Genomic DNA, 72,089 nt, shown 5'->3' with positions numbered 1-72,089 from the left:
TTATAGAAAAAGAAGAAGCGGCTACAGCTGTTCAAGATCCCACAAGGCTGGCCGACAAGATAGACGATGGGCAGGGCTGTGAGTACTCAGACTGTGTTTTTTTGACACAATATGGATAAGATCTTGGAAAAGCTCATGGCTCTGCTACATGGATAAGATTTTGGAGAAGAACAACAGGAATTGAGAAACCTGGTGACCAGTGATGGATATTAGAGCATCTGTAAATTGGAAGCAGTTTGTTCGCACTAACCAAAACAACTACCATCTTCACCTCATGCCGCCCCCTTGTCACTGACTGGATGCTTAAGGCAAAAGCTGACGGGAATAACAATTCTCCTTTGATAACAAGACCGTTTATTGTATCTCCCTCCTCATTCAAGACCACCCGCGTCAACCGAAGATTGTTGACTTTTACCTAACCAAGTGAAGGGACACTTTTTCTCGGCAGGACACACACACACTCACACTCACACAGACCTACACTTACCCCCACCCCCTCCAAACGCCTTCGAAGCTTATGTCTTCTATGTTGTGAGATGTGATGATTCATGTACTGAGGTGTTTCTTTCTGTTCTCAAACTGATCTCCCTGTGTGAGCTCAGTCTGGGGGGAGTTCTTTTTTTTCCTCGTCTTTCCTCGTGTTGTGGATTTTCCATTGTTATGCGTCTCTGACCTGTCTTCCCCATGTTATGTTTGTGTACTGTATGTATGTTCGGAAGGGAAAGATGGCGCTGGCAAAAGGTCGGCAGCCTTAAACCAATTTCCTTCGGGGTCAACCTTTGGTATCAATAAAGTTTTATTGAATTGAATTGATATGCAGACAGAATCTCAGCCGGTCACAGCACATGGCAGCCCCTCTGTGAGCCTAGTAGTGGTAGAGGTTTCTTCCTGTTAATAGGGAGGTTTTCATTACGACTGTTACCATAGGTTTTGCTCACAAAGGCCATAGTCATTTTTGTTCTGTTTTCTTGATATTGTTGTAAGGGTTGTTACCTTTCAAAGCAGCTTGAAGAAAGTGTTTGTGGAATTTGGCACTATATGGCACTAAACAAAACTGAATTGAATTGAGTTCACATCCTGCAATGAATAATCAATCACCAACCAATTAGATATATATTTCTGACTAATCTTGACCTCTTAACTGTTTGTGTGTGTGTGTGTGTGTGTGTGTGTGTCTGTGTGTGTGTGTGTGTGTGTGTGTGGTGGTCATGTTTGTATGTCTTGCCTAGCATTTATTTTTCTTTCCCATCATTAGCACTCCTTAGCTGCAAAGACAAATTTATGGTGGCAATTCTAAGTGTCTTTTGCAATCTGTTTTTCAACCACTAATGATTTGTTGTGTTCCTGTGCTTCATGAATTTACAGTGGATGGAACATCATTGCTCTGAAACTGAGACCCCTGAAGAGCTGCAACAACCTCCCTGGTTCCAGCTTGATCCACTAACTCTGATTGGAGAACCTTCAAATAAATCCATCTTCTCCATCTTCTGCTAAAAGGTAACAACATGGACTCCTAATTCGAGCATGTTTCACTGCCACTCCCCAAAGTTTGCTGTTATACAACAACCGTTCAGCGAATAAGAGAACTGAAATCTGATGTCCTTCATAGGATACTGGATCTTGGAAAATAGGAATACCCATTAGGAATTTTATGTGTAACTAATACAACTTTGCACAGCTATCATTAGGAATCATTTTATTTGAAATTATACTTTGTAAAAGAGATCAATAAACTTTGACTCTGTAGTATTAAATAAAATGTTGCACAAATGCCCAAAGTTTTTTTTTCTTTTTTTACTAAGCTGCTATTATTAGTAGTAGTAGTATTTATATTATTAATCATGATCAGATAACTTTATTAATCCCAAAAAGGGCCATTTTTGTCTGCTCATTCACACAACCTATAGAAATTAATAATCATAAATATGAATACAAACGACCCCTGTCAGCATTTAGTAGTCTAACAGCTAAATATTAGTACAAATATATTACATTGCATTTTTTACTTAGTCTTGGGAACAACAATGAGCATCACATTTGGATTCACCTGTAGTTTTCTTTTCTTGTCTGCAGTTTGAACCACCATAAATCTTGATGTTACACAACCTTTGACATCCCGCATTAACCCAGTGTGAGAATGAAGACACACGATTTTGATATTTGTAAAGAAATACACTTTATTGAACTTCCTTTCAATCTGCATTTATTTACTTAGATGTATTTGTTGGAATGGAGCAGGAGCAACACCACCACATACAATAAAATGGTTGCAGCAGCAACTACAAGTAGTATCCACCAGGTCAATGGATCCATTAATCGCCCACATGTACACCTAAAACATTTATGAGGATAAGATGTTAGTGGATGTATTCTTTTATTGTGGAAAGTATCTCTGTATAACAAAGACAAACTGCTCTTGCCTGCAAAGTTCTCCTGTAGGATTCTCATCTTGTAGGCTCAGACCAATGCGTGCTTCATTGTCAGCATTTTGCAGCTGTATTTCCACTGCATGAAGCACAAATGAAAATCTTAGGAATACCATGTGGGACCACTAAATCTCAGGAATCAAACACATGTTGAACTAACACTTGTACATACCTGACATTGTTCTTCCTTCTTCTGCATGTGATGAAGCCAAGTTTCCAAAGATAAGCTGCATACAGAGGAAATAATCATTACTATCTTGGAAGAAGTAGTGATTTTTATTCTATAAGTGGAAGATCTAAAGATTAGGGTAACAAAATTGGAAGAATCTTTGATTTGTATGGCTATATTGGAAGCCCTAGTGATTGGGATAAAAACAAAAACAGAAGAATTAGTAATTAGGATAAATAGAATGCTGACTGGACTCACCACTTAACAAATCGTTCTTGTCTAGACTTTAGCTGACATCACTCTGACATCACTATCTACTGGCGAATCAGATGATCGATTTCCGCTGTCTGTTATAAGACACTGTGACTTGGAATTGAGGATGACTTCTGAGGAATTGTATGTGTCATTAAAGTAACTGTGTAATCAAATCTACTAATTTGCATATCATCCTTTAGGAATCACATTAGTGTGAAATGTGACTCATTTGGAAATCCACATTGTGAAAGAAATAACATAATTTGTTTTGAATAAAGTTCCATGTTAAAGTGTGATTTAAATGTGACTTGCTGTCTAAAAGGCCTAAAATGATTAGTAAGTCTGCAATTACACTATATATACATGTGAGTACATTATAATTCTGGCCCATCACATTTTGACTCAGGTGCATTTTTTTTCCATCACATAGTGTTTGAATATCATAACTGTTGATACTGCACCAAATTTGTCTTTTTTCATCATCTATCACTCCAGTGTAAGAATGAAGACTACTTATTTTCACATTGGTAAAGAAATACACTTTATTGAACTTCCTTTTAATGTGCATTTATTTAATTAAAAGTAGTTGTTGGAATGGAGCAGGAGCAAGATCACCACCATAGAAAAAAAAAAGTTGCTACAGCAATTGCAAGTAGTATCCACCAGGCCAATGGATCCATTGATCGCCCACATGTACACCTAAAACATTTATGAGGATAAGATGTTAGTGGATGTATTCTTTTATTGTGGAAAGTATCTCTGTATAACAAAGACAAACTGCTCTTGCCTGCAAAGTTCTCCTGTAGGATTCTCATCTTGTAGGCTCAGACCAATGGGTGCTTCATTGTCAGCATTTTGCAAACGTATTTTCACTGTGTGAAGTGCAAATGAAAATTTTTGGAATATCATTTTTGACACAGAATTTTAGAAATCAAACATATAGAATTAACACTTGCACATACCTGACATTGTTCCTCCTTCTTCTTCCTCTGATGAAGACCAGTTTCCAAAGATAAGCTGTGTTAAGAGAATATGGTATATATGTGATCAGCTACATGAAATGTATTATCATTAAGCACATTTCTACATGACTTTTCACCTAGTAACTTGTGTGCTGAACCTCTGCAGATACTAACCGCATCCTGTTGTTCTGAACATTTAGATGTAGAAGAAGACCAAGCTCAGCTCTATTACAAGAACATACAGACGTAGAAAAGGGAAAGTCCCGCTACTGGAGTGATGATGTTATCTATGTAACACACACACACACACACACACACACACACACACACAACAATCTTGTATAAATAAAGGTCGCGGACAGTCGTGGGTTGCAGATCCTGCGTCTAAAGGGCTGCCCTCGCGAGTAAAAGAAGAACTGCAGTTGTTTGTGTGTTTTCTAAACTCAGGAGTCTTGGCTAAAGAAAGAACGGCAGGGTGATTTAAAGAAATCCTCTGTCATTTAAATTGGTCCTTCGAACCTAGAGATGGAAACAGCAGACTCATTTCTGTGACTCCAATAAGGTCTGATTTCTGCATCCTGACGCCGTGGGTAAACCAGCACCGAAGTCTGTCGACAGCCCTCTCCAGGTAGAGGTGAGAGTCCTGGAACGTTGAATTCGGGTCCAGGCCGGTGATTTAGTACTGGTCCACGACGTTGGGATCCAGATGACCTGAACAACCAGCAAAAGACGACTGAGGGTGAGAAAACACTTTTTGGTTTTAAACCGCCGGAAGGGTTTAGAAGAATGCGCAAAATAGGTTAGAAGTAGCCGGAATTACTTCAGGATACGCGTAAAATAGGTTGGAAGTAGCCGGAATTACTTCAAAGAAGCACGTGAAATAGGGTTTACGTTCGCCACAAGGAACTGTGTTTAGAGTGGTTTTAGAAGTGACCGTGAATTACTTCGTGACAAATTAGCGCGCAAATGTCTATCTGTGTGTACGTATATGTGTTTTGGAAGTAAGTTGATTTTGCAGCACAATAAGTTGCTGAACTACTTCCATTGTTTTTGTTTTTATTGTTTTCTTTGCTGAGGCTCACGTACTGGTGACAAAGGAGAACGGTTGAGTTTTATCTCGTAAAACTGATACCGCTTCATTTTTAGAAATGAAGTAGAAGGCCGCACCAGTAAACCACTCTGAAGTCTAGCGTGCCAGTGACGGCCCAGCAAAATCTTTGAGAATGGAGAATAAACAAGCAAAATTAACACCTGATGAGAAATGTTTAGAAAACAACAAACCAGAGTAGGACTAATCCAAAAGAAAGACAGAGGAATGCTTAGTGGAACAGCAAGAGGTAGAGGTAGACCTATACACACACCAAAAGTGGCTTTAGCACTGCATGCTGGAGGTGTGGAAAAGAGGGACATTTTGTGCGTGACTGTAAGAAACTAAAAAGCAGTTCAGACTAGGAAGGAAATAATAATCCCTCATCAAGTGAAAAATTAGAGATCAAAGTAGAAGTTTAAAATGAGTTGGATACAGACCCAACTGAATATATATATAAATACTCTTAGGAATAAAGTGGAATAAAGAAAAGGTTAAATCGAATTAGAGCTTATCTCTACTATATTCAAACTAATAATAGGAAGCATAGCAACCTGTAAATTGGTATTACCAAATGATACAAAATTGGGTGAGACAACCATACCCAGAATGAATAGAATGAATGAAAGCAGATAATTCACACAAAATATATCAAATAAAAAAGAGATGCATAAGGCATATTACGGCTGCGTCATTGTTCAGCCAAGGAAAATGTCTCCAGCTTGGGAAGGTGTGAAGCTGCAGGTTCACACAGACCCGTGATGGATACATAATAAAATATAAAATAATAATCTATTGTATATTAGTAGTATAGTAGTATATTGTAATATACTATTGCTGTTATAATAAAGGAAAAACAATACAATGATAACATTAATAATGACACAATATTAATAATAAGAGACACCTCAGTCAGTTATGATGTGAGGTGGATAATTGTTAAAAGTAGTCTGATTCAAGCTTAAGGTTTGCTCAAACTCAGTACAATGATATATGCGATGAAAAAATAAGGAAAATACCTAATCTAATCAAGTGCATAGAGACACCTGACCTGTCTGTAAACCTGTTAGCCTAGATGAGACTTTCTTGAGATGAAGAGCAAACCTATACTAACAAATAATAAGTCAAGCCCTGAATACAACAGCTAAAGCTACAGGTTTGTGACAACACAACAGTGCACTGGCTGCTGATTCTATTTTTAGTTATGTGTGTGTGGTGAGAAGCTGTGAGGATGATGAGAGGTTTCCGTTTTTTCTTTTCTTTTCACTTGCTCTTTCTGATTATGGAAGGCATGTTTAAAATTCTCGTATGAAAGTGTATTTTAAGTGATTTTAACCGTGTGAATGCTGTCAGTATTTGATTTGAGTGACTGTGTGATTTGTCTGAGTAAGTGAAAAGGGGGGAGTTTGAAAGAAAAGGCAGTGTGTGAGACGATTACTGAATGACAAAAGAGGTTAGAATGTTTAAAAGTGTGAGTGAAATAAAGGTGTATTGTTTTTAGATTACGATTTAGTAGAATTAAAGAGGGTCTGTAGATTATAAATACAAAGAAAAAACAAAAGAGTTAGATTAGTTTGAAGAAACAGGAAATATGGCTCTGTGTGCCTGCTGTGTGAGAGGAAGTGGTGGTTGTGAGAGGAACTTTGCATGCCCATAAAAGGGAAAACTCACTGTGACAAGTGTGCACCCAGAGAAGAGAGACAGACAAGTTAAACTCTTGGTAGATGAAGCAATGGAGGTTTTAAGAAAAAGTGATAAAAGGATATTAATTAAATGTTCTAGTGTACCAATACAGGTGGGCTTCTCTCAACATTGAACCTTGAGTAACCGGCAGAGAGTATAGAGGAACAATTGGGAAAAACAGGCCACATTTGGCTGAAATTCTACAGCTTCACCTGTCACTTTGTCCCTAAACTGAGAAGAAGTTCAAAGGACAGTCAATCGCCTGATGAAGACCGACAGAACATCGTGGACCTGAATACAGCAGGCAAACGACAGTGCCACTGATCCATTAACACTGATGACGACTGACGACCAGCAGCAGCATGTAAGAGTAATGCAACATGTACTGTGAATTACAGGCTGGGCAGTTGAACAGTGGGATAAAGAATTGTGGAAGAGCACTGGACATTGAGTGTCATATTTGCCATGCTTGGAGTAATTTTGGAAGAGAAGACTGGAGAAGAAAAAGAGAAGGAACAAACTGTGTTTGCTGGAGCTTTGAAGCCCGAACAGGACAATGTGAATGAAAAAGGGACCAGTGTCAGGTGAATGTGGACGAGTAAGACTGCGAGAATATAGGATATAATTGGATTGGAAAAATTGAAGCGGGAACTCATGATTGTTTAGTTATGTCCACGAATACCAGGTTTAAAAGAGGTAAACACAAATAGACCACACACATACACAAATTGTTACATGTGAAAGTATTTTTGAAATGAATTAGAAGTGAGATAGTTTGAATTTAGAACTCAGTGATAAGATGCATGAATTAAACCTTATTGAAACAAATGCAATGAAGAAAGCAGCTTACACTCAATTAATATGAACGCAAAGCCTTGGTGCCATAGGCAATTTGTTTTTGTTTTTGTTTGTTTGTTTTGTAAGTTTGGAAAACAAATTTGTGATCATACTTGTGGATCACAGTGACATATAATGATTAGGCACATGATTTAACAATGACGAGTTTTAGAGCTGTGAGTTATGAGCTGTAAGCAATGCGAAGTTTTTCCCTTAACTTAAAAGTTTGAAATATGTAAGATGTATGAATTCTTTGAGAAATAGGAATTGCCTAAAATGCCCTAAGTCAAAATGTAGTGTTGCATCTACAAAGAAGAAAGCAGAAGAAGCATTCAGTAACTTGAAACTGGCATTACAGACAAATACAGTTTTGGCTTTGCCTGATTATGATAAGCCTTTCTACTTACACGTAAAGGGACGTGCAGGCCTGTGCAGCCGCAGCAGAAGCAGTAAGAAAGTCAGCTGACATTGCTTTAGGGCACAATTTAATCATCAGAATACCCAAAATAATATGATTTGATGACTTGTGAAGGTAAACCGATACTCCCCAAATCCCAGTGCAGAACATCAGCATTAGTGACACATGGGGTGACCCATGCGTCCTCAGGGGGGGATAGTCCAGGTCCTTAATACACACTTTTATACTCTAGTGATTATAGATTTATCCAGTGTAAAAAGCAGATCAAATCTCAGTTGTAAAAAGTGAACCTTTAGAAAAATCCGTCAGAGAAACAACTCTGGCAGAATGGATGGCAAAACTACTAGAAAATAAGGATATTGTTTTGAACAATAAACTGCCGTAAGGCTCTCCAGTCTCTTGCAGGTTGAAACCAAGTGTTATTGACAACACCCACAGCCTGTAAAATTGCAGAGAGACCATCTTGGATACATCAGAGCCACTGCAAAGGTTGAGGTCCGGGAAGCCCGACACCGAGGAGGAAGCACCTACGCTTGGTTGTTTCGGGGTGAGGGTGGTAAGTGCGTTCTTGGGGCCCCGTGAGGGTAAGCCCCAGACCAATCTCTATCCGATCAACTTTAGGCAGCCAGGTGTAGGTGAGAAGGGGAACCCTGATGGTTACCTTGACTACAAAGCTCACCCTTACAGGACCCCAGCTGATGCCAACAGCAGCCGAGCCACAAGGCAGACAGAGAAGATGGACGCACGACAACTTACACCTAATGGACATGACACAAGATCACATCCATCCTTGGATGGAAAATGCTTGATACAGATATGTGTTTAACAAGACCACAGAGAAAGACTGTTATGTTTGCTTGCACATGCCGAGCATATTAACACAACCATATATGGGAAACACCCTGGGACAGGTGCACTAATTCTGATTTCCGACCACCTTCAGAGTGACTTTTGTAAAGTGCACAACAACAACAACAACAACAACATCGTCATCCTGATCCAGGAAGAAGCCCTCAACTTTAACAAGTTTTAAAGAGACTGTTGATCGTCATTGAATTTTTCTTGTTTTTATTTTGCTTTCCTTTACTTATGTTATTCTTTGTTTGAAGCTGTAATTTCACAGATGATAAGTTTGTCATTCACAGCATACGCAGATGTACCAAAACCAGTGAAGACTTCTTTTCCTATTTGTCAGATGAAGATGAAGTGTAACTTATGATGTAGTAACTGAGAATGTGGAAGACAAGTAGTTGCTTATTGTACATTTCATTTCTCTGATAAACAGGGCGGAATGTTAAGAGAATATGGTATATATGTGATCAGCTACATGAAATGTATTATCATTAAGCACATTTCTACATGACTTTTCACCTAGTAACTTGTGTGCTGAACCTCTGCAGATACTAACCGCATCCTGTTGTTCTGAACATTTAGATGTAGAAGAAGACCAAGCTCAGCTCTATTACAAGAACATACAGACGTAGAAAAGGGAAAGTCCCGCTACTGGAGTGATGATGTTATCTATGTAACACACACACACACACACACACACACAACAATCTTGTATAAATAAAGGTCGCGGACAGTCGTGGGTTGCAGATCCTGCGTCTAAAGGGCTGCCCTCGCGAGTAAAAGAAGAACTGCAGTTGTTTGTGTGTTTTCTAAACTCAGGAGTCTTGGCTAAAGAAAGAACGGCAGGGTGATTTAAAGAAATCCTCTGTCAAGCTGTAATTAATGATTTTTATACAATAAGTGGAAGATCTAAATATTAGAATGGAAAAATTGGAAGAATTATGGATTTGTATTCTAAAAATTTGAAGGACTAGAGATAATTATCATAAAAATGAAAGCATTAGTGATTTTGATTGAACTTACCTTGAAGCAAATCTTTTCCAGTCTGCTGTATTCTTCCCAGCCTCGACATCACTGCCCCTCCCACCCAAACTCATGACTACACAGACCTTTCAGCCAATCACATTATTAATTCTGCCTATATTACCAGGTACTAGTACTTGGAATTGAAGATGATTTGCTTGGAATCTTTCTGTAATTATAATAAATAACATTCAGTGAATCTGTTTTGTGAATCTTATTAGTGTACTGTAACTTTGATCTGGAATTACACCTTTTCAAAGAGATGATTAAACTTGTTTTTTTTTAAGTGTTGTTTTAATCTACAGTTAAAATGGGACTTTTAATCTAAAGTGCTTCAAGTAGTCAGTAGGTATATAATAGTATTATATAAGAAGGATTACATTACAATGCTGCTCCTCATGTTATGATTCAGCTGCAAATCTTTGCATTATATTGTTTTTGAATACCATGACTGTTGACTTTTCCCATCCTCCATCAGTGTGAGAAAGAAAACACAGGATTTTGCCATTGAACAACAAGAACTTTATTGAACTTTATCTGAACATTGTTGTATATGAACATCTGTGTGCAGGTGCATGCATGCTTGTGTGTGTGTAGCTATGTTTGTGTGTCTTTATTGACAGTCATTTTCCTTTCCCATCAGCAACATCGTCTGCCTGCAAAGACAAATGAAGAGAGGAGATTCTTAGTATTTGTTGCAGTAACTCATTTCATCTGATATTTCATTTCTTGTTGGCTGTGTTACTCTGTTAACTTACATTCACTGGCACACCATCATTGCTGGACTGAGGCTCTTTAACAGCTTCAGAAATCTCCAACTTCCTAGTTTCATCCTGTGACTCCAGGTCATCTTTTTCCACCAGTGGTGGTTTATTGCTTTTCACAGGGTCCTCAGGAATTGGAGTCCTCGCTCTTCTATCCATTTTCCTCTTCTTGTAAGGAGCCCACTTGATTAAGGACTTGCAATACTGTGTTGAAAGAGAAATTATTTTTAAAAATACGTAAAATATAAACAAAAACATTAAATGCAGTCCAGATGTTTGGTGCACATAGCGTGGCATGTTTCCAAAGACACACTGCATACAGAGGACACAATGTTGGAAGCATTAGTGATGTATATTATATAACTGGAATGTTCAGGGACAGGGACGGAAATTATGGAAATTTAGCTATTTGTATTGTATCATTGGAAGGACCAAGGATTAGGATCATAACAAAATGAAAGAGTTAGTGGTTAGGATTGCACTTACCTTGAAACAAATCTTTGCCAGTCTGCTGTACTCTCACCACACTCTGACGTTATTGCTCCTCCCCCAAGGTTCATGACGAGTCAGATCCTTCAGCCAATCACATGATCTAATTTGCCAACATAGTTCATGGTACCAGTACTTGGAATAGAAGACGACTCGTTTGGAATCTTTTCTATAATTAAAATAAATTAAATATGATTAAATTAATATATTAACAGCTTTTGGGAATCTTGTTAGTGCAACGTTTAACTCTTTTGAAATCACACCTTGTGAAAATGATCTTTGATTCTTGAAATTCTTGCTGGTAGATTCTCCAATAAAATAGCTTCAAACAGACATTTTTCTGAACTCATTCACAGCAGTACACTAACTACATCTAAGAAAGAAAATACGAATTTTAGGAATGAAACAGTTTAATATAATTTATATATTACAATTTATAGTTTGACTAATTTCTTATCTGGCTATTGGACATATAAAGTTATGTTGCAATGCAGGAAAGCATGACAGGAAAAGAATGGATGCTGTGTCGCAGAGATAAATCAAAGGGATAGACATCTCTATCTGATCAGTGTGATGTGGAGATTAAGACAAGGTAGGTGGAATGAACCACATTAACAGTGATAGAAAAAAGGAAATGTGAAATCAATAAATTGATCTCACATTTTTCCCGTTATCATTATCCAGTGGATCTAAGTGTCTGTTTGACTTGCTCACTTGCTTTTGAGTGACTGTTGTCCCTGTGGATACTTGGGTTTCCTCCAACAGTACAGAAGAGATTCATGTTAGGCTCATTGGTGATTCCTAACCAGCCATGGATAGAAAATGATTTAAGTGAAAAAAATAAATATATAAAGTGCTGTCCAAATGTATGGTTAAAATCTCATGTGGTCGTGGCTTGCAGTACCACTGCAGGTGAGACTGACGCACCTGTGCTGCATCTACGATCTTGCCTCACCAGCTTAAAAGCTGTACCGGGTCCTATATCAAGGGATGTTGCGGAGATGTGGAATAAACCATGCTGAAAATTTTGAAAATGTCACTGGGCCTGCAGTGGTTTGTTACAGTGGTGCCAAAACCCAGGATAGTGGGCACTGCAGACCCACAACCAGGCTGGCAAGGGGACGGGCACTGCCACTCCCCCAAAGTTTGCTGTTATTTTTTTTTTATTATTAGTCCTTTATTTATTCAGGTAAAAATCTCATTGAGATTTAAAATCTCATTTCCAAGAGAGACCTGGCATCATGGCAACAAAATTATACTCACAACAATCTTCCAGCCAATCAGAGAATTGAATTCTGCTGTCTTTTATAGGGTACTGGACCTTGGAAAGTAGAAATACCCATTAGAAATTTTATGTGTAACTAATACAACTTAAATTAATTAACAGGATTTGCACAGCTACCATTAGAAATATTTTTATTTGAAATTATACCTCGTAAAAAAAATCAATAAACTTTGACTCTGTAGTATTGATTTAAGTGCTGTACGAATGTTCACATAAACAATGGCTTTTTATCTGAGTTGCTATTATTAGTTGTTGTACTATTTTATATTAATGATCAGAATCAGATAACTTTGTTAATCCCAAAAAATTGCAATTTTTTCTGCTTATTTACACAACCTATAGTCAAAATTTAAAATGAATAATCAAGAAAGTTAACCAATTGACCCCTGTGAGTATTAAGATTAGTACTAATATACAAACTGCTTCCAATTTTACAGTAGGTCTAATGTCCGTCACTGGTCATCAGGTCTCTAAATTCCCATTGTTCTTCTTCAGGATTTTATCCATATCGCAGAGCCATGAGCTTCTCCAAGATCTTATCCATATTGCATTCAAAAAAACACAGTCTGAGTACTCACAGCCCTGCCCATCGTCTATCTTGTCGGCCAGCCTTGTGGGATTTTGAACAGCTGTAGCCGCTTCTTGTTCTTCGATAAGCCAGGTTCGAGCCAGCTCCAATCAGCCAGAACTCTGTTATCATGGTTCCGAATTGGTAGATCTCATTCAATGTCCTCCATCGAGAATGTCGCCAGACACACAACTCAACCGACCATCGAGTATCCGGCAGCAAACGTCTCTGCAGGACAATCAGGCTCTCCCAAGCCCAGGAGTTGTCAGTTTCGTTAAGGGATCAGTTGATCAAATCCATAATTCTTCTTTAGGTTTTTAGAGAACAAGTCTGGGAGACTCTTAGGGTTAGAGAATGAGCAAGACCGTACAAAAGACATGAGAAGCCAAGCAGGTAAGATAAGGGAGGGGGAGAGGGAGAAGGAGAAAGTGCGACCGCCTCCGTCAAGCGTTTCACAGCGTTATGTAAATTACAGTGAATGTTTTGGACATGAATTGAGCTGCTTTTTGGGGACGGCCTCGAAGGGGACTGGAGGCAGCTCCCCAGCGTGGTAGATTCCAATGTACTAATGAGACATGAAGAACTGAAAGAATTGAAAAAAGGAAAAGGGAAGGTGGGGCACGAAAACGAGAACGAACAGCTTGTACAAGTGGGGGGTCATATAGATAAGACCCAGAAGGGGTATGTTTGGAGGCGTGGTCCTGCTCCTGAAGTTCAGACAATATATCTTGAATAAGTGGAAGATCTAAAGATTAGGGTGGAAAAATTGGAAGAATTGTTGATTGTATGGGAAAATTGGAAGCCCTAGTGATTGGGATGAAAAAAAAGAATCAATAGTAACTAGAAAGTGCATTTTCTGAAGAAACTGCAGTGTGAATGCTTGAATCTGAATGTATGCACTGAAATGAATTAATTGCTGAATTTTAAGTTAAAATAAAAATGTTGAATGAGCTGGAAAATACAGAGTTTTAACCTGAAAACAAAAGTGCAGAACTTTTGAAAGCTGATGTTCACACAGAAGAAGTTGGAAAATAGCTGAAAAGTTTTTAAATTAAAATTTGGAAAACCTAAGAAATGAGAACAGAAAATTTAGAGTCAGAAAACATCTGAATGAATATTAAAAGTTCATATTCTTTGAATCACTGAATGACTAAAATGTGATCCCTCCACTTGGATCCACACAGTTTAAAAACTTTACATCTCTGAGCTTTGAAAGACACAGTGTTGGAAAGAGAACAACGATGGCTTCGTTTTGAGGGTAAAATGATGGCTGTAGAGCAAACACTGTGGACACAGCAGCAGTTGAAAGAGAAGTGTTTAAGATGAATCTTGGCACAGTGAGAGAGAGCTCGTTAGGCAGGCAGGTGTGAGCCTGGTTGCTATAGTGACTGAGCCAGGGCTCCATACACACGCACACAGACATGCACCTCACTTTTGCTGCTTAAAATGAACAGAAAAGTCAGGTCAAAACAAATCGCTCCCAAATGAAAAGTACAGGTCCTATTGACAAAATTCTTTCACCGTGAGCGACAGCAATGTCCAGTCTACCTAATTCTCAGTTTTCATGCCTGTGGAGTTTATTATATGGACGTGGTGACAGTGTAAAGACAGCCTGTACTTCTGGTTTTCAAACGAACCTTCTGAGCCATTTTAACATTGGAGTCTATGGAGGAGTTGGAGGGAGGAGGCTGTGCTTTGGTGACATTTATGAAAGAACCATAACACCTAGCACAATAGTAAACACATTGGATGAAAGAGGACAGCGATGGCTACGTTTTGAGGGTAAAATCAGACCTGTAGAGCAAACGCTGCGGACACAGCAGTTTTAAAAAATATTTTAAGATTAATTTTGTCGCTCCTCTCACTCTAGCAGTTCAGCTGTCTCACTCTAGCCCCAACATTCCGTCCCATACACACCCATTATAAACTCTGAAACGGGTGAAAAACATCATGAAACTTAAACTGGAACTGAAGAAAAGTATAACAGATATTGAAAAAGATAAATACAAGTTGAATAGTTGAATGTCTTGTCTTCGTTTTAAAGTTTGAATGGTAGCTCTATGTCAATGTATATGGAAGCAGATACAGTTTGAAAATGAGTAAGTTGAAGGAGAATTTGAAGGGTCTCCCCATTGAAATACATGGGAAATTTTGTTGGAAAAGTTGAATAATTTTAAAATATAAATGTTATAAATGAGAAAAATAGAAGCAGTCATGTCCAAAAGAAGAGGAATCTAACGGTGTTTGAATGGTTTTTCTAAGTTGAACGGTTTTGAAGGAGATACAGTACAAAAAACGTACGGAATATATAAAAATAATAACTAGAAAGTGCATTTTCTGAAGAAACTGCAGTGTGAATGCTTGAATCTGAATGTATGCACTGAAATGAATTAATTGCTGAATTTTAAGTTAAAAATGTTGAATGAGATGAAAATACAGAAATTTGCACCTGAAAAACAAAAAGCTGAACTGCTAAAAGCTGACATCCACAGAGAAGTAGTTGGAAAAGAGCTGAAAATGTTTTAAATGTAAATTAGAAAAACCTAAGAAATGAGAAAAGAAAATTTAGAGTCAGAAAACATCTGAATGAATATTAAAAGTTCATATTCTTTGAATCACTGAATGACTAAAATGTGATCCCTCCACTTGGATCCACACAGTTTAAAAACTTTACATCTCTGAGCTTTGAAAGACACAGTGTTGGAAAGAGAACAACGATGGCTTCGTTTTGAGGGTAAAATGATGGCTGTAGAGCAAACACTGTGGACACAGCAGCAGTTGAAAGAGAAGTGTTTAAGATGAATCTTGGCACAGTGAGAGAGAGCTCGTTAGGCAGGCAGGTGTGAGCCTGGTTGCTATAGTGACTGAGCCAGGGGCTCCATACACACGCACACAGACATGCACCTCACTTTTGCTGCTTAAAATGAACAGAAAAGTCAGGTCAAAACAAATCGCTCCCAAATGAAAAGTACAGGTCCTATTGACAAAATTCTTTCACCGTGAGCGACAGCAATGTCCAGTCTACCTAATTCTCAGTTTTCATGCCTGTGGAGTTTATTATATGGACGTGGTGACAGTGTAAAGACAGCCTGTACTTCTGGTTTTCAAACGAACCTTCTGAGCCATTTTAACATTGGAGTCTATGGAGGAGTTGGAGGGAGGAGGCTGTGCTTTGGTGACATTTATGAAAGAACCATAACACCTAGCACAATAGTAAACACATTGGATGAAAGAGGACAGCGATGGCTACGTTTTGAGGGTAAAATCAGACCTGTAGAGCAAACGCTGCGGACACAGCAGTTTTAAAAAATATTTTAAGATTAATTTTGTCGCTCCTCTCACTCTAGCAGTTCAGCTGTCTCACTCTAGCCCCAACATTCCGTCCCATACACACCCATTATAAACTCTGAAACGGGTGAAAAAACATCATGAAACTTAAACTGGAACTGAAGAAAAAGTATAACAGATATTGAAAAGATAAATACAAGTTGAATAGTTGAATGTCTTGTCTTCGTTTTAAAGTTTGAATGGTAGCTCTATGTCAATGTATATGGAAGCAGATACAGTTTGAAAATGAGTAAGTTGAAGGAGAATTTGAAGGGTCTCCCCATTGAAATACATGGGAAATTTTTGTTGGAAAAAGTTGAATAATTTTAAAAATATAAATGTTATAAATGAGAAAAATAGAAGCAGTCATGTCCAAAAGAAGAGGAATCTAACGGTGTTTGAATGGTTTTTCTAAGTTGAACGGTTTTGAAGGAGATACAGTACAAAAAACGTACGGAATATATAAAAATAATAACTAGAAAGTGCATTTTCTGAAGAAACTGCAGTGTGAATGCTTGAATCTGAATGTATGCACTGAAATGAATTAATTGCTGAATTTTAAGTTAAAAATGTTGAATGAGATGAAAAATACAGAAATTTGCACCTGAAAACAAAAAAGCTGAACTGCTAAAAGCTGACATCCACAGAGAAGTAGTTGGAAAAGAGCTGAAAATGTTTTAAATGTAAATTAGAAAAACCTAAGAAATGAGAAAAGAAAATTTAGAGTCAGAAAACATCTGAATGAATATTAAAAGTTCATATTCTTTGAATCACTGAATGACTAAAATGTGATCCCTCCACTTGGATGCACACAGTTTAAAACATTTGTATCTATGAGCTTTGAAAGACACGCTGTTGTAAAGAGAACAACGATGGCTTCGTTTTGAGGGTAAAATGATGGCTGTAGAGCAAACACTGTGGACACAGCAGCAGTTGAAAGAGAAGTGTTTAAGATGAATCTTGGCACAGTGAGAGAGAGAGAGCTCGTTAGGCAGGCAGGTGTGAGCCTGGTTGCTATAGTGACTGCACCCAATGGCTCCACACACACGCACAGACATGCACCTCACTTTAGCTGCTTAAAATGAACAGAAAAGTCAGGCCGAAACAAATCGCTCCCAAATGAAAAGTACAGGTCCTATTGACGAAATTCTTTCACCGTGAGCGGCAGCAATGTCCAGTCTACCTAATTCTCAGTTTTCATGCCTGTGGAGTTTATTATATGGACGTGGTGACAGTGTAAAAACATCATGCTCTTCTGATTTTCAAAGGAACCTTCTGAGCCATTTTAACATTAGAGTCTATGGAGGAGTTGGAGGGAGGAGGCTGTGCATGGGTGACATTTATGAAAGAACCATAACACCTAGTACAATAGTAAACACATTGGATGAAAGAGGACAGCGATGGCTACGTTTTGAGGGTAAAATCATACCTGTAGACCAAACACCGTAGACACAGCAGCAGTTTTAAAAAATATTTTAAGATTTATTTTTTTGCTCCTCTCACTCTAGCAGTTGAGCTTTCTCACTCTAGCCCCAACATTCCGTCCCATACACACCCATTATAAACTCTGAAACGGCTGAAAAAACATCATGAAACTTAAACTGGAACTGAAGAAAAAGTATAATAGATATTGAAAAGATAAATACAAGTTGAATAGTTGAATGTCTTGTCTTCGTTTTAAAGTTTGAATGGTGGCTCTATGTCAATGTATGTGGAAGTAGATACAGTTTAAAGAGGAGTAAGTTGAATGAGGATTTGAAGGGTCTCCCCATTGAAATACATGGGAAATTTTTGTTGAAAAAAGTTGAATAAAATTAAAAATATAAATGTTAAAAATGAGAAAAATAGAAGCAGTCATGTCCAAAAGAAGTGGAATCTAACGGTGTTTGAATGGTTTTTCTAAGTTGAACGGTTTTGAAGGAGATACAGTACAAAAAACGTACGGAATATATAATAAAATATAATAATAACTAGAAAGTGCATTTTCTGAAGAAACTGCAGTGTGAATGCTTGAATCTGAATGTATGCACTGAAATGAATTAATTGCTGAATTTTGAGTTAAAAATAAAAATGTTGAATGAGCTGGAAAATACAGAGTTTTTAACCTGAAAACAAAAGTGCAGAACTTTTGAGAGCTGATGTTCACACAGAAGAAGTTGGAAAATAGCTGAAAAGTTTTTAAATTAAAATTTGGAAAACCTAAGAAATGAGAACAGAAAATTTAGAGTCAGAAAACCTCTGAATGAATATTAAAAGTTCATATTCTTTGAATCACTGAATGACTAAAGTGTAATCCATCCACTTGGATCCACACACTTTTAAAGGTTTACATCTCTGAGCTTTGAAAGACATGCTGTTGGAAAGAGAAGAACGATGGCTTCGTTTTGAGGGTAAAATGATGGCTGTAGAGCAAACACTGTGGACACAGCAGCAGTTGAAAGAGAAGTGTTTAAGATGAATCTTGGCAGAGTGAGAGACAGAGCTCGTTAGGCAGGCAGGTGTGAGCCTGGTTGCTATAGTAACTGCACCCAATGGCTCAGTACACACGCACACAGACATGCACCTCACTTTTGCTGCTTAAAATGAACAGAAAAGTCAGGCCGAAACAAATCACTCCCAAATGAAAAGTACAGGTCCTATTGACGAAATTCTTTCACCGTGAGCGGCAGCAATGTCCAGTCTACCTAATTCTCAGTTTTCATGCCTGTGGAGTTTATTATATGGACGTGGTGACAGTATAAAAACACCATGCTCTTCTGATTTTCAAACGAACCTTCTGAGCCATTTTAACATTAGAGTCTATGGAGGAGTTGGAGGGAGGAGGCTGTGCATTGGTGACATTTATGAAAGAACCATAACACCTATTACAATAGTAAACACATTGGATGAAAGAGGACAGCGATGGCTACGTTTTGAGGGTAAAATCATACTTGTAGAGCAAACGCCATGGACACAGCAGCAGTTTTAAAAAATATTTTAAGATTAATTTTTTCACTCCTCTCACTCTAGCAGTTGAGCTGTCTCACTCTAGCCCCAACATTCCGTCCCATACACACCCATTATAAACTCTGAAACGGCTGAAAATCATCATGAAACTTAAACTGGAACTGAAGAAAAGTATAATAGATATTGAAAAGATAAATACAAGTTGAATAGTTGAATGTCTTGTCTTCGTTTTAAAGTTTGAATGGTGGCTCTATGTCAACGTATATGGAAGTAATACGAGTTTAAAATGAGTAAGTTGAAGGAGATTTTGAAGGGTCTTCCCATTGAAATACATGGGAAATTTTGTTGAAAAAAGTTGAATAATTTTAAAAATATAAATGTTATAAATGAGAAAAATAGAAGCAGTCATGTCCAAAAGAAGAGGAATCTAATGGTGTTTGAATGGTTTTTCTAAGTTGAGCGGTTTTGAAGGAATTAGATGCCAAAAAACGTACGGAATATATAATAATAATAATAATAATAATAAAGATTACAACAACTATACTGTGAATGCTTTTACAAGCATTCACACTAATAAAGATTAGAAGAACAATACTGTGAATGCTTTTACAAGCATTCACACTAATAAAATAGAAGAATAAAGATTAGAAGAACAATACTGTGAATGCTTTTACAAGCATTCACACTAATTAGGATAGAAAGAATGCTGACTGGACTCACCACTTAACAAATTGTTCTTCTCCAGACTTCAGCTGACATCACTATCTACTAGTAAATCAGATGATCGATTTCCGCTGTCTGTTATAAGACACGGTAATTTTTAATTGAGGATGATATGTGAGGAATTGCATGTGTCATTAAAGTAACTGTCTAATCAAATCTACTAATTTGCATATCATCCTTTAGGAACCGCATTAGTGTGAAATGTGACTCATTTGGAAATCCACATTGTGAAAGAAATAACATAATTTGTTTTGAATAAAGTTCTGTGTTATGTGTGATGAACTTTGACTCAGGTCATAACAGTGTACAAAAAAGAGATCTACAGCATCACATAAAACCAATAACCACATAGAGGATACACACTAAAACAGGTCTGACATTGTTGGATGTTCTTATTCTGTTTGTGGAGAACATTGATTTCCAAAGACACACTGCATACAGAAAAAAAGTAATAAAAAAAAGTCCTTACTATCTTTTAATAACTTTAAGATTTCTGTTCTTTGGGTTAATTTAGCAAAATAAAAATCAAAGGATTAGATATTGATTTTCCAAAATTGGAAGATCTGGAGAGTAGGATGAAAAAACAAACAGAACAATTACTTATTTAAATAGAAGGAATGGGAATTGGGCTTACCATTAAACAAATTGCATGTCTCCAGTCTTCTGCTGACATCACCATTAACATCACTGGCTTTTACCAAATCAGATGACCGATTCTGCTATGTATTACAGCCTATTGTTACTTGGAATCAGATATAATTTGTGAGGACTTTTATTTATGTTAATCCAACTAATGTCATTAATAACATCTACATATCATCCTTTAGCAACCTTGACTGAATAATATTTGAGTTATTTGGAATTACAGCTTGGAAATGAAATCCATGACTAATGATTGTAGAACAAAGACACATGATTTTCAAATTGAACTGAAAAATCTTTATTATTGCATTTGGCATTTGTTGTCAACAACTTATGTATATCGGTATTTGTCCGTTTTTAACGAGTTTTATTTTAAAAATAAAAAATAAAAACAATAATTTACCTTAACAAAAAAGAAAACTCTCACATGACCAAAATGAGTACAATCTAGAAAAAAAACCCCTCAGAGCAACTGTGTAAAATAAGTAACCAAACTCTCACATGATCACAAAGTTTTCAAAACGTAGTAAGACAGACTGTCAGAAGATCAGAGTAAAATCAACAACAACCAAAAATCTTTTTCTTATCTTTTCCTCTGAGTCTTTGTATGGCTTTTTGTCTTTTGTTGGTATCTTTAGGTGGCTCTTTAGTCTTGTTACTTCTGAGCATCTTTGGACTTAACAGCTGTCTTGCAGTCAGGCTCTTTGGTCTTTTTCTTTCTTGCTTGTTGCCTTTTTTCTTTGTTTCTTTGCTTTCATCACACTTTGCCAAACAGCTTTTCCTCTTTTTTGGGTGTGCCACTGGAGACTCAAAGCTAGTCCCAGGGCCATCCTCTTTTACTCTAACTGTGTCTTTGTTTTCAGTTGTTCCTTCTGCTCTCAAATAGTTTTTTTCTTTAGCCATGGTCTCCATCTGTGGTCCCTGTTCCTTTATTTCGGTGTCCTCTGTGCTCAGTGCTTTGTCTTTTTCTGTAGTTTCTGTCTGTGTTCTCATTCCTTCCTCTGTTGTGTCTTCTGCTCTCAAATTGCATTTTTCCTCGCTTGTTGTCTTTGTCTGTGGTCCATGTTTATCTTTGCCTATATCCTCTCTGCTCAAAGCTTTGATTTTTTCTGTAGTTCTTCTCACTAGTCCAGTGGAAACTTCTTGGTCTCTGTCTGTTGTGTTCACCAAGGGACCATTTTCATCTTCAGCTTTGTCTTCTTCATTAGCTGTAGTCACTGTTTGTATACTGTTTTCATTTTCACTCAAGCTTTCTGGCCTCAAGGCTTCATTGTCTTCATCTCTTGTCTCCGTCTGTGTTTGGTTCACACCCTCAGTTGTTTCCTTCGGTCTAACAACTTTTTGTATTTGTGTTTGGATTGCAATTCTTTCTAAGATAATTTTAGGAGATTCCCAACATTTATTCTTCTTTTTAAGAAATTGAGTACGACTATACAAGTGTCCTGTGTCCTTTGTGGCTTTTCCTTTTTCTTTAGCATTATCTTTACCTTTGGTGGATCCCAATGTACCTGCTGCTGTAAGGTCAGTGTGTTCACAGTTATCATCATAATCTTCACCTTCACTACTCTCTGTAGTCACCATCCCTGGCATATCTTCATCACCTGTTGTGTCTTCTTCTACCCTCACTTCTCCTCTTCCCCTGCCACTCTGTTTATGTGGGTGTTTTCCAGATGTGTTTCCTGCTGTCAGGTCAATGATTTTCCTGACTTCATTGATACTTTCATCTTTGCTGCTGTCTGTGTCAATGGTGTTTGCATGCTGTTTGGTCTTCTTTTTCACAATTTCTCGTCTTGTGGCATTTTGGCTAGACTTTCTTTTCTTTGGTCCAGCATATCTTCTCTGCAACACATCTTCATTGTCTTCTGAGGTTGTAGATTCCTCAGAGTCTCTGGTTCTATTGTTCACAGCAAGTGCTTTTGCAGCATTGTTGCGGCACTTGAAGGCTTCGTCAAAGTTTAAATATGCCTCATAAAATCTCGCCGCAGTTGCGTCAGAATAGCACATCATCCGGTGGACTTGTACCTTGCTTTGGGTTCCCAAGAATCTCTCACTCTAAAAATGTAAACATTAAATAATGTTATTAATTGCACTAACATTTGACATTTTCAAGGAGATTTACAGAGCTAAGGACAGAACCACAAAAAGAAATACAACAGAAGACAGTATAAAGAAAAAGAAATGTCCTTTCAACATTAAAACACTGGGAGTAGAACCCTTTTTTTAAAGGAAGGGTGACTGTTTCATATCATCCCTCTAAAAGGATAGGAAGGAAAAAAACACTGAATCACCATAAAGTGGAAACTACTCACAAAAGTGCTGATGCTGCTCCTAATCATAGAGAAGGTTGGTTTTCCTGGGATACCAAACTTCCTCCATGCATCTTGAAATGATGTCAGCATCTTAGAATAAGGTCCTCCATTGGTGTTGGCAAAAATCAGTTGTGATGATCCACCAGGGTATCTGTGGCGGTGGTACACAAAGCGGTGAAACCATATGTATTCGTCTTTCGTTAGGGGAACAAGTGCATGGCCAAATGTTTCTTTGGTCTTGTGCTCTTTTACCTGTAAAAGAATCAGCAGCTAAATTACATTGCATACAGTCATTGATGTCGCTGGTAAGAAAAAATCTTTATTCAGGGAGAGAAAAAATTTCTTAATGACTTTACTCTGATTATCCGCCGGCCATCACCATCCGCTTCAGCAGTGCCAACTTCCTCAACTGTCATATTTGATATGACGCCTCTTCTGTGCCCAGTTGTACAGATGACAAATCCAGCCAGAAGACCATAGAACCAGTCTAGGTTCTCAGTTGTGGGATTTTTCTCAAGCTCGACTATTGAGTAACATAGAGGTTGCACGGTAAGACACAAGGGATAGGGGAGTATATCCCTTATATTGCTATATATTCCCCCTAATATAATCCTATATAAACATCACAAATGCTACTGTTTGTATATGTATTATTGTTACGCCCCCAGTCTAGGCGGGTGGAGGCGCACATAAAGGTTGGAAGAGAGAGAGACAAATACCCGCCCTGGTTCCCAAGCCAAACATCCAAAACCAGTTGTGAGTAAAAAAGTGATTTTATTAAAGGTGATGAAGCATAGCTCCAGGGTGAACCCAGGCCAAAACAATAAACAAAACCAACTAAATCCCACCGGAGAAAACTAACTAAACCCTATGAAAGAAATAAAACAAACAAATGACAATACTAACCCTCGCTCCCTAACCCGGAAAACAGGAGAAAACTGTTCAAAGAAAAAGGCGGCTCACCCCTTCTGCTTCAGCCTACAAGTGCCTAAGCACTAAGTTAACCCACTAGGAGCTGCTCTCACTGAACACGCTCACACAAATACACAACAAAAGGTAAAAGCTGGAAACCAGGGCCAGGACCGCGTCGGCTGTCAAACCGCTTGCTCGCTTCTCTCTCTCTCTCTCTCTCCGGAACTGTCAGAGCGGCTTTTGAACGTGGGCACGTGCTCCACGGGCCAATCAGCCGCTCGCTACTCTTCATTAGAGGATGGACCTGCAAAGAGTCTAGAACACAGTAGAGAGACAGAACAAGACAGCACACAGTGGTCATATGGCCGCAGCCGTAACACCCCCCTTCCCAAAATCAAAGACATCGCCCTTGTAGATGTTTTGACATTCACGTTTAAAGGAAGGTACGGGACAGTGCATCCGCCAACACATTCTCTGTCCCCTTTTTATGGCGGATGTCCAAATTGAAATCCTGCACCAGAAGAGACCATCTCATAAGCCTTTGGTTCGAGTTCTGCATACGCATTAGGAACACCAGGGGGTTGTGGTCGGTATAGACGATCACAGGCGAGGGGCTGGAACCGACATACACCTCAAAATGCTGCAATGCGAACAGCAGAGAAAGGGCCTCTTTTTCAATCGTGCTATACCTTCGCTGATGGACATTGAATTTTTTTGAGAAATAGCCGATTGGGTGATCCACACCATGTTGGTCTTCCTGTAGCAGTACAGCACCTGCTCCGTTTGCACTGGCATCCACCTCCAATTTAAAAGGGCGCGCAAAATCAGGGGCAGCCAGCACTGGCGCACTGCACAGGAGCGCTTTAACAGCCAGGAACGCACTCTGACACAGGAATAGCAGCAGAACGCGTCTGTCGCTTAGGAGAAACCCTATAACTTTTGGCATGCTGAGTCGGGGAAACGCACTCACGGCGTGCTGTCGAGAGTGATGCGCGATGGGTTAACACAAATTCATCGGCAAGAACAGCGGCTTTAGACAGTAACTCCACCTTCTGTTCATTAAGGTACACCACAATACTTTCAGGGAGACATGTCTTAAACTCCTCCAACAGGATCAACTCCTTCAGCTCGGTAAAGTTCTTTACTTTACTGGCAGCCAGCCACTTATCAAATAAGACCGCTTTCTCACGTGCAAACTCCACAAATGTTTGTCTGTCGGACTTGCTACAGGCACGAAACTTTTGCGGTAAGCCTCGGGACTAACTCATAAGCCCGCAAAATAGTGGATTTAACAACCTCATAATCCAGACTGTCAGCAATGGAAAGACTCGCACAAACCTCCTGCGCTCTTCCTACTAATTTGCATTGCAACAACAGACTCCAGACATCCTTTGGCCATTTTAAAGTGGTTGCGATGCGCTCAAAAGCAGTGAAATACGAATCAACCTCCCCCTCCCTAAAAGGAGGTACCAAAACAATTTGCTTGCTAGCGTTAAACTGGTCAACAGTGGAAGTGTCGGGGAGTGTACTCACAGGGACGGGAGTAGCGTCTCTCGCTCGAGAAGGATCCAGCTCCATAGCTCGTATGCGAAGATGCATGAGCTCAACTTCCTTAGCCTTAGCCTCCAGCTCCACCTCCTTCAAGCGAAGGGCAAGCTTAAGATCCTCCGTCACCAAACCCGCCGCAACCTGGCTAATCGGGTCAAATGTAGGAGACTGAACGGCGACAGGAGCCTCCGCCCCCGACGTCATTCGCCCCTTGGAAGGTTTCGGGACGGCCCCAGCAGCTTCCGCCCCCACCGCCGTCTCCAAACTCCCAGACCCACCCGGCGAAGTTTTCATCCTCCCAAACACTCCCCTGTCCACCAGTTTGTCCACCAAACACTGTTTAATTTCCGCCTTCTTAGAATTCAACGGAACATCCACATTGAATAAATTAGCCACTAATAGCAAATCCGCTTTTGTGCACCGCTCCAACTTCTCAATGGAGGGCTGTTGTGCAAAATCATCCATGTCAAACGACATCACGAGCAAATCAAAAAAGAAAAACACAACCTTGCAGACAACTAACAGCATCCGCTCACTAAAGGGCCGCAAAACACGCGCCTAACGCATAGACGAATGAAACTCTCCGTCTACCCACACACCCTCAATGACTCTTCCCCCACCGCAAAAGCGAAAAGGAAGCGAACCAATCACACGAACAAAAAGGGACGAGCCCCCATTTATGTTACGCCCCCAGTCTAGGCGGGTGGAGGCGCACATAAAGGTTGGAAGAGAGAGAGACAAATACCCGCCCTGGTTCCCAAGCCAAACATCCAAAAACCAGTTGTGAGTAAAAAAAGTGATTTTATTAAAGGTGATGAAGCATAGCTCCAGGGTGAACCCAGGCCAAAACAATAAACAAAACCAACTAAATCCCACCGGAGAAAACTAACTAAACCCTATGAAAGAAATAAAACAAACAAATGACAATACTAACCCTCGCTCCCTAACCCGGAAAACAGGAGAAAACTGTTCAAAGAAAAAGGCGGCTCACCCTTCTGCTTTCAGCCTACAAGTGCCTAAGCACTAAGTTAACCCACTAGGAGCTGCTCTCACTGAACACGCTCACACAAATACACAACAAAAGGTAAAAGCTGGAAACCAGGGCCAGGACCGCGTCGGCTGTCAAACCGCTTGCTCGCTTCTCTCTCTCTCTCTCTCTCCGGAACTGTCAGAGCGGCTTTTGAACGTGGGCACGTGCTCCACGGGCCAATCAGCCGCTCGCTACTCTTCATTAGAGGATGGACCTGCAAAGAGTCTAGAACACAGTAGAGAGACAGAACAAGACAGCACACAGTGGTCATATGGCCGCAGCCGTAACAATTATATATTTGAACAAAAATCAAAAGTCCAAGAAGTGATTATAAATGAGCAGTCTGTTATAATTGAAAGCAAAAAGTTCTGTCATATATTTCTGTAAATCTCAGATTCTGAACTATATATACATACAGATTACAGCTGGTAAGTAAATATTATATAATTTCTCATTAACAGAGATATTATTGGGGTTATTAGAGTTGTCCTTATGAAGAAATTACGGAGCCCCGCAGGGGACATGGGAGAAAAAAAAATTAAGACGGACTTTTGCGAGATCTCGCAAAACAAACTCGGGATCTCGCAAAACAAACTCGGGATCTCGCAAAACGTTTGCGAGATCTCGCAAAACAAACTTGGGATCTCGCAAAACAAACTCGGGATCTCGCAAAACAAACTCGGGATCTCGCAAAACAAACTCGGGATCTCGCAAAAGTTTTGCGAGATCTCGCAAAAGTTGAATTCCAGCAATGGCGGCAGCTACTTAGTTGTAATATTACTCTTTCTGGGTCACAAAATAAACTTTTAAGATATTTTGAGGCGTGAATGTAGCTGTGTAAACGTCAAATATCTGCTCGGTTTACAAGACATCACATATTTGCAAAAGTGCTCCGACAATTTCGGAGATGTCTGACACCCACCATCTCGAAGCTAACGGGAGGTCGAGACCTACTACAGCCGGGCGGAACACCGCTCTCCCCGCACATCGTGCCTCGACCTCCCGGTCAGCTTCAAGCTGGCGGCCTCCGAATGCGGCTAAAACTTTTGCGAGATCCCGAGTTAGTTTTGCGAGATCTCGCAAAAGTTTTGCGAGATCTTCATCGTAAAACTTCATCGTAATTTTTTTTCTCCCATGTCCCCTGCGGGGCTCCGTAAGAAATGAACTAAACACTTACCAAGTGCTTCAGGGATGTGTGTGGTGGCCTTGAGAAAATCAGTGATGTGGACAGGATCTACAAGCATTTCTAAAAGACACAGAATGTGTTTATGTTCCTGCAGCTCCAGTCATGCTCATTCATGCTGCATGCAATGTTGTAAATATAAAACAGGTTGTATTTTAGACCTAATTTTTTTCAAAAATCTGTTTTGTAAGGAAGAAGAACTGGCGATCAGTGCTCACAGTATATGAAAATGAATTGGATTGCCATTTTGAACTTAAATCGTACTTACTTACCAATCCAGAAGAGTAACCCTTTCATTTTATGTATCCTAATTCCTAAATTTTCCAAGTTTACCATGCTTAGTACTAAATATAACAAAAAAACAAAACAAAACTATCAATATCCTAAATTTTCATAGTCTGATCTTTGAACATTTTAGTGTTTGTGTTTGTGTTTTTGGACTGTATAGTTTTATTATTAGGTATCTTTTATTTGATTTTAGTTTTTAGATATCCATATTTTGTGTTTTTTCTTTCTGCTATTGTATGTTTAGTTATGTGTTCCCACAGGTTAGTTACTGGTCACGTCTCCTGTTTTTGGTGACATTTTTCTCTTGTTTAGTTTAACTTTTACCCCTCACTTAATTTTGTTGTCTACATCTGTGGTAGGTTCTCTCAGCTGTCTTTACTTCCTTCTTACTTTGGAATAAGTAGCTTTGGTGTGCCACTGTTTCCTTGTGGTGACAAACTGTTTTGCTGCCTGCCTGTTTCCTCTTGTGTTACTCTGCATTTCCTAGTTTCTGTTTACTCTCTATTTTGTACATTGTATACCTTTTCAGTATACAAAATATATACTACAATACAAATACAATTTATACTTTACATTATAACATTTTGGGTTCTCCTTCCTCACTACACACTCATAAAATCATGACATTTATAAATTATTTATTTATTGCACATGCTAGGTAACAACAGTGATGAAGAAATAGTAAAGTTGGATCTTACGTGATTTTTTGATCCGGATGTCTTGCCTGTGGGTTTGTAACTCCCTTCTGCTCTTCTTCATCTCTGACTGAAGTGCAAATAAAGTTCCCTTTAAAGCCTTACGGGAGGCTCTGACCTCTGGCAGTTGTGCATCAATCAGAAATTTCAAGAACGCCCTCACATTTCCAATCCGAATCCTTTTGGTTGTCACGGCATGTTTATTCAGATCAGTTGTCCATCTAAAAAAGGCCCACAAACAAACACAAATCAGTAATCACTTTAGTATTATTGAGATTACTGTATTGATATATCACAAAAATTCTAAAAAATGTACTCAGTCAGTCTTTCTCTGTTGTCTAGAAATGCAAACGTCATTGCAGGGACTTGATTGTGAGACATGAAATATGCCCAGGTACGGACATATTGGACACGTTGTTTGGCATTTTCAACATCCTTTTTACTTGTCCCACAAATGTGCTGAAACCAAGCATTCAGGATTTTCTCTGTTTAAAATAAAGTTTAGTAACAACATAACAACAATTAGAAGTGTCGTGACAAACTGATGAGGTACAGAAAACATTCTTCTAATTCAAGTGGCTGACAAGGATATTTGAAAGATATTGCTAATTACTAGTATCTGTTTAATTAGCAGGATGTGAATTCCTAAATAGAATAACCAGATATACAAATTCACATTACACTACACAAGAAACATTATTTTTGCCAAGGAAATCATACCAAATTTAGAAAGACAGGCTGTTGGGTTATGTTTACTTCTTTCAAATTTCTTGCGCTTTGGGGGGCTGAGAGGTTTGAAGCCAAGTTTATGCTTAGTGGATTTCAGACTTTTCAGATTCCTTTTCAGGAGTTGAAGTAACAAATCCTGTTCTTTGCACTTTTTGCAATTCTGATGTTGGACTTCAGCATGATCTGGCTGATGGACAAGGGAATGGACTGAGCTGTCTTCTCTAATCTCTGCACAATCTTCACTGGTATCACTGCTATCACTTCGCTCCTCTTGATCACTGCTTTCAGTCAGCTGCTCTATGTCCAGTGAGGTCACCATTGGAGGCTGTGGATTTGAACGTCTGAGAGCTTTGAGGGCTTTCAGATTAGCCAATCGTTTCGCTGTCCTTATTACTTTTTTCTGATCTGATTTCTGAAAGGGTATAACCAATAGGACAGCAATGTTTGAGAAAGTTAGTGAAACATGTCGCATAAGAATACAATCTAATTCCACAACGAAATGTAAACTTTACAAAACACTAACCTCAATCTCACAGTGGACATTTTGCAAGTGCTTGTCCAGTCTTATACGGCTTTTAGCTTTACATACTGGACAGTCCAGCCTGCCCCTGTAACTGCATATCACATCCAGTTTGACAAGTGTAACTACAACTACCACTTTAAATTGTTGCAATGTTTTGTCATATACTGTATGACAGTGACTTACACTGTAGAGCAGTAATTTAGCAGTAAATGTAATTCTTCTTTGTTTACAACATGGTGGTATTTTTTAAAATGCTGCCCAACTGCAACATATGGAATCAAGCATATTGGGCATTCTGTCATCTGACGTGGCATTTTTCCTGTAGAGAAGAATACACATCAGAACAGGTGAATTATTTGTTTAATGATTTATAATTATTTGCCCGCAAGTCTTCAAATTGAGGTGTACACTTCTCAAATATTAAAGGAATTAAAAGAAAACCTTGACATAATAAAAACCCTGCCACTTTTAATAGGGGATTAAAATAACTTTCAAATCTTTAGTAAGTGTTTTTAAAGTTTTGATCAGGTATTATGTTTCTAAAGTTAGTATTTCCGCTAAAACATAGTATTTCTGCCAATTTATAGTATTTCTGCTATGTTCTAGTATTTGTGCTAAATCTTAGTATTTCTGCTAAGTTATAGTATTTCTGCCAAATCATAGTATTTGTGCCAAATGATAGTATTTCTGCTAATTCATAGTCTTTGTGCCAAAGCACAGTACTGTAACATAGCAGAAATACTATAATTTGGCAGAAAAACTATCCTTTGGCTCCAATACTATGCTTTGGCACAAATACTATGAGTTTGCAGAAATACTATGAAGTAGCAGAAATAATATATTTACCACAAATCCTATAAAATAGCAGAAAAAGTATGATATGTATTCATATCGTGATATGTATACTAGTATGTATGTATACTTATAAATTCATGATATAATTACAAAATAATTAAAAAATTACTTTGAATGGGGAAATGTGCTGTTTAAACTTTTAGTGTTATGTATTTAATTCTTGGTCTAGTTATTACTTTGGATACAAGACTTAGAAGAATTAGGGAATGATATTTAAGGATTGAGAGAATTGGAGATTTGGATGGATGAATAATTGATTTAAATTTTACTTATTTTGAAACAAATTTCTAAAAATGGATTCAGTTTGATTAATCATTACAAAGCCCTTCAGCAAAAAGGGCTGAAAAAAGATGTTAGTGTTGTTAAAGAATTTAAAGGGTAAATAAGAAATAGTAAATAAGAATTTATGTGTACTTATTTACTGTAGGGCTTTTGTTCCTTTTTAATTTGACACAAATAATCTGCCTGGCAGGCAGACGAAGCCTAAAAACCATTTTTCACTCAAAATGATATGCAGATAGTACGATTAAAATAAATTCAATGGGTGCTCACAGACAATTACATAGGTCTTAATGTGTGGTGCTACAAGGTATAAAAGTATGAACAAAAAAAACCATTTTGTTACTCACTTCTTTCTCGACTGTGACAATATTTCACCATTCACTTAGGAATTATGAAAAGAAACCTAGAAAAACGAAATACGAATAATGGGAAACAGGGAAATTTACATTTTTTAAACATTAGTGATTTACATTTAATAGTTGGAATTATAGTATTTAAATGCTACAAAAGAGATCAGGAATTGGGATCTTACAGTTGGAAGGAATTAGTGAATTTTATCTCAGCTTACCTCTATGTAATTCCACAATCTTCAACTGACAACACTAACAGCTCTGCATATAACTTATGGGGAGCTTAGCATTCAGATCGTCAAACCTATCATGCCGTCTGCTTTTGTCATGTGATTTCTTACCAATAGCGTATATCTGAACTTGAAATGGAGGATTACTCGTTTGGAATTTTAAATGTAATTAATGCAATTGACATGACAAACATCATTTGCATATCCTTCTTTGGGAATGTTGTTAGTGCGAAGTATCCCTCATTTGGATTTATAACTTATATTATCAAACAAGGTTCAACTTCGAACCTAGAATTTCTTTTTAGCATATATCGCTTTTGTAAATTGGCAAAAAAAATAAATAAATAAAATTCCTTTGTCACCCGTAAGGGCGGTCTATCCTTTGTATATATATAATATATATATATATATATATATATATATATATATATATTCTAGCATTCCAGTATCCAGCTGATATGACTCAATGCCCCACAGCTGGATACTGGAATGCCTAGAATTGTACAAGATCAACAGGACCCTAAGAGCCTTCATCATGAACTCAATGGGGATGTGGCGTACAACACTAGAGGCCAACTCCAAGCCCATAGCACAAGTCACCATCAAGTGCGGGATCTACCAAGGAGATGCTCTGTCCCCACTGCTGTTCTGCATAGGCCTGAACCCCTCAGTGAGATCATTAACAAGACTGGCTACGGATACCGACTACTTAAACGGAGCGGTTGTCAGCCACCTCCTGTACATGGATGACATCAAGCTGTATGCCAAGAGTGAACGAGACATCGATTCACTGATACACACTACCAGGCTATACAGCAATGACATTGGAATGTCGTTCGGACTGGAGAAGTGTAGTCGGATGGTAACAAAAGAGGGAAGGTAGTCAGAACTGAGGGGATTGAACTACCAGAAGGCAACATTGCAGACATAGAGGACAGTTACAAGTACCTGGGGATCCCGCAAGCGAATGGGAACCATGAAGAGGGCGCTAGGAAAGCTGCAACCACCAAGTACCTGCAGAGGGTCAGGCAAGTCCTGAGGAGTCAGCTGAACGGTAAGAACAAGATCCGGGCCATCAACACCCACGCCCTGCCTGTGATCAGGTACCCTGCTGGGGTAATAGGCTGGCCAAAGGAGGAGATAGAAGCCACTGACATAAAGACAAGAAAGCTCCTTACCATGCATGGAGGGTTTCACCCCAAGTCCAGCACCCTGAGGCTGTATGCTAAGCGGAAGGAAGGGGCCGGGGACTGGTGAGTGTCAGCACCACAGTCCAGGATGAGACAAGAAACATCCACGAATACATCACGAAGATGGCCCCAACTGACAGCGTGCTCAGTGAATACCTCAGGCAGCAGAAACCCAAGAAAGAGGAGGAAGGCGAGGAACCATCATGGAAGGACAGGCCCCTGCACGGTATGTACCACCGGCAGATAGAGGAGGTGGCTGATATCCAGAAATCCTACCAGTGGCTGGACAAAGCTGGACTGAAAGACAGCACAGAGGCACTAATCATGGCAGCACAAGAACAAGCTCTGAGTACAAGATCCATAGAGGCTGGGGTCTATCACACCAGGCAAGACCCCAGGTGCAGGCTGTGTAAAGATGCCCCAGAGACAATCCAGCACATAACAGCAGGGTGCAAGATGCTAGCAGGCAAGGCATACATGGAACGCCATAACCAAGTGGCGGCATAGTGTACAGGAACATCTGTGCGAGTATAACCTGGAAGTCCCGAGGTCAAAATGGGAGATGCCCCCAAGGGTGGTGGAGAATGACCGAGCTAAGATCCTGTGGGACTTCCAGATGCAGACGGACAAAATGGTGGTGGCTAACCAACCGGACATAGTGGTGGTAGACAAACAGAAGAAGACGGCTGTAGTGATCGATGTAAGCGGTTCGAATGACAGCAATATCAGGAAGAAGGAACACGAGAAGCTGGAGAAATACCAAGGGCTCAGAGAAGAGCTCGAGAGGATGTGGAGGGTGAAGGTGACGGTGGTCCCCGTGGTAATCGGAGCACTAGGTGCGGTGACTCCCAAGCTAGGCGAGTGGCTCCAGCAGATCCCGGGAACAACATCGGAGATCTCTGTCCAGAAGAGCGCAGTCCTGGGAACAGCTAAGATACTGCATGAGGACCCTCAAGCTCCCAGGCCTCTGGTAGAGGACCCGAGCTTGAAGGATAAAACCGCCCGCAGGGGCGTGCTGGGTGTTTTTTTTTTTTTTTATATATATATATATATATATATATATACACACACATATATAGATAGATAGATAGATAGATAGATAGATAGTTGGCATCTGTCACCCTCAACCTGCTGCCCCAGCATGCAACAGCAAAGAGGATGGCACTGGCCACAACAAACTCATAGAAAATCCTCAGCCACCTCAGAAAACAGATATGACTTGGATGCTCTGGAGGGCAGTGGTGTGTTTTTTACCCAGTCCAGTTCATTTTCAATGTGTACTTATATTTACAGTGCTCCACCCCTTGCGTAGAAACAGGGATCACAAGTTTCCTGGTCTTCAGTCAATTCTTTGGTCTTTGTTACGTTGAACAGCAGAATCATCTGCAGTTCAATGTGACAAAAGAGTGCACCACAGCCCGGCACTCCATCTCGTCACCCTCAATGATGCATTCAACCATCTTCTGAAGATGTCAGGTCTTTGTGCAGTGGCTGAAGTTTGAGGTGTAGAGAGTGAACAGGAAAGGGGAGAGGACGGTCCCTTGTGATGCCCCCGTGTTGCCCATCACCTTGTCAGACACCTTGTGTTGAAGATGCATTCATTGTGGTCGTCCTGTCAGGTAATCAACAATCCAGGACCATCAGTGGATCGACTAGGTCAAGCCGATTTAGGTAAATTATGGCCAGTGTTGTGGCTAAGACTAAATAAAGTACATAAAATGATATACAGAGTCTTTGTAGTCCTACTGACACCCAAAGCATCTTCAACTACAATTTACAGTTATTTAGTGGTTTATGTGATTTTGTGAAACAAATTTATGTTACCTTGTAATGGATTCAGTTTGTATAATGATTACAGGGCTCTTCAGTCTCTTGTTAAGGCAGTTAAAGGGTCAATGTCTCTGTGTGTTGATTTGTGTATGTGTATATACACGTTTAGGACTAAGTTCCTATTTAGTTTGACACTAATAATCTGTCTGGCACTCTGACGAAGCCTAAAAAACATTTTTCACTCAAAATGAACTGAAGAAAGTACAATTAAAATAAATTAAATAAGTGCTCACAGATAATTATATAGGTTTTAATATGTGGTGCTAACAAGATATAAAAGTATGAACAAAAATAAAAACATTTTGCTACTCACTTCTTTCTTGACTGTGGGCGATATTTCAATATCCACCTAGGAATTACGGAAGAACACCTTGAAAACCAAAAAAATTAAATAATAATAATTTTAAAAGAGAAATTTCCTGAGACGCCTGAAACGGGCAAACCTCCGTCCTGCCTCCCTCACCACGTTCTACAGGGGCACCATAGAGAGTGTTCTGACCAGCTGCATCTCTGTGTGGTTTGGAAACTGCAGTGTTGGTGATCTCAGCAAAATAACGGATTGTTAAAGCAGCTGCCAAGATCTTTGGAACATCTCTCCCTCTGCTACAGGACATCTTCCAAAACCGCTGCATCGGTAAGGCCTCAGGCATTGTGCTTGACCCGCTACACCCCTCACATGGATTCTTTTCTCTCCTTCCGTCACGCAGATGGAAACCAACTCAGGCACAGACCAGCTGAAGTAGAATTATAGTCACAAGTTTATTTACAAACACACCCCACATGAAATTATATACAGTGTACGGGGACAGGGCCAGGGGAAAAAGGGAAGAGAGTCCAAACACGCTCCGCTCGTTCGCTCCTTTCACATTTGTCTTCAGCACTCTCGCCCACTCCACTCCACGCCACGCTGCCAGGGAAACAGATCCAGGAATAAGGACAGGTCCAGGTGTCTATGCACAGGAGAACTGCGGTTAGAATAAACTAAGAAATCACACAAGAAACAGAGATTATCAGAGCTGTAGTGACGAGGATAACTCAATGATCCAACCAAGACGTCTTCTGAGCACTCAGCTAAAATAGCAGCCCAGGAGTCCAGGTAATCAGGCAGATTCACAACAGGTGTGTGGTCCAAGGGCGGGAGCCTAGCTGAGCTCTGCCCAGGCAGACAGGTGAGAAACAGGAGAGGGAGAGGGGAGAAAGAGAGAGACAAACTCAAAACAACATGTGGCCTGGAAACTAGGTCAACCAGGGAGACACGGAGACCATGACACCTTCCATCAGGCAGACGCTACTGCAGCCCACATAGCAAAATTGGTATAGCCCAGATCTGGCCCACACAGTGTGCTTATACATGGCCCACATACCATAAAGAATGACAGCCCTTTGGTGGCCCAGATCTGGTTTGCCAGAGGTGGCCCACACATTGGCCAGCACAAGGCCAGTTGCAGACACACTGGTGGTCCTATGCTGGCCCACGTGTGGATTACCCGGTGTCCGAAACAAGGATAGTGCTGGACAATGCCAGCCACTCCATGACGTGCTGGTCACAGGAGTATGCTCAGTGAGATGCTGATATTACCCATAATGCACCACTGAATGACACAGGAAATCATTCCTGCCTGTGGATATCTCTGCGCTACTTCTCCAACTAAACCAAGCTACACACTGCAATAGTTACACACACTTATTATCTGCACCTTCTCTACACAGAAAGGGAAATTTTACACTTTTACATCACCTCATTGTCAACCTTATATATTTGATTTGTGCAATATACTGGGGTATTAAAAATTAGAACTATTTATATCTATTAGACCTATTTTGTTAGATTTTGTAGCCTCATAATATACTGTATTATTTAATTTAGTTTGTCAATTACTGTTCTTATTGTCTTGGAGCAATTGTGAAAATAAATGCCCTAGGGATGAATAAAGTATTATTGTCATTCTAATCATATTTTGATTAATTTATTTGTAATTATATGCATTTCTTGAAATGGAGCAGAAGCAAGACCACCACAAAGACTAAAGTGATCGCAGCAGCAGTGATGGGAATCATACACCAGGTCCATGAATCAATTAATCTCCAACATGTGCACCTAAAAGAAAATGCACGTAAATTACTCGTTAAAATTTTATATATTATGGAAAAAAATGGTGGATTAAGAAGAGAAAACACTGCACTTGCCTGCAGGGTTCTCCTGTAGAATACTCATCTTGTGGGCTCTGAAGCTGACCAAAGATTGCTTCATTTTGAGCAACACTCTGCAGCTGTATTTCCACTGCTGAAGCACAAATGACATTTTAGTTCAGACTACTGAATCTGAGAAATCAAACAGATGTAGATCAAACACACTTGCGCATACCTGACATTCTCAAAGTAGGAATAATAACAAAAGAAACCAATTTCCAAAGGCAAGATGCATACAGATGAAATTATCATTAGTTTCTTGGAAGGATTAGTAATTTCTATTCTATAAGTGGAAGATCTAGGACTTAGAGTGAAAAAATGGAAGAATTATTGATTTGTATTCTAAAATTCGAAGCTGTAGGGATTAGGATTTTTTAAAAAGCCAGGAGAATTAGTCATTTGGATAGAAGGAATGGCCATTATACTTATTATACTTATACTATCAGTTACCCAATCACACTTTACTGTCTTCTGCTGACATCACCCTCTAACACCATTGTCTATTAGAAAATCAGATAATCCATATTGGAGGCATCAGTGATTTAGAATGTATAATTGGAATGTCTAGGGACTGGAATAAAAATGATCAAAGAATTATCTGTTTGTGTTCTATAATTGGAAGGACGAGGGATTGAGATCATAAAAACTGAAAGCATTAGTGATTTTTATTGGACTTACTTTAAACAAATTAATTTTGCCTATATTACAAGGTACTAGTACTTGGAATTGAAGATGATTCACTTGGAGTCTTTTCTGTAATTATAATAAATAACATTCAATTAATCTGTTTTCTGACTCTTGTTAGTTTACTATAATTTTAATTCAGAATTACAACTTGTCAAAGAAATTAATAAACTTGTTTTAAATAAGGATTTTAATCTACAGTTAAAATGAGATTTTTAATTTCTTAGATTTAGAGAGGTTTATTGTCATTGTGCCGTTTCTTTCATAGCAAAATTGGGTAGCTCGACCACAAGGTGCAAAATTAAAGAAGGGAAAACAATATACAATGAGGCGAAAAAATTAATAAAAAGAAATATATATGCATACATATATGTGTGAGTGAACTATATACATGGGGTATGTGTAATATACATGGTGCATGCGTAGGAAACATTGAAACAGAAACACTGTGGGGCTGTATACAAGGGCAGTTATAAAATCTAATAAATAAAATAAGGGTGGAGGGGCTATGGTCATTTGAGGTGGGGATGGTGATTCCAATGAGACCAAAATATTGCACATGAGCCAAAAATATTGTACGGAACATGGAAAGACTGAGATATTGCACATAGATGATCAATAGCAGCATCAGAGTGGATGTGTTGGAGGAGTCTGTTCACACTCTTAGTTTGCATTTCAAGTCCTTCGAGTAGTCAGTAGGTCTACAATAGTATTATATAAGAAGGAGTACATTAGAATGCTGCTCCTTACATTATGATTCAACTGCAAATCCTCGCATTATATTCTTTTTGAATACCATGACTGTTGATGGTGATCCCAGATTTGACTTTTCCCATCCTCCATCAGTGTGAGAAAGAAAACACAGGATTTTGCCGTTGAACAACAAGAACTTTATTGAACTTTATCTGAACATTGTTGTATATGAACATCTGTGTGCAGGTGCATGCATGCTTGTGTGTGTGTAGCTATGTTTGTATGTCTTTATTGGCAGTCATTTTCCATTCCCATCAGCAACATCATCTGCCTGCAAAGACAAATGAAGAGAGGAGATTCTTAGTATTTGTTGCAGTAACTTCTGCAGTAACATCTGATATTTCATTTCTTCAAAGCCGTGTTTCTGTATAACTTACATTGGTCGGCACATCATCATTGCTGGACTGAAGCTCTTTAACAGCTGCAACAATCTTAAGAAAGAAAGCAACAATTGCAGGAACATAGCATAGTGTTTTATAATTTATATATTGCAACTTATAGTTTGGCTAATTTGCTATCTGGCTATTGAACATCTAAAGGTATGTAGCAATTTAGGAAAAAATCTGATGGTACTGATGTCAGAGAAAGACCAAGGGGATATTCATCTCCATCTGATCAGTGTGATGTGGAGACAAGGTAGGTGATTAACACTAACAGTTAAAGAAAAGCCTTTTCAAGTGTTAATGATTTGTTGTGTTACTACATGAACTTACAGTGGCTGGCACATCATTGCTCTGAGACTGAGACCCCTGAAGAGCTGCAACAACCTCACTAATTCCAGCTTGATCCACTAACTCCAGTGCATTGTTTATTGCATCCAGTATTTCAAAACGCCATCTTCCTCTCACATGCAAGGCATACACTGAGACCCTGGGTTCTGGAGTATTCTCTTTTTCCATTGTCTTGTTCTTGTGAAGAAGCCACCTGGTTGAGGGCATGTGGTGCTCTGTTGAAAAACATTACATGCAAAAATTAACAGTCAGATTAAATGTGGTTCATGTAATGTAGTTCTATATTTAAAAATCAAGGGATTGGGATGAAAAAATGAAAGCATCAGTCATTTGTATTCTATAACTGGAAGATTTAGGGAATATGATGAATAAAATGAAAGAGTTTTTCATTTGGATTGATGGAATTCTGTTTGAACCAGCATTCAAATAAATCCCTTTCTTGGAAAATAGGAATAGCCATTAGGAATTTTATGTGTAACTAATACAACAAGATTTGCACAGTTACCATTAGGAACCTTTTAATTTGAAATTATACCTTGTAAAAGAAATCAATAAACTTTGACTCTGTGCTATTGAATAAAGTGCTGTACAAATGTCCACATAAACAAAGGTGTTATCTATGTTGCTATTATTATTATTAGTGGTAATAATAAAATATATTATTAATCAGGATCAGAGAATTTTATTAATCCCAAAAAATGCATTTTTTCCCTACTTACTGAACAACTGTTCAAATCTGCATATTCACTGTGAATCCATTGTTTGTTAATTTTATCTTGTGCTTTGTTTTATTGTTCTTATTTTGCTATTGTTTTACTATGTGTCTTCCTATTGTAAAGTGTCCTTGAGTGACTTGAAAGGCGCTCATAAATAAAATTTATTATTATTATTATTATTATAACCTATGAAAATGAATCCAATTCAACCCCATGTTGAAAATATTTTTAAAAACACATAAAATATAATCAAATACATAAAATATAAACAAATACATTAAATTAAGTTCAGATGTTTGGTGCACATACAGTGGCATGTTTCTAAGCCATAATGCATACAGGGGACATCAGCACAATGTTCAAAGCATTAGTGATTTATATTGTAATACTGGAATGTCTAGGGACAGGGATAAAAATTATGGAAGTTTACCTATTTTTATTCCATAATTGGGAGGATGAGGGATTGGGGTGATAAAAAAATGGAAAAAATTAGGGATTTGTATTGACTTACCTTCAAACAAATCGTTGCCAGTTTGCTGTACTCTCATCACACTCTGACATCATTGCTCCTCCCACCCTAGTTAATGACGAGACAGGTCTTTCAGCCAATCAGACGATCTAGTTTGCAATCATTGTTTAGGGTACCAGTTCTTGGAATGGATTATTAAATTAAATAATAATAACAGAATCCAGTCTTTAAGGCTGGACTCAAACTATGCTGCAGGTCCCAAAGTCAAACGATTACTGTGGAATCACGAAAAATTGTCTAAATTCTTTAATCTTTAATAAAATGATCAGCGTTGCTGCTCTACCAGGTGTAACAATTAAGTTTAACATCCAGGCATCCATGAAAACGGAATTTATCAAATTTAATGAAGCTAGAAGTTAGCAGGGAGTTAGCTCGCTAGTTTTCATCTAAATATAATATAGCACGTTCTGACTGAGAGATTTCTGAAACATTCAAACGTACAGCTCTGCTATCACTTCCAACATAAATAAAGACAGAAAACTAAACAGCAGTGAGTTTTGTAGGGTTACTGAAGTTGGGCTAGCTGGTATATAATGATGTGCTACGTGATCGCTAGCGACACAGCTATGTGGGCATAACACAAACAGTGAAGCTGGAAGATGAACAGTAACTTTTTTCCACTCGATAAAAGTTAACGTAAGGGTTCCCGATGGTTAGGGACAAATGCAATCGCATGGCAGGATGCTGTAAACGGACCAAACTTCAGTCAGGAGAACAAACAAGAAAATCCATCCACAATACGAGGTTAGTCATTAATACACTGCTGCATTGCCTGGCATGTAGTTACATTAGGTTTAAAAAACTGAGCTTTAAATTGAATAGCGGTAATAAAAGCCGAGAGAGGCCGACCGTGATCGCTGACTGTTTTTAGGGGCTTGCTGAGATCATATAGAACAAGATACAAAGCATTAAAACATGCTGGGCCCAGAAGCATACGGTTCATATGTCATCACTTAAAGACCGGATAGATGGTGCTGATGTCAGAGATAAACCAGGGGGATAGGCATTGCCATCCCACTGGTTTATGTGGAGATTAGGAGAAGGTAGGTGGAATGAACGACACTGACAGTGAAAGAAAAACAATGACATTTAAAACAGAAATAGAAAAGACAATACTACAAAGGAAATAGTATTATGAATACAACACTTTGAATCTCTGGTATGCAGACAGAATCCCAGACAGTCAGCCCCTGTGAGAGACTGGTACTGCTGAAGGTTTCTTCCTGTTAAAAGGGAGGTTTTCCTTGCCACTGTCACCAAAGCCTTAAGGGCCACACTTAGTTTTTTTTGTGTGTGTGTGTGTGTGTGTGTATTGTATTGTATTATTTTAGGGTCTTTACCTTACTTTATCAAGAAAATGTTGGTGTGATTTGGCTCTATTTAAACAAAACTGAATTGAATTGAGGTCACGTCTGACTATAGAAAAGATATGAGAAGATAAGATGAACTTAATTTATCTCAAGGGAAATTCTTTTGTCATACACCTGCTCAGTCATCAACCACTTAGATGTCTTTTTCTGTGTTCCATGATTGCTGTTAGGGGTAGGTTTTGATTATTGATTTATCGATTAAAATTGATTCTAGCTTAGATAACGTGGTATCGATTTATTAAAATCCTGAATCGATATTTAAATATAATCTAACGTTAAACCTCACAAAATTTCAACAACCACCAAACAGATAAAACAGTGAATGAGAGCAGGTACACGGATTCTGCACACATCCCCCCGATGGATCAGAATCAGTGAGATGTCGCCTTTCTCACCAGATGGCACGGACACGGTCGGGGCTGAAAGCCGACAGTTCACTGATTCTGATGTTTCGGCAGGTCCGCACTTTGTGTTTGCGCCCTTTTTGCGATAGATTCTGAAGCTGCAGGTTTTATCTCTCTCCAAACAATATTGACTGAACCGGCAGCAAAAGAAGATCCAAACTAAGCTTCACATTTCACTTCATATAAACATCGTCATGAATTTCCTCTTTTGCTGTTTTGCTTTCACCACAATAAAAATCACACTTCATGCAGAGCTCTCTCTCTCTCTCTCTCTCTCTCTCTGTACTTCAAGAACAGTTTCCCGTCTAAAAATCTCTGTTTTCTGCATTATTAACTTGCTTATTACGCACAAGTCTACCGTTGTTTACAGCGCTGTCAGACGCTGTTTTTTTCCCTTTTACTTACTTCTGAAAAGAGAGCCTCATTTCTGCTGTTCAATTGGCTACGGAACAAATTTAAACTTTTTAAAATTATGCAAAATTGCAAAACGTCTCTAATGACACCTCTGTAACTTTGCTCTATTTCACTTCAGCAGCATCATGTTTATATGTTGATTAATGGTTTTCTTTCGTTTTTGATCTACTGCAGAATATTTTTAAGGTCATCTGCTATAAAATCCCAGGCCAGGAAAATCGCCTTCATGTTTTTCTGTGTTTTATTCTCAGTTACTTTGACGCAAAGGCATCTGCTGTGATGCTTATACACCTTTGATAAAGTCTCGCAAATGTCAGCTTTCTTTTATAGATATAAAAATATGGAAATGTACTGATACGTGATCAGAATTATAATATTTCTGACTGTCTGAGGCAAAATTTAAATCGAATCGAATCAATCGATTCGGGACCTTGTGAATCGGAATCGAATTGATTCTAGAAATCCGTGATGATACCCAGCCCTAGTTGCTGTCCCACTTATCAGCTTTATCCCCTAGTCAAGTCCATGTCTGTTATGTTTCCTTTTTTACTTTGAAAGTCTCTCTCCTATGTCAATGTATTGAGTTTTGCTTCTGCTTCATTTTGTCACTCACCTGCTCAGCTCGGTAGAGGATGTGCAGCCTGGCCCGGCCTGAAGCTCTGTTAGCTGACCGGCCAGCGGTTTGGTCATCAACTCTGCTACCAGCTCACCTCAACAATTACTTCAGTCATTAGCTCAGTCTCCTGTTCAGTCGCCCTCAGTTCAGTCACGGTCAGCTCAGTCACCCGTAGTTCGGTCTCCTGTGTTGCCGCTAGCCAAGTCTCCCGTGTTGCCACTAGCTCAGCCATTAGCACGGCCTGCACCTCAGCCATTTCTTTTGTCATCAGTCCAGTCTGCAGCTAAGCCTTTAGTTCAACTTCCTGTTCAGTCACATGCTCAGTCACATGCTCAGTCGCGTTTAGCTCAGCCGTAAGTCCACTCATTGGTTCAGCCATCATCTTCAACTGCTCATCTTAAGCAGGGAACACACTTCATAAAAACATTTCCTGGTTCTCAAAAGCTGGCCATGTTAGAGACAGTAACTCCTTCCAGGGCCCCCCCAGAGGCTGAGTGTCAGCCACCAGGTCTGTCGGTGAACACTTTCAGCTCCCTGAGGACTGCATCCCGCTGTCGCTACCTGAGCCAAACCAATTTGCTGCTCAGCTCCAGCCAGCGTAAGCAATACCAAAGGTCTCTGAGCCTACTGGTTCTGTTTTGTGCTTGCCAGAGGTCCCTGCACCTGCTGGTTCTGCTCTGTATCTGCCAGAGGTCCCTGCACCTGCTGGTTCCTCTCTGTGTCTGCCTGAGGTCCCTGTACTTTTTGGTTCTGCGTCTGTCTCCGCTGGAGGGTTGGAGGGGCCCATCCAGCCGTCTGCCTCCGCTGGAGGGCCCGAGGGATCGCTTCAGCTCTCTTCTGCATCTGCTGGAGAGTCCAAGGGATTGCCTCAGCCGTCTTCTGCATCTGCTGGAGGGTCCTAGGAACTGCTCCAGCCATCGCCGTCGCCTGTAGCATCACCACCTGTGTTTTCCACACCGTCGCCTGCAGCACCACCACCTGCTCCATCATAACACACGGTGGGCCTCCTGAGCTGAACCTTTTAGGACTATTGTGCTCATGGCTTACGGGTCAGCCCTTGAACCATCGGTGAACTGTTCCCTGAGCTCCTGCGTTTCTCGTTGACTTTCTGTTTTCGCCCTTTGGGTCCTCAGTTATTCCTCTACACAGCTCACTCCGCTAGCTGTGAGAAGTTGTTGTAATAAAGCAGGAGCAAAATAATCACGTAGAGTGCAATGATTGCAAAAACAGCAATGAGGATTATCTACATGGACAATTTGTCCAAACATCCACGTCTGCACCTGAAAGTTATCAGTTTCTACAAATAAAATGTAAACATGATTGGATTTATTATAATGTGTAAAATATCAGTGTATTAAGAAAAGAAACTGCTCTTACCTACAAGGTTCTTCTATGGGATGTTCAGCTTGTTGCCTCTGGAGTTGACCAAAGGGTGCTTCATTGTGAGCTTTCTAAGGAGCGTGGAAGGAAAAGCGCCTGGATTTCCTTAAGTTGCTTGCCGATGTTTCACCTCTCTACCAAGAAGCTTCTTCAGTTCTAAGGTCAAATGTATTGCTTATTGCACTGTAGAGGCTGGTGAGAAACAGTATTTCGTTTCAGGCTGGGTAATACCATACGAAATGACAATAAACTTCTTGAGTCTTGAAATGGTGGAGAATCCCAGATTTAAGCCCTATAGGAGTGACCCCCAGGGGGTCTACAATGACCTAAACTAGGATGACCTGAATGACTGAGAACCTTCACAGATTTATGGTAAGCAACACTTCGCATTTGCATTTCCACTAATTGGAGCACAAATTGTTTTCAATATCTACAGCATCAGTTAAAACCAATAAATCTGAGAAGTCAAGCGCATAAAGAATAAACAGTAAAACACACCTGCTATGGTTGGATGTTCTTATTCTGTTTTTTGGAAAATATCAATTTCCAAAGACACACTGCATACAGAAAAAAAGTAATAAAAATCCCTCAATATCTTTGAATAATTGATTAAGATTTCTTTTCTATGGGTTGATTTAGGAAATGGGATAGGAAAAAACATGAAATAATTAGATATTCCTTTGCCAAAATTGGATTGAAAAAAAAAAACCCAAACAGAATAATTAGTTATTTAGATAGAAGAAATTGTAATTGGGCTTACCATTAAACACATCACAATGGTGTTAATTGGAATCAGGTATAATTTGTGACGACTTTTATTTAACATCTGCATATCATCCTTACCCTATATAAAATGTCAGTTATTTGGAATTACAGCTTGGAAATGAAATCCATGACTAATGATTGTAGAACAAAGACACATGATTTTTTGAAATTGAACAGAAAAATCTTTATTGATTTTATTTTTCTCCATTTGGCATTTGTTATCAACAACTTATGTATATCAATATTTGTCTTCTTTAAACAACTATTATTTTAGAAGCACAAAAATAGAAACAATACTTAAACTTAACAAAAAGACTTGTATGATCAAAATGAGTAAAATGTAAAAACAAAACAACAGAGCAACTGTGTAAAATCAGTAAAAAGAAAAAACTCACATGATCACAAAGTTCTTGGAAATTTAGTAAAATACCAAAATAACAACCAAAGAACTCTGACATCAACAGGATTTAACATTCACATTCTCACTCTGAAACTTGACCTCCTTATGTTGTCATTGTGTTGTCATTCCTTCCTCTTCACCAAAGAGCTTTTCTGCATTAGAGACATTTTCCTCTTTTTTGGGTGTGCCACTGCAGACTCATAGCTAGTCCCAGGGCCATCTTCTTTTACTCTAACTGTGTCTTTGTTTTCAGTTGTTCCTTCTGATCTCAAATAGTTTTTTTCTTTAGCCATGGTCTCCATCTGTGGTCCCTGTTCCTTTATGTCTGTGTCCTCTGTGCTCAGTGCTTTGTCTTTGTCTGTAGTCTCTGTCTGTGTTCTCATTCCTTCCTCTGTTGTATCTCCTGATCTCAAATCGTTTTTTTCTTTAGCCGTGGTCTCCATCTGTGGTCCCTGTTCCTTTATGTCTGTGTCCTCTGTGCTCAGTGCTTTGTCTTTATCTGTAGTCGCTGTATGTTGCCCATTTTCATCTTCAGCTATGTTATTTGTGCTCAATCTTTTGTTCTTTTCCTCATTTTTTCTTGTAATTTCTCCGAGTCTTTGGATGACTTTTTGTCTTTTGTTGGTATCTTTAGGTGCCTCTTTAGTCTTGTGACTTCTGAGCATCTTTGGACTTAACAGCTGTCTTGCAGTCAGGCTCTTTGGTCTTTTTCTTTCTTGCTTGTTGCCCTTTTGCTTTGTTTCTTTGCTTTCATCACACTTCACCAAAGAGCTTTTCTGCATTAAAGACCTTTTCCTCTTTTTTGGGTGTGCCACTGGAGAATCATAGCTAGTCCCAGGGCCATCTTCTTTTACTCTAACTGTGTCTTTGTTTTCAGTTGTTCCTTCTGCTCTCAAATCGTTTTTTTCTTTACCCATGGTCTCGATCTGTGGTCCCTGTTCCTTTATGTCTGTGTCCTCTGTGCTGACTGCTTTGTCTTTTTCTCTAGTTTCTGTCTGTGTTCTCATTCCTTCCTCTGTTGTTCCTTCTGATCTCAAATTGTTTTTTCCTTTAGCTATGGTCTCCATCTGTGGTCCCTGTTCCTTTATGTCTGTGTCCTCTGTGCTCAGTGCTTTGTCTTTGTCTGTAGTCGCTGTATGTTGCCCATTTTCATCTTCAGCTATGTCATTTGTGCTCAATGCTTTGTTCCTTTCCTTATTTTTTCTTGTAACTTCTCTGAGTCTTTGGATGACTTTTTGTCTTTTGTTGGTATCTTTAGGTGCCTCTTTAGTCTTGTGACTTCTGAGCATCTTTGGACTTAACAGCTGTCTTGCAGTCAGGCTCTTTGGTCTTTTTCTTTCTTGCTTGTTGCCCTTTTGCTTTGTTTCTTTGCTTTCATCACACTTCACCAAAGAGCTTTTCTGCATTAGAGACATTTTCCTCTTTTTTGGGTGTGCCACTGCAGACTCATAGCTAGTCCCAGGGCCATCTTCTTTTACTCTAACTGTGTCTTTGTTTTCAGTTGTTCCTTCTGATCTCAAATAGTTTTTTTCTTTAACCATTGTCTCCATCTGTGGTCCCTGTTCCTTTATGTTTGTGTCCCCTGTGCTCAGTGCTTTGTCTTTACCTGTAGTCACTGTGTGTTGCCCATTTTCATCTTCAGCTATGTCATTTGTGCTCAATCCTTTCTCTTGTTCTGTAGTCTCTGTCTGTGTTGTCATTCCTTCCTCTGTTGTAACTCCTGCTGTCTGTGGTCCCTGTTCCTTTATGCCTGTGTCCTCTGTGCTGACTGCTTTGTCTTTTTCTGTAGTCTCTGTCTGTGTTCTCATTCCTTCCTCTGTTGTTCCCTCTGATCTCAAATTGCAGTTTTCCTCGGTTGTCGTCTTTGTCTGTGGTCCATGTTTATTTCTGCCTATGTCCTCTGTGCTCATTCCTTTTATTTTTTCTGTAGTTCTTCTCACTAGTCCAGTGGAAGCATCTTGGTCTATGTCTGTTGTGTTCACCAAGGGACCATTTTCATCTTCAGCTTTGTCTTCTTCATTATCTGTAGTCACTGTTTGTATACTGTTTTCATTTTCACTCAAGCTTTCTGGCCTCAAGGCTTCATTGTCTTCATCTCTTGTCTCCGTCTGTGTTTGGTTCACACCCTCAGTTGTTTCCTTCGGTCTAACAACTTTTTGTATTTGTGTTTGGATTGCAATTTTTTCTGAGATAATTTTAGGATGTTCCCAACATTTAAACTTCTTTTTAAGAAATTGAGTACGACTATACAAGTGTCCTGTGTCCTTTGTGGCTTTTCCTTTTTCTTTAGCATTATCTTTACCTTTGGTGGATCCCAATGTACCTGCTGCTGTAAGGTCAGTGTGTTCACAGTTATCATCATAATCTTCACCTTCACTACTCTCTGTAGTCACCATCCCTGGCATATCTTCTTCACCTGTTGTGTCTTCTTCTACCCTCACTTCTCCTCTTCCCCTGCCACTCTGTTTATGTGGGTGTTTTCCAGATGTGTTTCCTGCTGTCAGGTCAATGATTTTCCTGACTTCATTGTTACGTTCATCTTTGCTGCTGTCTGTGTCAATGGTGTTTGCATGCTGTTTGGTCTTCTTTTTCACAATTTCTCGTCTTGTGGCATTTTGGCTAGACTTTCTTTTCTTCAGTCCAGAATATCTTCTCTGCAACACATCTTCATTGTCTTCTGAGGTTGTAGATTCCTCAGAGTCTCTGATTCTACTCTTCACAGCAAGTGCTTTTGCAGCATTGTTGCGGCACTTGAAGGCTTCGTCAAAGTTTAAATCTGCCTCATAAAATCTCGCTGCAGTTGCATCAGAATAGCACATCATCCGGTGGACTTGTACCTTGCTTTGGGTTCCCAAGGATCGCCCACTCTACAAATGTAAATATTAAATAATGTTATTAATTGCACTAACATTTGACATTTTCAAGATTTGCAGAGCTAAGGACAGAACCACAAAAAGAAATACAACAGAAGACAATATAAAGAAAAAGAAATGTCCTTTCAACATTAAAACACTGGGAGTAGAACCCTTTTTTTAAAGGAAGGGTGACTGTTTTATATCATCCCTCTAAAAGGATAGGAAGGAAAAAACACTGAATCACCATAAAGTGGAAACTACTCACAAAAGTGCTGATGCTGCTCCTAATCATAGAGAAGGTTGGTTTTCCTGGGATACCAAACTTCCTCCATGCATCTTGAAATGATGTCAGCATTTTAGAATAAGGTCCTCCATTGGTGTTGGCAAAAATCAATTGTGATGATCCACCAGGGTATCTGTGGCGGTGGTACACAAAGCGGTGAAACCATATGTATTCGTCTTTCGTTAGGGGAACAAGTGCATGGCCAAATGTTTCTTTGGTCTTGTGCTCTTTTACCTGTAAAAGAATCAGCAACTAAATTACATTGCATACAGTCATTGATGTCGCTGGTAAGAAAAAATCTTTAATCAGGGAGAGAAAAAATTTCTTAATGACTTTACTCTGATTATCCGCCGGCCATCACCATCCGCTTCAGCAGTGCCAACTTCCTCAACTGTCATATTTGATATGACGCCTCTTCTGTGCCCAGTTGTACAGATGACAAATCCAGCCAGAAGACCATAGAACCAGTCTAGGTTCTCAGTTGTGGGATTTTTCTCAAGCTCGACTATTGAGTAACATAGAGGTTGCACGGTAAGACACAAGGGATAGGGGAGTATATCCCTTATGTTGCTATATACTCCCTCTAATATAATCATATATAAACATCACAAATGCTACTGTTTGTATATATATTATATTTTTGAACAAAAATCAAAAGTCCAAGAAGTGATTATAAATGAGCAGTCTGTTATAATTGAAAGCAAAAAGTTCTGTCATATATTTCTGTAAATCTCAGATTCTGAACTATATATACATACAGATTACAGCTGGTAAGTAAATATTATATAATTTCTCATTAACAGAGATATTATTGGGGTTATTAGAGTTTTCCTTATGGAGATATGAACTGAACACTTACCAAGTGCTTCAGGGATGTGTGTGGTGGCTTTCTTGATAAAATCAGTGATGTGGGCAGGATCTACAAGCATTTCTAAAAGACAGAATGTGTTTATGTTCCTGCAGCTCCAGTCATGCTCATTCATGCTGCATGCAATGATGTAAATATAAAACAGGTTGTATTTTAGACCTAATTTTTTTCAAAAATCTGTTTTGTAAGGAATGAAGAACTGGCGATCAGTGCTCACAGTATATGAAAATGAATTGGATTGCCATTTTGAACTTAAATCTTACTTTCCAATCCAGAATACTAACCCTTTCAATTTATTTATCCTACTTCCTAAATTTTCCAAGATTACCAAGCTTAGTACTGAATATAACACATTCATGTGAAAAAAAAGAACTGTCAATATCTTAAATTTTGATAGTCTCATTTCTTTTACCATTTTAGTCTTTGTGTTTTTTTGTCTGTATAGTTCATTTTATCATTAGGTATCTTTAATTTGATTACTGGCTTGCTTATTGTTTAGATATTTTATGTTTTTTCTTTCTGCATTTGTATGTTTAGTTATGTGTTCCCACAGGTTAGTTACTGGTCACGTCTCCTGTTTTTGGTGACATTTTTCTCTTGTTTAGTTTAACTTTTACCCCCTGCTTAATTTTGTTGTCTACATCTGTGGTAGGTTCTCTCAGCTGTCTTTACTTCCTCCTGACCTTTGTATACAAATAAGTATCCATGGTGTGCCTCTGTTTCCTTGTGGTGACATACTGTTTTCCCATGTAGAAAGTAGAGAAAAAGAAAGTAAACAGAATCTAGAAAATGAAGCCTAACAACTTTGCATTTCCTAGTTTCTGTTTAGTTTCTATTTTGTACATTGTATACAGTGGTACTTCTGAAATATCATTGTGGTCATCCGCTATATGATATGTTGAACTGAAATTGCTGATCCAAGCAACCAATGATTCATAAAAAAAACCCATGAAAATTATCAGAGTTGCACAAACTTTTGTATCCCACTGTATGTATACAGCAGAGAAAACATATACTTGTATACAATTTATACTTTAGATTTTAACATTTTGAGTCCTCCTTCCTCACTAAATCACAGTAATGACATCATGACATTTATAAATAATGTATTTATTACACATGCTGGGTAAAGACAGTGATGAATTCGTAGTAAAGTTGGATCTTACGTGATTTTTTGATCCGGATGTCTTGCCTGTGGGTTTGTAACTCCCTCCTGCTCTTCTTCATCTCTGACTGAAGTGCAAATAAAGTCCACTTTAAAGCCTTACGGGAGGCTCTGACCTCTGGAAGTTGTGCATCAATCAGAAATTTCAAGAACGCCCTCACATTTCCAATCCGAATCCTTTTGGTTGTCACGGCATGTTTATTCAGATCAGTTGTCCATCTAAAAAAGGCCCACAAACAAACACAAATCAGTAATCACTTTAGTATTATTGAGATCACTGGACTAATATATCACAGAAATTTTAAAAATGTACTCAGTCAGTCTTTCTCTACGGTGGCCCTGAAGTGCAAACCACAAAAACAAATCACAAAACGCACAACAAATTGAAAAGCGCAAAAACAAATTGAAAAGCGCAAAAACAAATTGAAAAGCGCAAAACAAATTCACTTAACATAAAAACAAATTGAAAAGCGCAAAAACAAATCACAAAACGCACAACAAATTGAAAAGCGCAACAACAAATCACTTAACGCAAAAACAAATTGAAAAGCGCAAAAACAAATTCACTTAACGCAAAAACAAATTGAAAAGCGCAAAAACAAATCACAAAACGCACAACAAATTGAAAAGCGCAACAACAAATCACTTAACGCAAAAACAAATTGAAAAGCGCAAAAACAAATTGAAAAGCGCAAAAACAAATTCACTTAACGCAAAAACAAATTGAAAAGCGCAAAAACAAATCACAAAACGCACAACAAATTGAAAAGCACAAAAACAAATTGAAAAGCGCAAAAACAAATTGAAAAGCGCAAAACAAATTGAAAAGCGCAAAACAAATCTCTTAACGCAAAAACAAATTGAAAAGCGCAAAAACAAATTCACTTAACGCAAAAACAAATTGAAAAGCGCAAAAACAAATTGAAAAGCGCAACAACAAAAACCAAACCGGAAGAGGTAGGTACCAATGCTGCAACAACAGGCATCACTGATTGGATGATGGATCCGGTAGCCTTTTGAACCGGAAGTTGTTCTGCCGAACGTGGTTATGAGAAAGAGCAGTCAACGGCTGTATCCCAATTCAGGGTCTGCAGCCTTTAAGCACGCAGCCTCAACGATCCTCAAGGGCCGCGTACTCAAAGACCGCTAAGGCCGGAAGTGCGAGGCTTGTGAAATGGGACGGTCTAGCCTCCGTCGCGCTGCCCAGGTTGCCTAGCAACCATAACACCAACCGCTGGAAACGTTTCATACAGCTTTGACGGAAATGAAGGAGAACATATTTTGTTCGTGTGTTTGTTTCTACACGAGCTTTGTGTGATTTAATAAGTATCTGAGGCTGAGACCACAGGACTGTAAAATATGATTGCTGGCCTTCATATCTGTACTGAACAGTCATTTAAGATTAGCTAGTAAATAACAATTAGCTAATGTTGTTCATGAGACTAAAGTCAGTGTAAATATGATATGGCCAATATTATAGTTATTATATTAATCATAAGTTATTACAGCAGTGAGTTTGAACTCTCAAATCAAATCACTTCTATTGTCACATCACATGTGCAGGTACACTGGTACAGCACATGTGAGTGAAATTCATCATGAGTGAACTCTGTGTCTAATACTGAGCTTCAGTAAAGATTCAAGTTGCAGTTATTTATATGTCCTATCACCTTAAATCTTCACTCAAAGACACTCAAGTATCTTTGACAGTGTATATGTAGATGTATTATATATAAGAGACAATTATTGTCCGTGTAATATGTTGGCATTACTAAATTTGGCTCAATGCTTACATATATGTGTAAAAAGAAAATGTACGAGCTGTGATAACTGTGTCTGATAGAATGAAGAGTAGACTGATACATTAAATATCCCTTTATTGGGTGAGAAAATCAGACCATGTCATAACTGCTTTAAGTCATACAGAATAGATATCAGAGCCTTAAACAGGCTGACTTCTGCTAAATGGGTCAAACTGGGCAGAAAGTATACAAACACATAACATCCTTATAGAATATGATGTAACACTATAGATCAACTTACCTCAGAATATATAAAGCATATAAACAATTACAGCAATATGATGCAACAAACACAGCAGTACTACTAATCCAAAATACTCAAAGCTTCATAGAACTGAAACAAACATTTATTTTTAGCTCCATTCTGCTGCTGATACATACTTTAGGTTTCTGAATATTAAACTTGGTGCTGCCTTTCATAGTGTGTAACTTGAAGGCCCTGAGTACTTTCTCCCACACTGAAAACACTGGAATGATCAAATTATCTGAACATTACCTAATAATGATTCAGGACAGATAATTAGTTATTTTAAATGTTTCTAGCAGTCCTTCACAAACAGGAACAGTATGTCTATTCTCCCCATCTGTCAGCTGCTGCTGGCTCTTCCTCCTCCTCTTCCTCACACACTGCTGAGTTTGTCCTGGTGGATCATCAGGGGTGCAAAGCCTCACAGATGATGTGCAGCAGTGGGTCCCTCAGTCTGTCCTCACTCTGGACACTTGCAGTTGTCACACATGGAAATCAAATGTGTGATAAGCTGCAGGATTCAAACACAAGTGTAACTTATAAATACATGTTCATACTTTTATTCCACAATCAGAGAGAAAGAAACAGAGAGAGAGTGCAGGACAGACAGACAGGTGACAGTCTCAGGTGTACACACTGCTACAAAACAGCACAAGAGAAGGAGGATTTAGTGTTTGTGTTATTACAAGTGCTAAACAAGAAGAGTTCCCAGATGGTCCAGTGGACACATGTGTGACTCCTGTGATTAAAGCATCTTTCTTTCAGCTTAACGAGTGAACCGTCAGCTCGTTCAAACACACGTTAAAGTCCGTTTGGCTCGACACCACCGAACAGAGGCAGCAATATAACATAGCTAGCAATATAACATAGCTAACATTTACAGTGCAGTGAATCCTGCTTGTGCCGTGATATTCAGGACTGCAAACCGAGCAGCATCACTGACTTTCAGCTTGTTGTGTTTGTAGATATATGACTGACTTTAATTATCCATAAAATCATCACATTCTCTGTAAGATTAAGGTCAACTATTGTATTATTATATTTTAAATGCTTTAAAACAAAGTAAACGCTTAAAGTACAAACATCGCTAATGGCAAATAACTTTGCCGACATGTGGCCAACAGTAATGTTTTAATGTTCCTCATTATTAAACATTTGCACATAAAAAGTGACATCATATTCAGTACTTACGTTTAACAGTTTACTCTTCGCCGCCACGCTTCTGCCGTCTGCAGCAAAATTATCCACAGTGACTGCCGGCGCTATAAATTGTGGGATATGTTGGGCCACGAAGTCTACACCGCCACAGCCTTAAAATTCAGGAAATGAAGGCCGAATTTGAGGGCCGCATTTCGAGCAGCCTTTGAATTGGGACAGCCTTGGTAGCGCCGCTGTGACGTAATCGGCCTTAAAATGCAGCCTTTAAGGCTGCAGACCCTGAATTGGGATACAGCCAACATGTTTTGTCCAAGTTGTGGAAAAAGTTGGTAGAGCAGTCACCAAACTTCCGAACAGAACAACTTCCGGTTCAAAAGGCTACCGGATCCATCATCCAATCAGTGATGCCTGTTGTTGCAGCATTGGTACCTACCTCTTCCGGTTTGGTTTTTGTTTTGCGCTTTTCAATTTGTTTTGCGCTTTTCAATTTGTTTTTGCGTTAAGTGAATTTGTTTTTGCGTTAAGTGAATTTGTTTTTGCGCTTTTCAATTTGTTTTTGCGTTAAGTGAATTTGTTTTTGCGCTTTTCAATTTGTTTTTGCGTTAAGTGAATTTGTTTTTGCGTTAAGTGAATTTGTTTTTGCGCTTTTCAATTTGTTTTGCGCTTTTCAATTTGTTTTGCGCTTTTCAATTTGTTTTGCGCTTTTCAATTTGTTGTGCGTTTTGTGATTTGTTTTTGCGCTTTTCAATTTGTTTTTGCGTTAAGTGAATTTGTTTTGCGCTTTTCAATTTGTTTTTGCGCTTTTCAATTTGTTTTTGCGTTAAGTGATTTGTTGTTGCGCTTTTCAATTTGTTGTGCGTTTTGTGATTTGTTTTTGCGCTTTTCAATTTGTTTTTGCGTTAAGTGAATTTGTTTTTGCGCTTTTCAATTTGTTTTTGCGCTTTTCAATTTGTTTTTGCGATAAGTGATTTGTTGTTGCGCTTTTCAATTTGTTGTGCGTTTTGTGATTTGTTTTGCGCTTTTCAATTTGTTTTTGCGTTAAGTGAATTTGTTTTTGCGCTTTTCAATTTGTTTTTGCGCTTTTCAATTTGTTTTTGCGCTTTTCAATTTGTTGTGCGTTTTGTGATTTGTTTTTGTGGTTTGCACTTCAGGGCCACCGTATTTCTCTGTTGTCAAGAAATGCAAACGTCATTGCAGGGACTTGATTGTGAGACATGAAATATGCCCAGGCACGGACATGATGGACCCGTTGTTTGGCATTTTCGACGTCCTTTTTACTTGTCCCACAAATGTGCTGAAACCAAGCATTCAGGACTTTCTCTGTTTAAAATAAAGTTAGTAACAACATAGCAATTAGAAGTGTCATAACAAACTGATGAGGTACAGAAAACATTCTTCTAATTCAATTGGTTCACAATTATATTAGCAAGATATTGCTAATTAGCAGGATTTGACTTCCTCGATAGAATTCAATTAAATTCCATTCAAGTCACAACAACATTTGCCTCAAAGCACTTTATACTTTACAATAGAGCCTACAATAATACATAGAACAGCCAGTTATCTAACTTCACATTACACTACACAACAAAAAACACTTTTGCTAAATAATTCATACCAAATTTAGGAAGCCGGGCTGTTGGGTCAGGTTTATGTCTTTCAAATTTCTGGCGCTTTGGGGAGTTGAGAGGTTTGAGGCCAGGTTTATCCTTAGTGGATTTCAGTCTTTTCAGTTTACTTTTCAGTTGTTGTAGTTTCAAATACAGTTCTTTGCAGTTTTTGCACTTCTGATGTTGGACTTGAGCATCATCTGACTGATGGACAGGGGAATGGACTGAGCTGTCTTCTCTAATCTCTGCAGATTCTTCACTGGTATCACTGCTATCACTTTGCTCCTCTTGATCACTGCTTTCAGTCAGCTGCTCTATGTCCAGTGAGGTCACCATTGGAGGCTGTGGATTTGAACGTCTGAGAGCTCTGAGGGCTTTCAGATTAGCCAATCATTTCGCTGTCCTTACTACTTTCTTCTGATCTGATTTCTGAAAGGGTATAACCAATAGGACAGCAATGTTTGAGAAAGTTAGTGAAACATGTCGCATAAGAATACAATCTAATTCCACAACGAAATGTAAACTTTACAAAACACTAACCTCAATCTCACAGTGGACATTTTCCAAGTGCTTGTCCAGTCTTATACGGCTTTTAGCTTTACATACTGGACAGACCAGCCTGCCCCTGTAACTGCATATCACATCCAGTTTGACAAGTGTAACTACAACTACCACTTTAAATTGTTGCAATGTTTTGTCATATACTGTATGACAGTGACTTACACTGTAGAGCAGTAATTTAGCAGTAAATGTAATTCTTCTTTGTTTACAACATGGTGGTATTTTTTAAAATGCTGCCCAACTGCAACATATGGAACCAAGCATATTGGGCATTCTGTCATCTGACGTGGCATTTTTCCTGTAGAGAAGAATAAATATCAGAACAGTGGAATTAATTTTTTGCCCATAAGTCTTCAAATTGAGGAGTATACGTCCCAATACTTGAAAAATAAGAAGAGAAATATAAGAAAACTTTGATATATATAAAAAGCCTACCACTCTGAATTAGAATCAGGAGTTTGACGGCATTTTGATGGCAGTGAGAAGGAAGAGCTCCCATTTAAAAGGGACGGTTATTTACGATTTGGAAGCATCGCAGATTTGTGTTGTTAAAGAATTTAAAGGGTCAATGTCTCTATTTATATTTCACTTATTTTTAAACAAATTTCTAAAAATGGATTCAGTTTGATTAATCATTACAGAGCCCTTCAGCAAAGCAGAACTGTTGAAAAAGATGTTAGTGTTGTTTAAAGGGTCAATGTCTCTATGCGCTGATTTCTATAAGTGTACTTATTTACTGTAGGGCTATGTTTTGATTTGACAGAAATAATCTGCCTAGCAGATGAAGCCTAAAAAAATTTTTCACTCAAAATGATATGTAGATAGTATGATTAAAATAAATTCAATAGGTGCTCACAGACAATTACATAGGTCTTAATGTGTGGTGCTACAAGGTACAGGGAGTGCAGAATTATTAGGCAAATGAGTATTTTGTCCACATCATCCTCTTCATGCATGTTGTCTTACTCCAAGCTGTATAGGCTCGAAAGCCCACTACCAATTAAGCATATTAGGTGATGTGCATCTCTGTAATGAGAAGGGGTGTGGTCTAATGACATCAACACCCTATATCAGGTGTGCATAATTATTAGGCAACTTCCTTTCCTTTGGCAAAATGGGTCAAAAGAAGGACTTGACAGGCTCAGAAAAGTCAAAAATAGTGAGATATCTTGCAGAGGGACGCAGCAGTCTTAAAATTGCAAAGCTTCTGAAGCGTGATCATCGAACAATCAAGCGTTTCATTTAAAATAGTCAACAGGGTCGCAAGAAGCGTGTGGAAAAACCAAGGCGCAAAATAACTGCCCATGAACTGAGAAAAGTCAAGCGTGCAGCTGCCAAGATGCCACTTGCCACCAGTTTGGCCATATTTCAGAGCTGCAACATCACTGGAGTGCCCAAAAGCACAAGGTGTGCAATACTCAGAGACATGGCCAAGGTAAGAAAGGCTGAAAGACGACCACCACTGAACAAGACACACAAGCTGAAACGTCAAGACTGGGCCAAGAAATATCTCAAGACTGATTTTTCTAAGGTTTTATGGACTGATGAAATGAGAGTGAGTCTTGATGGGCCAGATGGATGGGCCCGTGGCTGGATTGGTAAAGGGCAGAGAGCTCCAGTCCGACTCAGACGCCAGCAAGGTGGAGGTGGAGTACTGGTTTGGGCTGGTATCATCAAAGATGAGCTTGTGGGGCCTTTTCGGGTTGAGGATGGAGTCAAGCTCAACTCCCAGTCCTACTGCCAGTTTCTGGAAGACACCTTCTTCAAGCAGTGGTACAGGAAGAAGTCTGCATCCTTCAAGAAAAACATGATTTTCATGCAGGACAATGCTCCATCACAGCGTCCAAGTACTCCACAGCGTGGCTGGCAAGAAAGGGTATAAAAGAAGAAAAACTAATGACATGGCCTCCTTGTTCACCTGATCTGAACCCCATTGAGAACCTGTGGTCCATCATCAAATGTGAGATTTACAAGGAGGAAAACAGTACACCTCTCTGAACAGTGTCTGGGAGGCTGTGGTTGCTGCTGCACGCAATGTTGATGGTGAACAGATCAAAACACTGACAGAATCCATGGATGGCAGGCTTTTGAGTGTCCTTGCAAAGAAAAGGTGGCTATATTGGTCGCTGATTTGTTTTTGTTTTGTTTTTGAATGTCAGAAATGTATATTTCTGAATGTGGAGATGTTATATTGGTTTCACTGGTAAAATAAATAATTGAAATGGGTATATATTTGTTTTTGTTAAGTTGCCTAATAATTATGCACAGTAATAGTCACCTGCACACACAGATATCCCCTAAAATAGCTAAAACTAAAACAAACTAAAATTACTTCCAAAAACATTCAGCTTTGATATTAATGAGTTTTTGGGTTCATTGAGAACATGGTTGTTGTTCAATAATAAAATTATTCCTCAAAAATACAACTTGCCTAATAATTCTGCACTCCCTGTATAAAAGTATGAACAAAATAAAAACATTTTGTTACTCACTTCTTTCTTGACTCTGACAATATGTCACCATTCACGTAGGAATTACGAAAGGAAACCTAAAAAAATGAAAAAACGAAATAAGAATAATGGGAAACAGGGAAAGTAAAATCTTTTAAACATTAGTGATTTATATTTAATAGTTGGAATTTTAGTATTTAGATGTTACAAAAGAGATTAGGGATTGGGATCTTACAGTTGGAAGGACTTAGTGAATTTTATCCCAACTTACCTCTATGTAATTCCACAATCTTCACTGAAACACTAACAGCTCTGCATATAACCTACGGGGATCTTAGCATTCAGATCTTCCAACCCATCATGCCCTCTGCTTTAATCATGTGATTTCTTACCAATAGTGTACTTGGAATGGAGGATTACTCGTTTGGAATTTTTAATGTAAATAATGTAATTGACTTAACGAACATAATTTGCATATCTTCCTTTGGGAATGTTGTTAGTGCGAAGTATCACTCATTTGAATTTACTACTTATATTATAAAACAAGTTTCAATTTTGAACCTAGAATTTCTTTTTAGCATAAATCACATTTGAAATTGGCAAAAAAACAAAGTAAAAACAAAACACAATTCCCCTCTCACCCATAAGGGAGGTCTATCCTACAAGCTCAAGTCTGCTACCAGAGGCCCGGGAGCTTGAGGGCCATGCTCAGTATCTTAGTTGTTCCTAGGATTGTGCACTTCTGGACAGAGATCTCAGATGATGTTCCTGGGGTCTGCTGGAGCCACTCGCCTAGCTTGAGAGTCAGCACACCTAGTGTTCCAATTACCACAAGGACCACTGTTACCTTCACCCACCACTCTTCTTGATCCTTGAGGCGACTTTTGTTGTGATTTGGCGCTATATAAATAAAATTGAATTGAATTGAATTGAATTGAATCTCTTCTCTTAGACTTCTGTATTTCTCAAGTTTCTTTCTTCCTGATGTTGCTGTCATTCGGAAATGCTATGTCTATCACCACAGCTGTCTTCTTCTTTTTTTCCACCACCACTATATCTGGTTGGTAAGCCATCACCATTTTGTCCGTCTGCATCTGGAAGTCCCACAAGATTTTAGTTCGGTCATTCTCCACGACCCTAGTGGGAGTCTCCCAATTTGACCTTGGGACTTCCAGGCCGTATTCAGCACAGATGTTTCTGTAAAGTTTTCCAGCCACTTGGTTATGGCATTCCATGTATGCCCTGCCTGCTAGTAGCGCTGGATTTTGATTATCAATTTATTGATTAAAAGGCAAGGCAAGAATTGTCCCCAGTTTCTGTGTTTCCTCTTGATTTAAAGGAAAAGCAATACTGTCAATAATGGCATTAAAAACAACAAACAGCAAGCATTTTTACTTTTAACTCATTCAATGAAAAGATGCACTGCTTTATAAATTGAACACACAATACTTAAATCGTTACATTTACCATCTGCATCTCTTAGGTAGTCTCTCCAGAAACTAATGACAACTGTTTCAGCATGCCTTTTATTGCTTCCAGCTGGAGAAAGGTGGATGGTAAAGAGTCTGTCAAGAAGGTCAGCTGTAAGCATTGAAGGTGACCACACACATAGCAGACAGAGTGGCCCAGATCTGGTGTCAAGCTGGCACTGCTGGTTGACTTCTGGCATGGTAAGTGGCATGTCATCCAGATATGGGTCAGGGCTGGCGTCCATGGCACTGTTTATCTCATGTCATGCCACATCTGACGTGATTATGGTTTGGTTTATGGGGCCCAGGCCCAGGCTCATAAAAAGCAGGTCTGGCCCGGATCCGGCATCAAGCTGGCACTTCTCACTGACTGGTGTCGTGGCAGGGAGTATCTCAGCCAGACGTGGGCCAGGTCTGGCAATGAGGGCACTATTTATGTTTCTATTTTCCTATTTTAGTTAGAATACAAAACTGCCATGTTGCAATGCTATACTGCTATGGTAGCCAACATTTCAAATGCAGGTTTGTGAGTATACACTTTATCCAAAACCTAGTGAGGGTTTACTCATGATTGCTCAGGAGGTAAAGCAGGTCGATAGTGGTTCGATCCCTGGCTCCTCCAGTCTGCATATCAAAAGTGTGAGTGTGTATGTTGTTACTACATGGCTTGATTAAGGTACACATTAGACTGACATCTGGGGTCAGAGCTGAAACTGTTCTGGGCTAGCAGTGTGTCTGTACCTGGCCCGTGGCTGCACAAAACTTACACATGGCCCACATACCGCAAAGAATGACAGCCCTTTGGTGCCCCAGACCAGGTTTGCCAGAAGTGGACCACGCATGGACCAATACAAGACCACCAGTGTGTCTCCAACTGGCCTTGTGCTGGCCCATGTGTGGGCCACCACTGGCAAACCAGATCTTGGCCATCAAAGGGCTGTCAATCTTTGCGGGGTGGCGTGGTTGGATGCATCATTGAGGGTGATGTGTGCCATACTGGACTCCTTTTGTCATGTGGTCTGAGCAGAATCATCAGCAAATACCCGTGATCCCTATTTCATTTCAAGGTCGATACGGAAATAGTGGACCACTGTAAATATAAGTACACATTGAAAATAAATTGGATTGGGTTAAAAACACATCTGCAGTATCGAGGGGCTAAGTCATATCTATTTTCTGAGATGGCTGAGGATTTTCTATGAGTCTGTTGTGGCCAGTGCCATCCTCTTTGCTGTTGCATGCTGGGGCAGCAGGTTGAGGGTTGCAGATGCCAACTCACTCAATAAGCTGATCCACAAGACCATTAATCATACACCAGGTCCATGAATCATATAATTTCCAATGTGCACCTAAAGGTTCAGTTAGTGGTAAGAAAATGCACATAAATTACTCAAATAAATTTGATATATTATTGAAAATATCTCTGTATTACAAAGACAAACTGCTTTTGCCTGCAAGGTTCTTCTGTAGGATATTCATTTTGTAGGCTCTTAAGTTTACCAAAGGGTGATTCATCTTGAACAACACTTTGCAGCTGTATTAATCAAACAGATGTAGATCTAACACACTGGCACATACCTGACATTCTTACAGGAAGAACAACAGAAAGAACAAAAGACCCCATTTTCCAAAGATAAGCTGTGTACAGAGGAAATAATCATTAGTATCTTAGAAGGATTAATAATTTATTTTCAAGAAGTGGAATCTCTAGGGATTAGAGTGGAAACACTGAAAGAATTATTGATTTGTATTATAAAATTGGAAGCTCTCCAGGGATTGGGATTAAAAAAAAACCCCCAGAAGAATTAGGAATTGGACTCTGGTATCCATCCATCCATCCATCCATCCATCCATCCATCTTCTTCTGCTTTATCCAGGGCCAGGTCGCGGGGGCAGCAGCCTAAGCAGAGAAGCCCAGACCTCCCTCTCCCCAGACCTCCCTCTCCCCAGCCACCTCCTCCAGCTTATCCGGGGGAACACCAAGGCGTTCCCAGGCCAGCCGAGAGATATAATCTCTCCAGCGTGTCCTGGGTCTGGCCCGGAGCCTCCTCCCGGTGGGACATGCCCAGAACTCCTCACCCAGGAGGCATCCTTGTCAGATGACTGAACCACCTCAGCTGGCTCCTTTCGATGTATCGAAAGATGGCTGAACTCCTCACCCCATCTCTAAGGAAGAGGTCAGCCACCCTTCGGAGGAAGCTCATTTCCGCCACTTGTAGCCGCAATCTCGTTCTTTCTGTCACTACCCACAGCTCGTGGCCATAGGTGAGAGTAGGGACATAGATTGACCAGTAAATTGAGAGTTTCACTTTTACACTCAGCTCCCTCTTCACCACGATGGATTCATGCAGCGTTCGCATCACTGCGGCCACAACATCAATCTGTCTGTCGATCTCCAGCTCCCTTCTCTCATCACTCGCGAACAAGACCCCAAGATACTTGAACTCCTCCACTTGGGGCAGGAACTCATCCCCGACCCGGAGTGGGCACTCCACCCTTTTCCGGCTGAGAACCATGGCCTCAGATTTGGAGGTGCTGATCCTCATTCCTGCTGCTTCACTGGAACGGCTGCGAACCGTTCCAGTGCAAGCTGGAGGCCAACACCTGATGAAGCCAACAGAACCACATCATCTGCGAAAAGCAGAGATGAGATTCTGAGACCACCAAAGTGAAAGCCCTCCGCCGCTTGGCTGCGCCTAGAAATCCTGTCCATAAAAATTATGAACAGAATTGGTGACAAAGGGCAGCCCTGGCGGAGCCCGTCACCCACCAGGAACAAGTCCGACTTATTGCTATGCTACGCAAACCAAGCTCTTGCAACGGTTGTATAGGGATCGAATGGCCCGTAGCAATGGGCCAGACACCCCATACTCCCGCAGCAACTCCCACAGGACGCCCTGAGGGACACGGTCGAATGCTGTCTCCAAGTCCACAAAACACATGTAGACTGGTTGGACAAACTCCCATGCGCCCTCAAGTATCCTTGAGAGGATAAAGAGCTGGTCCAGTGTTCCACGACCAGGACGAAAACCGCATTGTTCCTCTTGTATCTTGAAACACACCCTCCGGTCCCCCTTCTTAAAGATGGGGACCAACACCCCGGTCTGCCAGTCGAGTGGTTAATGTGTCTTATAATAGGTCTATATGTCAATATGTCGATTTTGTTACGAGTGCAGTGACAGCATTCCGCCACTAGGTTGCAGTTTATTCATATCCATAACCCTAACCCTAATGCCGCAAGTGAAAAGAGCTATCCACAAATGATCCCAAAATGTCCAGGAAGAGAAAGACTGACAGAAGGCTGTTTCAAGAAAGATGGGAAGGTGAATACACGTTTATGCTTCAAGGAGAAAAAACGGTCTTTTGTGTCATGAGGCAGTGTCGGTAGTCAAAGAGTACAATATACATTGGCATTTTGACACCAAACACGGAGCCAAGTATGCCAAAGTTAGCCTTCAACAAAAACGACAAATAGTCAAAGAATTAAAAGACAAACTGCGATGGCAGCAGAATGTGTTCACAAAAGCCAAAGCCAAAAATGATGCGGCAGTGAGAGCTAGCTTTATTGTGACTGAAGAAATCGCCCACGCTTCAAAGTGTTTTTCAGAGTGTGTTTTTCTTTTTGAAGTGCATGCTGAAGGTGTGTGAGGAGGTGTGCCCAGACTAGATACAGACTTTTCAAAATGTCAGTTTGTCAAGAAACACCATCGCGGACCGAGTCACGGAGATAGCAGGGAACTTTTCAACAACGGGATAGGACATTTACAATGCGGTGGAGAAATCCATAAGTAAAACTGGATTCCCCTGGGAAAAGTTGGTGTCGTTAACTACAGATGGCGTGTGGGGGAAAAGCAAGACTGGTTGGACAAGGGGAAAATGCAGAAAAGTAACTGTCACACACCACTGATAACGTATCACTGCATTATCCATCAAGAATAGCATCTCTCCCAACTGAATCAGAAGCTGCAGGGACGCAAACAAGTCATCACACAGATTTCCAATATGATCATGTTTCCAGCGTAAACTGGACCTATGGAAGTGCCAAGTGGAACAGTGCACTCTTGTCCACTTTTCTGTTTGTCAGAGGAGCTCTCATTTCCAGGTGTTTTTTCATGTGCTCGTTTGGCTACAAAACTGAGCGGGTTAATGAATGAGTTTGATCGACGCTTCTCAGACTTCAGAGCACAACACTCGGGCTTTGCCATCTTTACCAGTCCTTTACCATCCTCATGATGTCAACAAAGCCCCCCATCACCTTCAGATGGAGTTAATTGACTATGTGCACGTTAGCATATGCTACTTCCGGTGCAAAAACTCCTGTGGGGAGCTTTGTTTCCGGTGTCCTATTCGCGCCTTGTTTACGGTCCAAAACAAGTTAAGCAAATGAATGAATCAAGCGGCGATTTACATTTCTATAGATGTCTTGGGCATTTACGCAATATATCTGTAAATGATGTTCATGGACTTGTCGATATTTTTCCCCACGCCTCAGAGCAAAAAGAAAAGGATTCAAATGTTATATTTCTCAGCTGTCCCTCGTTTATTGCGGGTGTTATGTTCTAAAAATAACCAGCGATAGGTGAAATCAAGTAGCCAATTTTATTTTTTGATGCGTGGACATCGTGGACATCCAGTACTGCACTTCAGAGTCACACTGCTAGCAATCGATGCAGCGATTCTGTACTGTACAGGAGAGACGTCACGGAGGAGATCGTCTGCACCGATCAGGACGCAGGACACAATGTGACGTAAAAATAAGCATGAAAACTTGCACTAAAAAATCTGCGAAACAGCGAGGTGAAAGGTGAACTGCGTTATAACGAGGGACCACTGTAATTTTGAAGGTAAGTCACAACATACCCTTCATACATACTAATGTATAGAAACCCTCACCAGCAATCGTTCATTTTTTGTGTGGCTTTTTTCACGGTTTGTTAACATGCTGTGTAGGTGTGTACTTGACTCGCTGATATCGACATAACGGGAAACATCTGTGACTGTTGTTCACCTGTAGTTTGAATGCTGAACATTTGCCTGTTTAAAGAATAAGACCAGTCACTATACAGAGATGTGCTTCTGAATGTGGACGATGTGTCTTATGCTGCGGTGATGCAGTTCTGCTTGTGTTGAGTGATGTAAACAACCGATCGATCTAAACTCTTTAAACGTCAATCACGTGGTTACCGGCTACCGGCGAAAATAATGGAGGAAATCGGGACGGTAAGCCCATTTCTGTCTTAGCGCATTTGCGCCACTGTGTGTTTTTGTGGTCTTCTTTTGCGGCTAATTCAGTGAATTTTGGTCTGATCGTGGTGAAACTTGGTGTGTGGAGTCAGTGATAGCTCTGGGAGCTAACCAGCCTATCTTTAACCGGTTACATGAAGTCTGAAGAATTTCTGGTTCGGTTTTGTTTGTTTAGCGGACTTCTGCGCATTTACGTAACTGCTCGTTTAATCGCGGCTTATTTTCGGTGTGTTTGGTGGTTGTAGAAATGGTTTATATGACATTTTAGCTGAGATTCTGAGGTTTCTGTGGATACCACACATGTCTGGACTTATATTTCTCAACCCGCGTTATAACCGATTAAACGTGATCTCCTCCTTTTTGCCCCCGGTATCGGGGGCGTGGGGCTTAAGTGGTTAAACGTCAAAATCTATCATTAGATTTTTTGTGACACAACAGTGGTGAGTGTTCCCACCTTCTGCTCTTTGGAACTTAACGCAATCTTTCCGTTTTCGAGTTTTGTACATGATTTTGGAGTATATCTTCGCAGTAGCGATTTACCGCAAAGTAAAGCTACCGGAAATGTACAACCCCACATCCGGCCTCAAACCAGGAAGTTAGCATTTTCTCGTGCACATAGTCAATCGAGCTTCAAAGCCACAGTGGCCTAAAAGCAAAGTTCCAGGATGCTGCAATCGAGGACTTTTACCGTCTACTGCACCCTGGTGTAAGGCCACAGCTTCGATTTCATGCTGCCCGTGTTCTGTCCATGTTTGGGAGCACCTATTTGTGTGGTCAGATGTTTTCAACAATGAATCTGACTAAACAAAGCACAGATCACGCATCACTGATGACAACCTCCACACTGTTTTGCGGATTGCAACAGCATAAGAACTAAAACCAGACATTTACACGCTGACCAAAGGATAACGGTGTCAGACATCAGGCCAGAAAACACAGGTAAGTAATTTTAAAAACCTATTTAAAATATAATAAAATGTATTTCAACCAAGTGCAATTTAATGATAACATTAATGCGTTGTACTCTATATTGAAAGATCAAGGCATTGGGATGAAAAAAATGAAATCATTAGTCATTTATATTCTATAACAGGAAGATTTAGGTAATATGATGAATAAAGAATAAGAGTTAGTAATTTGGATTGATTGATTCTGATTAGACCAACCTTCAAATAAATACCCCTTCTCCATCTTCTGCTAAAAGGTAACAACACTGACTCCTAATTCAACGTTGAAAGCATTTATGATATATGTACAGTGTTGGGCAAGTTACTTTGAAAAAGTAATTCAATTATAGTTACTAGTTACTTCTTCAAAAAAGTAACTGAGTTAGTAACTGAGTTACAATATTCTAAAAGTAATTAATTACTTGGAAAAGTAACTATTGCGTTACTTTAAAAAAAACAAAGAACGTTTAACCCTCTGGGGTCCAGGATATAATTGGCCATTTTTTTTACTACTCTTGATTTTCTCTCCACTAGTAATGGGATTTCCGGCTCTTTTTAGAGAGCCGGCTCTTTCGGCTCGGCTCACTAAAAAGAGCCGGCTCTTTCGGCTCCGAACCGGCTCTTCAGGTTGTTTTGTTGCTTTAATTAATTTATTATTACAATAATATAAAATTATGCACAAAAGGAATTACTAATGTAAAAAAAGTGGTTTTATTTATATATGTTTATATATAAATATATACAGTGGCCCCTAGAGACACGTACAAACTCCAAAAAGCACGTACAAACTCTAAAACTCATTTCTAGCGTTAACTGAACTTCCAAAACAGAGCTACCTAGATCACTTAAATTACACAATTGAAAGCATATGTATATTGTTTGTGTATTTATACACAAGCACTCATATACAGTATATTCAAATAATTCCGGTCGTTGGTACTTGCTGGCTTGTGTAGCCTCTAGGTAACAAAAGCTCAACACTGCGCCTAGCATTCTGGAGCACTTCTGTTGTCTTTTGTACATGTTTTGGAGTTTTTACGTGCTTCTGAGGTTACGTCCACATGTACACGGGTATTCTTGAAAACAGAGATTTCGTTTTAAAAAATAATCCCGTCCACATGTAAATGCAGAAATGAAGGAAAACGCTGCTAGGAGCATGCCAAAGCAACAGGTGCCGATATATTCCTAAACGTGTAGAAATTTTGGCCAACCAGAAGTCTAGAAGCCTCGGTGGGAAATAGTAAACAAAGATGGGGCATAGAAGCAGAACCGAGTCGTATGTGTGGAGGGACAGTAACTGTGTGTGTATATGTAAGCATTTAAACACTGCAGAGAGTACAATTAACAGTAACAGTATTGTAGAAATTCATTTCACCGAAACAAAACGTGGCGCACAGTGTGACGTCAAAAAAGGCGCACATCTTTGACATCTTTTCTCCGTTTTCCTCATCCAATGCAAAAACGGAGTTTTAGAAAATATCCACCCTGATAGGCATTTTTTAGAAATCTCAGTTTTCAAAAATACCCAGGTACGTGTGGATGTAGCTTGAGTTTTTATGTGTTTTGGAGTTTTTACGTGATTCTGAGTTTTTACGTATTTTGGAGTATGTACTGCTTCAGGGTTTGTACGTGTTTTGAAGTTTGTACGTGCTGCTTTGTCTCTAGGGGCCACCGTAAATATACTTTTATTTAGTCACTCCATATAAAATGTAATAAATAAATCATATAATACAAAAACCAACTAGTCACTGTTCAACTTTTAACTATTTAAATTTTCAGCTTTTCAAATGAAACAACACAAAACACTGCAAACCACAACACAATTAAATATAAATTAAGATATGAAAAAGAAGATGCATATTCTCTGTCATATGGGCCTGCATGAATAAACTTTCTGAATCCTTTATCATCTGCAACTGAAAATAGTTGTGGATGATTACTATACCTTTTTAATGTGACGTTGTTGTCCCTGGCTCTCTTTCTCTGTCTCTCCCTCCCGCTCTGTTCCTCTGCTACTGCGACTGTAACTACCGCCCCTCCCCCCTCTGCCCAGCGCAAAGCACAAGGCTCGCGTGCGGAGTGAAGCGGAAAAAAAAGTGCGAGAGAGAGGGCGAGAGAAAGAAGAAAAAAAACCCCACGGTCGCGATAAGGAGCCGACTCGCATCGTTCACTTCAAAGATCCGGCTCTAAGAGCCATTTCGTTCGCGAACGACCCATCACTACTCTCCACATTTTACCTTTAAAAACTATTTGCTTTGCCTTGTTTGGTATCATTCTTTTTAGCACAACCTCACGTGCCTGAATTTACAGATATGTTCTCATTTTGTCATACTGTATAACCAGAATTGATCTAAAATCAGGCAAAAACCATAAAATCAGAGTAGAAAAAGTTATATTTTTACTGTAACAACCATAAACATGTTTAATGAATCATATTTCATAACTTCAAATGCAAATATTGTCAATTTTAAAATCCTATGCAAAAGTTTTGCAAACAACAATTTATTTGCATCCATTTACCTTGATTTTTAAAATAACCATTTTAAACTATTTACAGAACAATCAGCTGTTCTTCAATAAGATGCCGCACAAATTATTTGTGCCACTCCAAAAACATAATTTCTGTCCACTATAAAGGAGAACATCACAGCCTGATACCTGCAGGTCTGACAGCAGCAGGTGTATCACTCCTGTTTCTACCTGGAGACAGCAGTGCCCTTATTGTTCCGACACACAACACAAAACTATCCACAACACTACACACTAACTACACAAGACAACACATTAACTACACACCTCAAACACGCTAAATGTCACAAATCTCACATCTCAAAACTCGCTCTCTCTCTTTTTCTGCTGTCTCTCTCTCGCTCTCTCGCTCTCTCTCTCGACGTCATTCCTAAAACTTCCCCTGTTTTGTTTTTTTGCTCATAAGCAGAGAGTGCTTGCTAGCGCTAACGTGGCGAAACTATTGAGGAAAAAACGCCGCGTATATATTGTTTATCATGACTCTGGTTTTACATGGCCTATCGACACAATTTATAAACTGGTATATATCACCTTGTTACTTTGTCTTTAAGTGGTCATGTGATTGGCTTACCACGACTACTTTATTCTTCCTCAGTCAAACAGCAGCACTCATGCGATTGTTTTGCCCCCTTAGCTCCAGGTGTTGTGCTAGACAGTGATCGTGATTGCTGTCCGCGGGAGCGCGCAGCTGCTTAAAGCTGTAGCGTCCAGATTACTTACAGCTACTTCCGTGCAGCTGATATAAGATGCGGTAAGCTGAACACAGCTTCAACTGTCTGTTTGTTGAAAAATAGTAACGGACCGCGTTTCCTTGTTAGTAACTGTAACGGCGTTGTAACGATAGGAATAGTAATTAGTTAGATTACTCGTTACTGAAAAAAGTAACGCCGTTAGTAACGCCGTTACTTGTAACGCCATTATTCCCATCACTGTATATGTATATAACAGGAATGTCTAGGGACTGGGATAAAAATCATGGAAGAATTAACCCATTTGTATTCTATAACTTGGAAGGATTGTGGATTGGGATCATAAAAAATGAAAGAATTAGTGACTTGGATTGGACATACCTTGAAACAAATCCTTGCCTACTGTCTGATGTATTCTCAAGTATATAAACAAGGAGAAGATGAAAGTCCTTAAGATCAACAACCCAATCATCCTTAGTGGAAGTCCTCTGGAGGAAGTATGCTCCTTTACCTACCTAGGCAGCATCATAAGATAAGATAAGATAAGATAAGATAAGATAAGATAAGATAACCTTTATTAGTCCCACACGTGGGAAATTTGTTTCTATCACAGCAGGAAGTGGACAGTGCAAAAGTTATATAGCAAAATTAGAATACAATAAGAATAAAATACTGTACACAACTGTACAGAATAGAATAAAATAAAATACTATATACATAGAATAAAATATACAGGGAGTGCAGAATTATTAGGCAAGTTGTATTTTTGAGGAATAATTTTATTATTGAACAACAACCATGTTCTCAATGAACCCAAAAAACTCATTAATATCAAAGCTGAATGTTTTTGGAAGTAGTTTTTAGTTTGTTTTTAGTTTTAGCTATTTTAGGGGGATATCTGTGTGTGCAGGTGACTATTACGCAACTTAACAAAAAACAAATATATACCCATTTCAATTATTTATTTTTACCAGTGAAGCCAATATAACATCTCCACATTCACAAATATACATTTCTGACATTCAAAAACAAAACAAAAACAAATCAGCGACCAATATAGCCACCTTTCTTTGCAAGGACACTCAAAAGCCTGCCATCAATGGATTCTGTCAGTGTTTTGATCTGTTCACCATCAACATTGCGTGCAGCAACAACCACAGCCTCCCAGACACTGTTCAGAGAGGTGTACTGTTTTCCCTCCTTGTAAATCTCACATTTGATGATGGACCACAGGGGTTCAGATCAGGTGAACAAGGAGGCCATGTCATTAGTTTTTCTTCTTTTATACCCTTTCTTGCCAGCCACGCTGTGGAGTACTTGGACGTGTGTGATGGAGCATTGTCCTGCATGAAAATCATGTTTTTCTTGAAGGATGCAGACTTCTTCCTGTACCACTGCTTGAAGAAGGTCTCTTCCAGAAACTGGCAGTAGGATTGGGAGTTGAGCTTGACTCCATCCTCAACCCAAAAAGGCCCCACAAGCTCATCTTTGATGATACCAGCCCAAACCAGTACTCCACCTCCACCTTGCTGGCATCTGAGTCGGACTGGAGCTCTCTGCCCTTTACCAATCCAGCCACGGGCCCATCCATCTGGCCCATCAAGACTCACTCTCATTTCATCAGTCCATAAAACCTTAGAAAAATCAGTCTTGAGATATTTCTTGGCTCAGTCTTGACGTTTCAGCTTGTGTGTCTTGTTCAGTGGTGGTCGTCTTTCAGCCTTTCTTACCTTGGCCATGTCTCTGAGTATTGCACACCTTGTGCTTTTGGGCACTCCAGTGATGTTGCAGCTCTGAAATATGGCCAAACTGGTGGCAAGTGGCATCTTAGCAGCTGCAAGCTTGACTTTTCTCAGTTCATGGGCAGTTATTTTGCGCCTTGGTTTTTCCACACGCTTCTTGCGACCCTGTTGACTATTTTGAATGAAACGCTTGATTGTTCGATGATCACGCTTCAGAAGCTTTGCAATTTTAAGACTGCTGCATCCCTCTGCAAGATATCTCACTATTTTTGACTTTTCTGAGCCTGTCAAGTCCTTCTTTTGACCCATTTTGCCAAAGGAAAGGAAGTTGCCTAATAATTATGCACACCTGATATAGGGTGTTGATGTCATTAGACCACACCCCTTCTCATTACAGAGATGCACATCACCTAATATGCTTAATTGGTAGTGGGCTTTCGAGCCTATACAGCTTGGAGTAAGACAACATGCATGAAGAGGATGATGTGGACAAAATACTCATTTGCCTAATAATTCTGCACTCCCTGTATAATAGGATAAAAATAGAATGCAAATGCTTTATAGAACTGAGTAAAAATACAACTATGTCAGAAAAAGAATATTGCACTTAGTATTATTGCACATGTGTGGATGTGTGTGTTTGATCAGTTGAAGTCTTTGTTGTGGAGTCTGACAGCAGTGGGGAGGAAAGATCTGCGAAATCGCTCCGTCCCACACCGTGGGTGCCGCAGCCTGCCACTGAAGGAGATGCTCAGTGCTGTCAGAGTCTCCTGCATGGGGTGGGAGATGTTGTCCAGCAGTGATGACAGCTTAGCCACCATTCTCCTGTCACTCACCACCTCCACTGGGTCCAGAGGGCATCCTAGAACAGAGCTGGCCCTTCTAATCAGCCTGTTCAGTCTCTTCCTCTCCACGGCAGAGATGTTGCCACCCCAGCAGACCACACCGTAAAAGATGGCTAAGGCCACCACAGAGTCATAGAAGGTCTTCAGGAGTGGGCCCTCCACTCCAAACGACCTGAGTCTCCGCAGCAGGTACAGCCTGCTCTGCCCTTTCCTGTAGAGGGCGTCTGAGTTATGAGTCCAGTCCAGTTTGTTGTTCAGATGAA

The 72,089-nt window shown here is 39.5% G+C and overlaps 1 protein-coding gene and 2 long non-coding RNA genes across 3 annotated transcripts; all 3 read right to left on the bottom strand.

Moving 5' to 3' along the window:
- Positions 1 to 10,266: 10,266 nt before the first annotated feature.
- On the bottom strand, positions 10,267 to 11,711 carry LOC120440192. The gene is made up of 4 exons (XR_005613058.1): positions 11,680 to 11,711; positions 10,963 to 11,134; positions 10,471 to 10,680; positions 10,267 to 10,368 (listed from the first exon to the last, which is right to left on the bottom strand). It is a non-coding gene; the product is annotated as an uncharacterized LOC120440192 (long non-coding RNA).
- Positions 11,712 to 38,151: 26,440 nt separating this feature from the next.
- Positions 38,152 to 38,930, bottom strand: LOC120440205. Its single transcript, XR_005613069.1, has 3 exons — positions 38,751 to 38,930; positions 38,415 to 38,468; positions 38,152 to 38,308 (listed from the first exon to the last, which is right to left on the bottom strand). It is a non-coding gene; the product is annotated as an uncharacterized LOC120440205 (long non-coding RNA).
- A 4,511-nt stretch (positions 38,931 to 43,441) lies between these two features.
- LOC120440226 lies at positions 43,442 to 50,843 on the bottom strand. The gene is made up of 6 exons (XM_039612210.1): positions 50,535 to 50,843; positions 49,360 to 49,431; positions 48,839 to 49,005; positions 48,483 to 48,734; positions 46,901 to 48,229; positions 43,442 to 43,795 (listed from the first exon to the last, which is right to left on the bottom strand). The coding sequence occupies exons 1-6, from the start codon at positions 50,593 to 50,595 to the stop codon at positions 43,442 to 43,444; spliced, it is 2,235 nt and encodes a 744-aa protein (XP_039468144.1). The 5' UTR covers positions 50,596 to 50,843.
- Positions 50,844 to 72,089: the final 21,246 nt, after the last annotated feature.

Source organism: Oreochromis aureus, linkage group 5 (genome assembly GCF_013358895.1).
Source record: "Oreochromis aureus strain Israel breed Guangdong linkage group 5, ZZ_aureus, whole genome shotgun sequence".
Lineage (NCBI taxonomy): Eukaryota > Metazoa > Chordata > Actinopteri > Cichliformes > Cichlidae > Oreochromis > Oreochromis aureus.
The sequence above is the reverse complement of the archived record's forward strand: the minus strand, read 5'-3'. Positions and strand labels throughout refer to the sequence as shown.

Excerpts from the sequence above, each read along its gene's own strand:
- LOC120440226 (XM_039612210.1), bottom strand. The coding sequence starts at position 50,595 with ATGAAGAAGAGCAGGAGGGAGTTACAAACCCACAGGCAAGACATCCGG. Across the intron at positions 48,230-48,482 it reads GGAGCAGCATCAGCACTTTT|AGTGGGCGATCCTTGGGAAC; the intron begins GTGAGTAGTTTC and ends TTACATTTGTAG. Across the intron at positions 43,796-46,900 it reads GACCACAGATGGAGACAATG|GTGGTGGTGCTGCAGGCGAC; the intron begins GTTAAAGAAAAA and ends ATGATGGAGCAG.